Source organism: Manacus vitellinus, unplaced genomic scaffold (genome assembly GCF_001715985.3).
Source record: "Manacus vitellinus isolate BGI_N305 unplaced genomic scaffold, ASM171598v3 scaffold_24_pilon, whole genome shotgun sequence".
NCBI lineage: Eukaryota > Metazoa > Chordata > Aves > Passeriformes > Pipridae > Manacus > Manacus vitellinus.
Window position 1 is genome coordinate 8672452 of NW_021939798.1, and position 71111 is coordinate 8743562.

Consider the following 71111-nt stretch of genomic DNA (forward strand, 5'->3'; position numbering starts at 1 on the left):
TCTGTGTTGTGCTGGCCACCTTAGGGGAGGTCACAAGGTCAGCTCATTCTACCACCAATTTTTTGTTGTTGACAGATGCTTCATGCTAAAAAAGACATGTTGCTGACTTGTCTCAGGGGTGCTGATTCCCTTCATAATATGATCATTATTCCTTCAGGGGATGAGGCCTCTCAGGCTGAACATCAGTCTCATGATTAAAAGAAGCAATTTTCAGCCAGCACACCCACTACCTGAGAAAGACCCAAGGACCCAGAGGAAGGAAGCAGGTACAGCTTTGCTTACTTACTAAAGCTTTTCTCTGTAAAGAGAGCAATGAACATGAGCTCTAAAACTACAAGCTAGGAAGGAAACAAAGAGGCTTGGGGAGAAGAGCAGAGTGATCTGGAACAAAGGGAATTTGGTGTTTACAAAGAGTGAGGACAGGAACAGCAGCTCCATGAGCTGGGAGGACGTTCTAGGATGGCACCGAATATGTGACTGATGGTCATTAATCTCTGCAAGGGAAGGAGCTCTTCTTTTGTGCCATCTGTTTCTGATTACTGCCCCGCTCAGCTCTAGGCCTAAATTGCACAATTCAAACTCGATTCCAAACCACCCAAAGTGCTAAAGGTTTTGGAAGGCACAGGAATGGGAGTATCGGGCACAAATTGCAGGGTTTAGGGTATTTACACAAGAGCACCCAATTAGTTCATGCCCTCGTGCCAGAACACTACACGTGAGCACCCATCAGGTCACACATGGGTGCCAAACTGCTTCACCCATGGACAGCCAGCCAGTTCCTGCAGGAATGCTCCAGCAGTTCATGCATGAGCACCCAATTAATGCATGAGTGTCCAATTAGCACACACACGAGTACCTAATCGCTCTGTGCATGAGCAGCCAATTAATTTATTCTTAAGTGCACAATTAATTAATGCATGAGCATGTGATTTATGCATGGCTGCCCAGCTGGTACATGCATGAGCACCCAATTAGTTCCTACACGAGTGCCTAATCAGTGTGTGCTTGAATGAGCCATTAGGTCACGCCTGAGCACTCAAATGCTTCATGCAGGAGCACCCAAATCACTTATGCTTGAGGGATGTGTTCCATGCAGGAGCACCCAACCAGCTCATGCATGAATGCCCAAGCAATTTATCTGGAGGACCCAAATATTCCGTGCCCAGTCACTTTGTGCATCAGCACCCAATTAACTCACCCTGCTGCTTGGGCAGGTTTGGGGAGCTGGGGCTCCAGTGGTGCCTCTGCCAGGTCCTGGTCACCATGTGAAAATGGTGAAAAAACCCCTAATACCCCAAAACACCAGCCCATCAGAAGAACCCTCAGTACCCCATCTCAGACAAACTGGAGTAAAGAGCAGCAGCTGTAACCAGTTGAGAAATGTGGAGGGAGAAACAGCTGAGATATGGGGCTGGAGGTGCTCTTGAAAAGACAAGGAGTGCATCCTGAGGGACTGGCTTCAGGACAATTCATAAGTATTTTGAATTCCTTTACTTCTGCATTTCTTTTGCAGGAGTGTCGGGAGGGTCACATCTGGAACCGGGAGCAGAAGTTGTCTGGAAGCTCTGACAGAGCCCAGCTGCTTGTGATTCTGCAGCATGGCCACGAGAACTCAAATCCAGAGAGTAATGACTCGCAGTCTCTGGAGAAAAATCTCACTCTAACAAAATGTATTGGCTTAAGAAGAATAAAGGATGAAGCTCTACAGCCTGTGCTACACAGGAGCTCAGATAAGATGATATAATGACACAGACTGGTCATAAAATCTATGATCTTATCAACCCAACTCGCTGAGGTCTCTTAATCACTGGTGAGTCCAGCTTGCACAACTTTCCTTGTTCAGGCACAGAGAAAAACAAGGTGGTATGTATTAAGCTTTGCTCATGCCAATAAAAATGTACTACAGGAATGAATGTATTTATTAACTCTCAGCAGTGATGCCAATGGTTTTGGCTCAACTGCAGTTTCCTGGCCTTGGACACAGGGTCACAAATCTCTAAGACTGTTGAATCCTGCCCTGCTCTAAGTCTGAGCTGGAGTTGGCTGCCACAGGGGACAGAAAGCAAAGCCCAGGCGCCCTGAAAACAGTATTATAATATTTTCAGCATTCAAACTGAACAATTTAAACACTGCAGAGGCAGAGGAAAGGCTGGCTTCAAGATGTTTTGGATCAGCTCTTTGCACTTACATGCAGCTGAATGCAGAGCACCCTGCCTAGGAGACCCTGCCACAGCCAGGAAGGGGAGGCTATTCCCAAAATCACCATGCAGAGCACCGGTGATCCAAGCCCTTCCAGGAACGTGGCAAGAGCAGGATTGCCTGTAAGGCAAGAGGAAGCCCATTTCCACCTCGTAACCAAACTCACAAAAGCAAGACTATTTATTACCTACCAGAACCAATAACTGGAAAAAGCTACAAATCCAGTCCTTTTAGCATTTTATTAGAGATCCTGAAAATTACTAGGAAGAGATGGCAACAAGTCCTTGCCTACCTAGAAAACAGCGAATGTGGGCATAAACAGGTATCACTATTTTGTATCAGTCCACAATTGTCTGGTAACTGTAAGACCTTTTTCACTAACCTCAAACACTTCCCTCCTCCTCTGGATACCTGAGCTCTCCTGTCCTTTGCCCAGGACAGCACAAAAACACACTCAGCATTTGCCCATGGCCAATGAACCAGGGCTGTGGTCAACCCCAGTGCTTTGAGTGCATTCAAACTCCTCACAGCTCGGAGGGTGACTCACCTTGCAGCCCCATTTCCAAAGCTGACCCAAGTTCCTGGAAGCACACATCTCACTGAAAGCCCATCATTACGTGCCTGAGGTGCAAACACTGTAAATTTTACTTTTAAAGAGTCAATGCCTGGTGATTCATATCCATAAGGCATCTCACTGGGTCACATCCAACCAACAGCAAAGAGCAGGCACAGGGAGAACGGCCTGGCAGATCTGGCCAGAAGAATCTCATCTGAAAATGGGTCTTGGCCTCTTGAATCCCTAAGCTGTTACTGAGAAAGAATGCAAATGTATTATTAGATTCAGAGGTAAAAAGACTATATGGCTGAAGAAGGAAACTAGTCAGAGGGTCTGTGCAGAGGCATTTGGAGAGACACAGCACATGCTCTAAGCAGAATTCACCAAACAAGACTTACTGAGGCTCCTGCTCTGCTTTCAAACTGATCCTCTTTCCTACTGAAACCCAGAACTGGAGAGATGTTTCTTCTTGGGAAGTCAGTCACCTCATCCCATCCAGCCCTACAGCACAGGATTAGCCAATGGATTTTATCAGAAATCAGATTTCATTTACACCTACCCATCAGCTCAAAATCAGGGCCCTTTCCCCAGTCTGAACACACTCTGGCCACAGAAGCAACACGTTTTACATTTCTGCAAGAAGCATAAAAGCATTTTCATTTCTAAACCAAAACCCACAGACACTGAACATTTCTCGGTGTGCTGAAATCCCTGCTGTCAGTGCAGAATTCAACCTATCAGAGTTTGCACTGAAGGAGACCATCAACAGCCTGTGGTTAAACCCTCCAGGGAGCTGAGGGCCTGAACACCTGTGAAAGCCTGGATTTATTTGGGCTTTCAGCAGAATCTCTCTCTGCCCATAGCACTTTAACATAAACATGAGCTGCATGGAAAGGCCCTGAACAGCCACCCTGCACCCCTCTCATAACACAGCTTTCTCTTTCTGTCCTCCCTACCTACATGAGAGGTTTTCAGGGGAATATGGCCAATAAAACTGTGATCTAGTAACAACATATTCTGGACAAAGAGAAACGTTAGCTAGGGAAAAAAAAAATCAAAATTAAAAAAAGGACATATAATTAGGTGAGGGTGTGATGTCATCAGTGATATGAAGCATCATTAAATGTACTTGACCCAGCTAATGAATTGCAGGCTAGTCTTACAGACATGGGTAACCTTTACATAACTAAATGGTTCACAAATCACTGGCATTAGTTTTTGGAGCATCAGTGAGTTTCCAGATGAAACAGAAGAACAGGATGTTGCAAGAAAATCAGCAGGATGATTTAGGAGCCCGCTGCCTTGATTGTTTTCGAAGCAGAGTTTTGCAATTAGGCGAGAGGATGCCCTGGTACGTGCAGACCTGGTGTGCAGACTCAGTGGTTGAGAAATAACACGGCCTAAAAAGAGAGGTTCAACTCTCTGCAGGCAGATGGGAAGAGCCCACACTGCTGCTCCCTGCAAGCCAAACAGCAAGGCTCAGATCACACACACGGGGAGCTCCTCGTGTGCCTGAGGTCTCAAACACCCCCCTGGCCCCCAGAGCACCTGCTCCCTGCTCTGCCTTGCAGTGCACTCCCGAGGCACTGATCCCCACGGCATGGCTGTACTTCCACAGCAACGGTACACATATTAAAGGGAGGCATCAAGAGATTAACTGACTTGCCAAAAGTCACAGAACGAACCTGTGGAATAGCAGGGAACTGAACAGAGGTTTTTCACACTTCAGATCACTGTCAAGAGTTTGTACTTCTCTTCAGAGCTAGTTCTTGAAAGATGTCTTGGCTGCAGCTGCTAAATCCTCTCCATATCATAACAACTGATTTGTTTGTAGAGAGATGATGCATGTGTGTAAGATGTGCCCCTAAACCATGATGAAGTTACTTCATTTTCAATCAGAAACTCCAAACATTACAGAGTTAAAAATAAAAGTAGCATTTAGCTCTATAGGGCACGCTTTTCTGTTCCAGACAAGGTTAGCTCTGCTCTTGTTTTAAGAAAGTAGTAATTTACTTTTTTATCCTTCGTACACCAGGTGTTTCTACGGGTGTGTTTGGCCCCAGAACAGCTCTGGATCAGGCAGCAGCACAAATACATCCTGGCTGGCAAATGAATCCCTGCACATTTGGGAGCTACAGGCTGAATGAAACATAAATCTCCTTCAGTGAGAGTGCCTGGACTCCTCTCCAGGTCTGTTACAGAGCAGATAACAAGTGGGGTCACTGAACAGTACAGAATAAAAGTTTGTGTGGGGCTGGGATATGTCAAGCTTTACATTGAGACATGAGCATTAAGATTTGTACTTCCAGTGCACTTGGACTCTTCTCAAAGCAGCAACCAAGGGGCAAAGACAGCAAGGAAAAGGCTCAGCACTCTGCCTCTATGCAGGTAAAGCCACAAGGCTGGGTGGGCAGAGGGACACATGACATTCCATGTGACAGTCACACACACCAACAGCTCCCAGGGCTCTCAGCACTTGGACACAACCAGTCCCATCCACTCTGCCCTGTCCTGCTCCTTATGTCTTCTGCTCTTCTCAGGGAAGGATCCACACAAGCTTGAAACAATGCAAATAAAGCTCAGAAAAGAAATGCCAGAGTGAAACTCTGATGATTCCCAATTCTACCATCACACTGTTTCAGATCCTGAACAAGGATCCCAAGAAGAAAATAGAGCCATCTCTAACACAGGCAGTATTTAAAAACCTCACTGCAATCCATGCAAATTGCCACAGAAAGGCAAATCTGCTTTACACTGAGCTTTGTAACAAAGCTGGTTGAAGCAAACTGGACGTGTTTCCTCATCTCCCTTATCTAACCAACGTACCAGCACTATTTACTGCTTTTCAAGGCACAGAGTTGGTATTATATCAAATGCCTCCATAAGGCATTGTGAAGAGCTCTTTTCTTTCCACATCTGAAATTCCCTGTACAGAGCAGGCCTTTGGAAAAGAAAACATCAGTGAGAAGCAAAATACTTGTCAGAGGGAAGAGAATCACACACTCAGACTTCACTAAACCTGCTTTTATCGGAGCAAACTACAAAGAAATATTCACGGCTCTGGGAAAGGAAACACACTTATCAGATCAGTGCTGTTTGCAAAGGAAATGAAAAATGGTGAATGTTTTTAACTTAAAGTGTTTTTAATGAACTTAACTGCTGTATTTTAGTCTGGGAGGAAGAGCAGAAGTACTTAGGAAAACAAGCAGTACAACCGAGATTATGAGATGCAGTCGCTCCCCTGGCACCACTCCGGCCAGATTCCACCACCAGCTTTGCCAGGCCTGTTTCATGGCATGTGGGATAATTGCAGTCTGGCATGGAAGGAACATGCCTTTTCCCAAAGGTGAGAGTGAGCTACCAGTACACCTGTGTCACCTCCCTGGGGGATTCAGTAAAACTCATGACTGAACCACCAACCACTTGCCACCACCCTGTTTAACATCCCAGTTTCACTCTGTTTAACTTCTTGCATGACAATCTCTGGAGACAGCAAAGCATGTTCCCACTTTTCTGCTTCTGTGGCTAAAACCAAGGGCTGTGCTGGAGGTAACAGTGCAGATGGATCCAAGTTTGAAACCACTTAAAGGCAGCAAGTCAGAACAGGAATCTGGGAGTGTAACAATTTCAATTAATCATCTTCATTATCTTGGCACGCATCAGGAACTTATTAGCAAAACTTAGGAGCTAAGCAAAGGGGGTATGAATACTCAAAAAACTGCAATTAAAGGAGGACAACACACACCCAAGGGAAGATCAAATGAACACTAATCTGTTAAAAAAGAAAAGAAGAATACAGAGTATTGGAGAATAGGCCCTTATCACCAGCGTGTACCTGTTCTGCCTCCACAGCACCCAAACAGGTTTCGCTGCTCCCTCAAAGACAGGACTGGAGTTGGAGTGCTTTGGGAATCAGGTCCCAAACGGCAGAGACTGATCATAAGGTGGTGTGACCCAAGCAAAGAGTTAAAGACAGAGGTGGCAGCTGGGTCACCCTGTAGTAGGCTTGCTCTCAAGTCCAGGACCTCAGCATGTTTCCAGGTTGCCAATATGTCCCCAAACACTTCCTGGCCTCTGCAATAACTGCACTTACAGACTGCAGGGAAAGCCCAGTCCCTGCCACTGTTCAGTGTGAGTGACAGCTGGAGACAGATTTCAGAAACCTCCAACAGGATTTTCTGGAGAAGGGAGTTCCTAGACACACATTAAACAGAGTTCTCACGTGGACTAGGCAGAAAGAAAACTGCTTGGGGATTGTCACTGGGGTTTTTTAGGATGTGGTTAAAAACACTGTTCTTGCTGAATTTCACAAATGGAGCAAAAGTCACGGGATAGACCTGGTTTAGCACAGTGAAAGCAAAGCTTGTCTGGGTTTACATGGAAAAACTAAGACTTGATGGAACACTGAGCCCGTGGGAGTCCCAAGGTATTCCGATGGCAGACACTGAACCCTGGGCAGCCCATTCTGTTGTGGAAACACCAGGCAACAATTTTGGCTGGGCTGTGCTGGCACATGCTACAGTCTGGCATTCCTAAACATTGCAAAAATCACGAATGCCAAGTGACTGGTGTTGCAAGGACTTCTGAAAGCCCACAGAGAAGGGACCCCTATTACCTTCCACATAACAGTACAACTGGAGAAGGGAGAGGTGCCTCCCCTCAACATGCTGAAAGAAAGGTGGAAAGGGGATGTTCCCAGCAGCTCAAGCTGAGACACAAGGCAGTCTCATGTGCTGGGATTTCAAGCATAGGACATGATCCATCTTTCAGGAAATAACAGGCAGGGTTCCCACTAACTTCAAAATAGGGAGAGCAGCCACCCCAGAATGTGCCTGAGCCACAACAACTACTGAAAACTGCACTTTCTACAAAAAGCTTGAGAGAGCCAGTTGGGCTGTTTCTGATTAAGACGAAGTCAGACCTCCAGAGAGAAAATAAAATAGCAGAGGACATCTAAATCAGCTCGTACATAAAGGCAATTAAAAAGAAAGACAACTCCCATTCTGCCTCCACCTCCAAGTACCCAACAAGTGAAATGCTTAAACAGTTCAGATCTAACCTCATATTTAAACTCATACCAGTTTACATCACCTTGGGGGTATATAAAATGGCCTAAATACGAGTATAAATAATTATGTGTAATCAAGAATTCGGGCTCCCTTTGCCTGAGGTGGAAAAAAATCTATGTTCGTTCCAAATCCAAATTCATTTTGGAAATGAATTTTCATGACTGATCAGCGTATCTGCTAATCAACACATCTCCAGTCTACCCTCATAGCAGGAATGCCAAGAACAGACGGTACTGATGACAAAAGACGATACAATTTGCATGTTCATTGAATTTATCAGAGTATGACGGATACCCTGTGCCCTGGGCAGATAATTAAATGTGATTGATTGGGGTTGGAAAGGACCAAGCTGAAACCCATTTCAGAAATCTGTTTTTTCTCCAAAGGAACAGCCGAGGGCAGTGACCAAGCCCCTGACACACAATCTTTTCATTCACTGCAGAATTTAAGGTTGTTCTGCTCAGTCAGAGAGACACGAGAGCGCCTGCTCTGCCTGGAGAGCAGCAGGTCAGGACTGTGGACATGGACTGTGAAGGTGCAGCTGCAGAGCTCCCTGCAGGGATGACCACAATGCCTGTGACCTCAGACAGATGTTGCCACGACAAGGCCACCTCAGATACTCGTGGCTCTGCTCCTGGAATCTCTTTGCCCTACATGTTGGAATAGAACTGTGCTGGGTGTGTTCAATCCCCAATGTCAACTCCAAGCCAGGAAGGTTCAGTTATTGCATTTTAAACTCCTAGCAGACATCCCTCAGAGCCTTTTAGCCTAAACCCTCGGCAGAGGAGTGTTTCCAATGAGATGATGGCTGTAAAGCAGGGCCTGGACGTGCCTTAGTTTCCCCAACAGCATCGTGCCAGTGACACCCTGCAACGGGTCAGAACCACAGTCCCTCCATCCACGAACTCACTGGCACTGCCAGCCCATGGAATCACACAAGTGTTCTGTACTGCTGGAAAGACTAAGTAAGGAAGCAGACAGGCACACATTCACAGCATAGCTAAATACAGTCAGAGCTTACCCTGAGGAACCATAAAGGCAGATACCTCAGATATCTCTAACATAAACCTCAGCAGTTCTGCATAAGCTACAGAAGCATCAGTAGTTGAAACCTAGAAACTATAACTACAAACTGCAAGTCAAAAGCATCTGACTCGTTCTCATGTAGCCACTATCAATGATTAATCAGGATTTAGGATCTGGCCTTTCTTGCTGCCTCCCAGTTCAATTACCTGCCTGTTAAAATGGACTCATTCACAACTGGAAGCTTCTTGTTAGCTCGTCCTTGACAAATCCCACTTTGGGGCCTGTTATTTTCTAGACACTCCTGAGGTTGAGGAAGAGCTGGAGAGAGAATATATAGCTGAACTTTTGGGCTGTTGCCTCGTTTTCTGCCCTTTCTTTCTGCAGCCTCACCAAAGGAAAAAAGGCAAAACCCCAAACCCATGATGACATTTCAAGAGTGACCCAGTTAGTTACTGCAGGTTTGGATCCTTGGTGTTCTTGGCACCCAGCATTTGCAACTGCATCCATGAGAGCCACCACAGAAACAGGGATTGGTTTTCCCATGGCACTGCAGAATGAGGTAAAGGTTGAGCAGAGCCTGGAAATTCACACTGGATGAGCCCATCTGTCTGCAGTCTTCAGGCTGCAGACAGCAGTGGTGCTGGCAGACAGGGAAATTATTAGTTAAGGGGAAGGAAGAGCCCCAGTGTGGTGATCTGCTGGACGTGCCTGTGTTTGCATCCAAGAGAAGAAGACTGCAGAAGTAAATGAACACCTCCTGACTATTTAAATCTAGAAATGGAAAGGCAGCATTTACCAGCCCAATTCACATGTCTGTGTACTCCCTGGAAATATTATACTGTGAACTTCAACACCAGCAACTCCTGCAGTAAACTGAATGCTGGGGGTACATGATCTGTAACAGGGGCTCAAACTTGGCTCTTGCTACTTGGCTTGTTATGGCAAGTGCTGAGACGTGACAAACCTTCTTTTCTGGCTCTTCATTCCCATGCACTGGCACTGACCTCAGCTCTTGTCACATACTTGCTCTGTAAAGTCACCCCTCAGTCAGGAGCAAGGATTAGTGGCTGCAGAGAAAACCTGTGGGCCCTGATGTCAGACCTGAGGGCAGAGGCCCTGAACTGGGAAACTAAAAATCTCTAAATCAATGCACAACAGAGATCATTGAAACAATCCCTCTGGATCTGAAAATCCCAGGTGGGCAGAAGGAGTGGGTTCAGCACACCCCTCTCCCTCCCAATTGCTGGCCAGCACCACATCTCCACCAGCACATCCAGGCCGTGGATGTGCACCCTTTAGACTGGTAATTCTGAGAAAGAAAAGCTCTCTCAGCCAACCCTGGCTCTGCACAGAATCTGCTGTTGGCTCCTCCAGCCGAGCACGCTGCTGCACATCCACTTGGCAGAGCCAAAGGAAAGTGCACTTTATCCTGCATCCGTCAGCATCAGTGACAAGCAGACTCCACATAAGGGCATGAAACAGCACATATCAGGGACAAGGTACTCCCAGGAAATGTGAGAGATTTAAACAAGAATTTCCATCTTTGCACTTCTGCCCTCGGAGAACGGACTTGAGATGCTGCTCAGGAAGAGGAATAATTTTTCCAGAACTGCCAAAGGAACTTCTACAGAGAGTTGGCAGCACGTTTTCCTCTCTTTGCAGTTTCTAACACACTGGAACTGCTGTGACCAGTGCTGAGCCTTCTGCAGCTCATCTGAGCTCTCGTTCACATCAGAAATCCCTGCAAAGATGTGCAAGCTCCCCTTTTCCCAAAGGAAGAAGCTCAAATAAACCAGCAGTGCCTCCAGCTGCAGGGGAAGTTTCTGGAGGCCAAGGTCATGCACAGGCAGAGCAGACTGGACAGCAAGGCCTGGGCTCGGGTTGTGCTCCTGAGCTCTGCTGCCAAAATGCAGTGCCTGGGAAACAGGTCTCCCAGCACTGCTCTGAGAATCAAATCCATGTTGCTGTAAAGCCCTTAATGCTGTCACACAGAAACCTGTTCTCTTTGAAACAGCAGATAATTACTAAAATAGTACAAAAGCCAACATGACTTTTCCATGGCTCACTTCACCCTTTATACATGATAGGCAAAAAAAAAAAAGTAAAATACCTCAGTGATTAAATTGACATATTTGCAAGGGCAGGTGTGTTTGTGAATGCACAGATATATGGATGTTACTGCTGACCTTTCCTTTCAATTCCCAGGCAATTCCACAAGTTCCTGAATGCCCTTTGGTTAATCAGTTCAGACTATATATGGGCAGCCCATTTCTGGAGTAACAGATGCTCCTAATTTATCCTCCAACATCACGCCTAGAAACTGTCCCAATTGGATGCCAGAGTCCCTCATTTGGAGCGTTGCCTGTCGGAACAGGGACGGTCACGGAGCTGCAGAGCCACATTCGGAGCAATGTGAACTATTAACAAGGGAAAATAAAAAAAATCAAGGCACAATCAGTGCTCAGGAACTCACACTGCAGGGACAGGGCAAAGCTGCACCGACTCAGCAAGAGCTGAAGTTCAGGCAGAGGAGAAGAAGACTCATAAATAGTTTATTAGTGAATCAGAGACGTAGAAGGAGAGACAGTGAGCGATGGAGCAGCATGAGGAGGAGGAGCTCCACTGGAAAATAAATGCACACATTATCATGGACAGAGAATAGAAGAAGTGAAACTGAAATAGAGCTACTCCAAAACAAATATTCCTGTGAATAGAAACATTTTAAAATAATTTTCTTCCTACTGAGTCCACACGGTTCTTTTTTGTATTTGCACTATGTGACAGTTCCAGCAAGTAAGGTTGTAAGCAGGAATGTTGTAAACAGGAGCATTTTAATCATATGTTGACATATAAAACAATTCCCATAGAAAAGCATTTTCACTGAAATCCTGGAGTTACACTCATCTGATCCAAGAGAAGAAACGAAATCACACATGTGAAGTGAAACAGCACATTATTTGAATTTAAAATACAGCACTGCCAACTCCAGCCATTCCAATGGCATCAGTGAAAACCTCTGCTCTCCATTTTCCTCATGGAAGCTGACAGTAATGAGCTGAGAGAACACACTCATCAAACAGTGAGGCACAGACAAATATAGCCAAAAACTTGTGTGTCTTTTTCCAGCAATTATACCAGTTGGTCTAATAAAAGGTTTTACCTCTCCCAACAAAACCTTGTGACCACAGCAAGGCAGGTGGAGAAAGGAAGAATGAATTTGCCTAAAAAGATGTGCTGGAGAGATCAGCATTTACAAAAGGCAGATAAGTTTGGCAACAGCTGGAGCCCATTACTGGAAAGTAAATGAAGATTTTGGATGAGATATTCCTTGAGACCGTCTGAGTCACCTTCCTAGAACCTGATCCCAGTGGTCTACAGAGTATGGGGAACTGAAGTCACATTGTCTTTAAATAAGTCAGTGGCACCCAGGCAGTAAAAATTAGAGACACATTTGCAGCCACATATCACCTAAGGAATGTAAAGACAACTTTATTTGAAGTCATTTTCAGGTTATTTTATGTGGGAATTGAAATGAAAACACTGATCTGCTTTATGAGGAATCACTGAATTATGCACCAGTCTCAAGGCATCAAGGTGCAGTAATTAAAGATTTTACACCTGCAGCAATTCCACCTTGGAAAGGTTCACTTTAACTGAGAGCAGGTGCATTTCTCAGCTTATTCTAAATCAAAGAGCTGATACAAAGGCATGGAAAACACGGGCCTTTTACTGGGACAAAGTCTGTTTAACAAAGACATGAAAAACAGCCAAGTTCAGTCTAAACCTTTGGCCAGATCTGGCTCTTTTTGGAGTGCTCTGTCACTTGGGTCCAGCTCCAGCTGAGGCTCTCAGGGGAGCTGCTCTCACCTCTTTGGGGCACATAAATCAGGAGGAGCTGAACACAACTGAACTCCCGTGCACATTGCCAGTGAAATCCCTGGAAAAGGAGCAATTTTAATTTGTTTATTAATTTTTTAATTAAGTTTGGTTTCCTCAGATGATTTGCTTCCACATTGAACAGAAGCAGCAGAGACCTGAAAATATGAAGTGAGTCATATACTGCAGGTTTTATTTGCTTCTGCATTTTTATATATAAATAGTAAAAAAAGCAATTTTTAGTATTTATTTCTCAATACAGATAAGGGGGTTACCATGGCTACCAGTCTCCAGTACCATGGTTTAAAAGGACAAAAAAAAGAGAACCAGACTGAAGCTTGAAATAATCAGGTTGCTCTGCCCAATGCTCACACCATGCCTGTTATGATAGGAACGGGGCACTGAAATCAGTCACACTGGAAAAACACCACACTGCAAACAGAAACAAGGAAAAGGACTCCAAAAGGTTTGTGAGCCATGCACACAACTGCAGACTCAATATGTTTTCAAGTACACAGAACACCTCAGCTGGACGTCAGCAGCCCTGGCTTTAAAGAAACCACAGCAAAGTCCCTGAAACAAACTCCAAGACAGCTGCTTCCTAAGGAGATTAATGCAGCTGCAGGGCAGCCCAGTGCTGGGATGAATGGCTGGATGGCCAGTGGAAGGTTGGGGCAGGAAGATTAAACACTGCCCAGCTCCTGAGACCTGGTGTGAGTGACACAGAAAGTTTCTCGTGTGGCCGTGCCCAGCTCGCCCTGCAGGTTCAAACCCGGACAAACCCCCCTGCAGGGCTGCAAACACACTCTGCAAGTTCTTGCCTTTGCTGTGCTCAGATGCCCTGGCAATGAACACAACAAGCACCATTTGTTTCTACCACAGTTTTTTCCCCCTTCTGTTTTTATTACAGAAAAGAGTTTTAATGGTCTTCAAAAATGGAAATCTGATGCTTCACACGCTTGATTTTCTGATACACTGAGGGCTTTCAGACAGATGTTTGAACTGTTTTATTTATATGGTACAAAGGACTCTTTGCATACCAGACTTTCCACTAAGACCAGGCAAAGATATATTCTTATATTTCAAAAGCTGAGCAAAGGAGGTGTTAAATAAAGGCCTGAGAAGAATGTGTGAGTGTGATTCATTTGATATTGATACACACACTGTTCACAAAACTGTAGTCTCATCTAAACAGTGTAATATATTTGGAAGAGGAAAAAATTACTTGGCTGCACAGGATGATGCACTTTCCAAATCATTGTCATATGAGCAAGCTGAGAGTAGTGATAATTTATCGAGAAACAGGAATAATTTATGCATATACGGCTGGGACTTTAATATTCAAATCATAAATGTAACTGTGGCCCTCAGATTTTTCAAAATTATCTTTTTTCCTCTCCCCCTCTCAGCTCCCCTAATATCACCCTTTGATTCCCTTACTGCTGCTGTCAAGTATTTCAGATGCATCAGCCCCTTTGTGCACAGTCTGAACACTGCAGCACTGGGAAGGCTCAGTCCTTTCACAGGATCTGCCTCCTAATTTGTTTCATTCTGAATTTTCTCATTACTTTAAATTACATGAGCAAAGAACAACAAGATGCCCCCTTGGCAATGCCAGCAGCATCAGCAAATTTTAACAATACTTTGTTTGTGTGCTTTTCAACCTCATGATGGCCTCTGGGTGTTTGACTCAAGAGCCTGATATTTGTTGGGAATTCTGCACCACCAGAAGCATATTCTTTGTGCAAGAGTTAGAAGTGTGAACTGCTTCCAAAAGCACCACAAAAATATCTCTCTCTGAAGACGAGGGGACAGGTTTTTTTTAATCTACTTAAATTTTAAACGGCCCTAATTATGCGAGCAAAAAGTATCTCTGTGTCCCTCGCTAATTTATCCCCACATGCCCCTGAGGCAGAGCCCGGGGAGCTGCGGCAGCACCGCAGCCCGAGCAGGGGAAGCGAGTTTTCCTCCTGCTGCTGAAGCAGCGCCTCGCGCAGCGATGTGACAGCTCGGAGGGCGCGGGTGATTCTAATGAAATATCCTGGTGGCTCCTTCCAGAAGATGGCAATGGAATTGTGGAGTCTCTCCCGCTCCCGTGTTATGTATACAAATGAAGGCTCGCTCTGCTCCAGGAGGTACAGCAGAGTTGAGCTGAGACGCAGGTCTGCTGCATCAATTGTGCTAACAACCCCCTCTGACAGCCAGCCTGGGATGGGCTCTGATTACCACGGCTAGACCCGGCTTATGGGGCGCTGGGGAATTCTGATTAGACCGTAGACATTTTTCTTAGAAGGCAGAAAAACAGGATAGGGTGAGTAAGTTCTGGCTCGCTACAAGCTTTTTTTTTTTTTTCCTTTCCTCAGGATGGAGATGCTCAAGTTCCTAATGAATAATACTTTGTGAATGGCTGAGCACGGAGGGAAGGAGGGGGGAGGGACAAAAACCAGCAAACAAGAAAAGCAGGTAATGCAGCCTCGCAGACTGCATTCTGCAAAGCTTTCTGGAAAACATCATGGGATTGGCTTCAGCAGAATGAGAGGCACAGACTGAACAACCCACAACTGAACCAGAAAGGACGCAGAGATGTGCAAACACTGCACATAGAAGTTTTGAGAATACAAGTCCTAGTAGTTGGCAACCTTGTCCTTCCAGTTCCCTGTGCTGCTCTGGAGAGCTTCCCCAGGAATGGCACCTGCAGGAACAAGAACCTGGATTGCCAGGGCTGCAAGAGTGAGCTGACAGGGAAGTGCCCTCCTGCACTGCTGTGTCTCTGCAGATTCACAGCCAGGCCAAGGAGAGAGGCACAGCGAGGACACTCTGCTCCTCCACACCATGGCAGTGAGTCCCTGGGGGCTTTGGGTCTCACTCCTGATCAGCCACCTGAGCTTAGGAATAAAAGCCAAAGGGAGAAAGGGCAGAGCAAGCCCTTTACTTCTTGAGTCTGCATAAAAAGGGGCAAACAATCTCTGCTGCAGCCCTGTGAGGCACTTCTCTACCTAGGGAGATCTTTGAGACCTTCCTCAGCTAAAGAAACTGCAGAGTTCAATTATCATCTTGTAAGCATCACAAGGGGCTGGAGAGGACAAACACATGCCCTGGTTTATTCCTTGCTAAACTACCAACTTCACGTGTGATCTGAGCAACTCATCAGCCTCTCCTGGGCCTCACTGCCCAGCTCACATTTTAAAAAGTCTGTGGTATCTACACAGACAGGTGAGATCAAATGATCCAGAACTTCCCCATTATAAAGTTTCCCAGCCCTGTTTGACATCAGCAAGGAATTTGGCTCAGCATTTCTGATGGAATAAATAGTTTGCTGCTGTTGCAAACAAAATAGTGGAAAACAGAGAGAGAAGCTGAGAGAGTTAAGAAGACCCTTAATTTAAACACAAGATGTTTAAATGCTAAAAGCTTGGCATAAGGGACACAGCTGTCAGCTCATTCTTGCAAACACCCTTTGCACAAGGAGGTGCCTGGGAAAAGCCTCCAGAACAAGAAGAAAATGGCCCTCTGAGGGTCCTGTGAGCACCTGCCAGATGAGGAGCAATCCCTCCTGTTCATTCCTTAGGAATGGACACCTTCAGCTCTCACCCATGGACTGATCTGGGGCTCAGTGTGCTCACTCAGAACGTTCATTTTGTAGTAACCATCCCACTGATGCTGTAGGACTTTCCACACTGATTTAATGCAGTGGTATCATTTAAAAACAAAAAATTAAACACTAGCATTTCATACCCATCCAGTTTCTCTGGAAACCAACCTAATGATTCAATTAAACTAATGATAAAGAGAACAGGAGAGCCTGATATCCCACACTGCTCTGCAGATTGCACTTAGCTGCAAGCAGAACAGAAACCAACCCAGACAATAATGCAGAGACCGTGGAGGAAGAGCACAAGGGGAGATGGGAGGAGTGAATTTTCAGGGTTTTGGTTTTTGTAACCTGACATTTTCTGGTCAGGCCACACGGGGATGGAGAGCACATCAGTCACCCATTTCAGGTGCAATCCAGTCATCTGTGGAACACTCCCTTTTTGGCTGTATTTGGACTGAACTTTCCTGAGGAGTATCCTCACTACACCCTCCACCTTCCCACTCAGTCTGCCCCCTTCTCTTCCACAGCCTAGATCAGAAAGTAGAGAAATCCCAAACTTTTGAACAATACTTGGTGAACACTAAAAAAGGGTTTCAACTCAAAACTTTTCAACACTTTGCTTAGAAATTACATGCTTTAAAATGCAGCAAATTATTTTTCTGGGCACAAATTCGGGGGGGGGGAGGACTTTGCTAAAATGAAACACTTTACAGATTTGTTTCTTTCAGAAGGAAAAATAGGGAGGGGAGTTGAATCCCAGCAGAGTTTTTTGCTTGCTTGTTTGAGCACTGATACATATCAACCTCCACCTGCACATTACTGCACTGGCTGAATAAAAGTGGCCTTCAGAGGAGTCTCAGAAAAGCTTCTGCTCAACCACTCTGCCAAAATACTTCAAATTACTCCTCACTGCACCTGTGGCTCTCCACTTACTTCTATAATGGCATTTTTCTAAATTAATTATAACAATATGGATACCCAATTCAAAACAGAAAAAAAAGCCACTAAAAATTTCTTATTATTAGGATTTACAGCTCTCTCAATTTTTATCCTAATCATTGCAAAATCTCTTATTCCTATTCTTTTTTATTACAAAACATTATCAAATTCAACAATTTACTCCCTGTCCAAATCTGTACTTTGATCCAGTCCCACAAAAAGCCACCAGCATAATGCAGGGACACTGCAAACATTACCAAGCTTCTCTTCCTCCTCCAAGCCATTCATTTCCAGTGTTACCAAGGAGGAATTCCTGAGAGCATCCTTCTGGGTTAAGGTCTACAGCTCACTGATTTATGGATAAACTCACTGAAAGGAAATTGAATCTACCTACATAAATAAAGGTTATAAAACGCCAATTCCAAAAGACTTTCTATTCTGCTAATCCAATAATGCATTTTCCTTTTATTTTTTTGCCTTACTCGATGTTCCTTCCACCCATATTTTAAGGCAGTTTCATGACAAGTAGATCCAGGCAATAAATATTTTTGTTGAGTCCGACCTGTGAATTATCAAATCTGATGACACACTGCCACAGCTCGTTCTTCCTGCCACAGGAAAATTTATCACATCACAACTCGAGCCTCTCCGAGCAGGAAGAGCCCACAATTCCTGATTTATGTGGCTCGAAAGGAAACGGGCACGTTGGAAAGCTGCAGAGCTGCAGTTCCATTTTGCCTTCTGCTGGGCGTGTCTGATCAGATCAGAGCTTGCAAGCCAGGCTCTCCATCCAGAGGGGAGAGAGCTGGTTTTGTGGGAATGATGTAGCCCAGGAAAAATGCTGGGGTTAGCACACCCCTGTGTACAACACATGGCAGGCATTGCTTGGCACTGCTGCCGGCAGGTCCAGCTCCTGCTCGTGTCAGCACTCGTGGCTCTCCTGGAGGAAGCTTGGCAGGATAATGGAAAAAACACACATCCCCTCTTCTCCTCAGCCTTGGGACACCAGCAGCAGCACCAGGGTGGTTGGATGGTTCTGCTCACCTGGGCTATGACATCATCTAACACTACTTTTAATCATTTTTTCCTCACAGGGAAGTAAAAGATTTATTCCAAGTTTCCTTGACGTCTCCCAGAAAGTCGTAAGGAGTGGGAGAGGAGAAGTGAAGAAATAACAAGACAAAGGACAACTCATCAGAGGGAAAGGAAGGGCAGATGGAGACTGGGTAACATGACTTGCTTAAGTGGCTGATTAGAGTTGAAAATAAATCCTATTAATAAGCTGTGAGCACACACAAGTGTGCTTTGATACACTGCCACACATCACTGGAGTTCAGCACACCTGAACAGTGACACATCCACAGGCTGCAGCAGCACCTCTTCCAAAGGGTGAGTCAGAATCCCAGTGAATGTGGCACCAGCTCTGAGAAACTGCTTCACAGAGGGAAAGGCTGCCTGGGTGGGAGCAGGCACCGTGTCCCTGCCCCAGGGGAGACGGGGAAGGACAAAAGAAATGAAGAAAGAAAATGAAAATAGGAGCAGGATTCAAGAAAGGAACCAGCTCTAGCAAACCTGTTGTCCTGATGCTTCATGCTCCAGTGAAGAAGTGTTTAACACCAGAGAAAAGCAGGATTCAGATTCTCCTGCCCCATAAACCAGACTCTTGACTGAGAACAAGTTCCCAGCACCAGCTGAGTTCTCCTCCTCCCCACGGGAGGGCAGGGCTGCTCACACACGGGCCACACGACACAAGAGCATTTTCACACAGCCCTAAGGTCTGTAACTTCAGTACCAAACACCCCTCACACACTTCCAAACAGCTTTGGTCAGAAGCAGCAAAACCCTGGTCTTTTCACACAGATGTCAGACAGCCAGAGGAACAAACACCGTGTGGTTCTTAGGAGAGAACTGCAAAAGAGAATTAAACTGAGCTCCACAAACTGCAGCTGCAGTCCCACAGCCAGGACGAGGAAATTCCCAAACCCGAGGTGGCAATGAGATGGCAGGAAGAGCGTTTACTCAAGAGAAAAGAAACAACTGTTTACACAACGCTGTTAGGGTTCTCCTTCAGCACAAGGGCTTTAGCAAACAGAAAGGACAAGCACAGAACTTCCCCAGTTAAAATGATACAACTAGGATTGCAGAAAATGCAATTTCTCTCTGCTGTGTTAGGAATGAAGTGACTGATATTTGTTTGCATAAAGATGAAACTATCAGTCCTTGCATAGACAAGTCTTCAAAATAATGATTTAACGTAGCTAAAGTATTTCTCTTTTAATTCTTCACTAGGTGTGCACGTTGCAACTTTAAAGGACTCAGAGGCCAACTGCAGGTCTCAGTAACCACAGTGATTTCAGCTCACATTACTCCTGTCACTGATGCAACAAAGACTGACCACAAACCATCTGTACACTTCTGTTTCTCATACAAACAACACCTCATATCATTTTTGACCTACAAGGTTTTTACCCTTTTTACTCCATATGGAATAAAAACGTTAACCTGTTTATTCACATTATCAGGTCCATCAATTCCAAGGCAGACAAGAAAATAAAATGAAAGCCACCATGCAGACCAGTCACAAATCCAGAGCAGGAATCCTCCTCCAGCCAAAAGAGAAGAATGTCCTTTTTATGGGGCCGTTACATTTGTTTACATTATTTTCATAAAGCAGATCCAAGTTCTGCATTTGGCACACATTGTTCAGCAGCCAACAGAAGGATTAAATAAATCAATATAGCTGGCAGAGGGGAGGCCCAAACAGCTGCCCAGAGGAGCCGTGTGTGCAAACATGCAGCTGTGGGCTCTGCTAACCCTGCACACATGCAAATGTGCAAACAGCAGGAAGGTTTAAATTAAGCCATGTCAGTTTAAAATACCTCAAGTATCAGAACTGAACCAAATCCTCCACTGTGGAGCATTTCAAGGAAGCAAAATGTTTATTTGGCAGCTCCAGTTTTTCTTCTTTGGGACTTCCCACCTGCCAGGCCGTTAACGGTCCTTGTGCATTTTATCTGAGCACAGATTCCTCTTCTACTCCAAAGTCAAAGGCAGCTGCCCAGGAATCAGCACCTCCTGGAGCCAGGGCTGGCAAAGAAGTAGTAAAACAGAGAAAGCAGAAGTAAAACACAGCACAGGAAAGAAGCTCCAGGCTTCCTGAATGTCCCTCTCCTATGCCATGCAAGGCTGGGGGGGGAAGAGCCCTCCTTTGCTCACCCATTCCCGTGAAGGGCCAATCCCCACTGTGCTCCCAAAGGCTCTTTGCCTTCCTTCTACACGTTCCCTTCATGGTCATTCACTGGTCCCTTCGTGACTGAGACCAGCTCAAAGTCTACCTTCCAAGATGATGTGGACCTTTACTTTAGGGGAGCAGTTGTTTGGGAAGGTGCTGTGCTGAAAGCCTGGATTGTGACCCTGCATGCCCTGGGGAGGACATGGCTGCACAAAGTGGCTGTCCAGGCTGAGCATGTTCTTGCTCAGCAGCTTCAAGAACAGAGCACTGAGGACAGGGCATGAAATTCAAGTGACCACAGCTGGTCCTTACCCTGCCACCTCCTGAAATACAGAAACTCTACAGTGGGAAAGCACCTGGAGCTCTGAATGCCAGAGAAACCACCTACATGCTCAGTGGGAATGAAGGGACAGCTGCTCAGATCACACCTCTGCCACTGTTTTGGAAAAGAAGATCAGAGCTACAATCTACTATGCTGAGAGGAACTGGAAAGAGTGGAGGGAATTAAGAGTCGGTTCGTGCTGCCCCCGAGGTGCAGGGCTCTGGGACCTGCTGATAATCCCAGCCAGGTTCTCCTCAGGTCCCTGATGTTGCTGAGATGGTCCCTTTCAACTTCAGGCCAACAGGGATAGATGACACCTTGCTTTCCCATGTATGAACTGCCAGATACAACTCTCTGCCTTGTCAGCAGGATGGTTCAGGACATCACAAAAAAGAAGTAATATTGTTTAAGCAAAACCCGCTCCCAGTCAATGGACAAGGCCCCACCCAGAGACAGATGGAGTTACTGACAGGCCATGCTGGAGTGCTCCTGGAGAAACCTGAGCTTGAGCCAACATCCACTGAAGTCACTGGGAAATGTTCCTCTTCAGTAGGTGTTGGATGGGAGCTACACTGTTCATCACCCAGGACTGCATTAAATGGACAGGGACACAAATTCCAAAACTGGGAGCCTTGGGGACACAATGCTTTACATGCAGACAGGAGGTTTGACATTACAGTCTTGATTTAACAGTACTTTCACAGACAGGTTTAACCAGGAGCAAACCTACTGAAGTCAGTGGACTTACCCCAGTGTAAAACCTGCACAACTGAGAGAAGAGACAGGCTCACCATGAAATGGGGAGAGCACAGGCAGGGGTTTTGAGAACAGCCCGTGGAAAAATGTTCACACATACTTCGCACACATCATTGCTGTGATGAATTTCTTGTGCACGCATGAAGTGCTCAAAATGTGGGCTTGAACTTGCTAACTGCAGCAGTCTGAGGACACACTCACAGAGCAGATCCTCAGCTGGAGTAAATCAACACAACCCTACGAAACCAAAGGAGCTCCACTGATTTACAGCACCGAAAGATCTGGTCTGGACACATTCAAAACCTGCGTGAGGAAAATAAACCCACCAAAAAAATAAAACCAAGAGGAAAATCACCGCAGGGAATGTGCTTTTCTATCCTACAAGGCGACTCTGGTTTTCTTTCCCTAAAGATGTACTTACTCATCCCAGTCCTCTGGGAGTTGCCCACAAAGCTTTCTTACACTGCTGCCCGTTTAGTGTCAGGTTTCACTCCCACCAGCCAGTCAGTTCAGGGGCTCCCTTGCTGATTAAGCGACCCAGAGTAATTCAGTAATAGTCCAGATGCCAGACACTGCCTCTCTAGGTACCTATTTGAGGCCTGGTAATTTGAAACCTTTTATTTAAATCCTCATCATCTACCAAAACACAACTTTTGAGATCTAACTGGCTGTGCTCTCAAATGACCGAACGCAGCAGGTGGGCTCTGAGGAAGCCATTTGTTCTAAACATGATGCTGCTCCACACTGTGCCTGTTTAATCCCTGTGGTGGGGAACAGCCAGTGTGCTGCAGAGGAGCACAGGGCAGTTCAGGAGTTCCAAATCTGGTTTTTGTAACACAGTTCTGGCATCCAAGGCCAGCAATGTGATACATGGAGCAGACGATGCTGATTACGCCTCAACTCTTCTTGTAGAGCCTGAAGGAGAGATCTGAGGCTGTTCATAACCCAAAACCCTGACACCATCCCTCCTGAACAGCTCTGAGAACTGATTCCTGTTCATGTATTTGAACTTCAGCATCTCTCCTGCAAACAGCCTCTCTGTGTGCCACTGGGAAGAAAAATGTGCTCCTCTCCTCTTTGAGGAGATTTTCAGACTTCACTGGTGATTCTGAGAGTCCCTGTGAAGGCTCTCATCCTAACATTCCAGGGACTGACCAGAACTCCCTAAAAGGACGAATTGGGACATATCTGAGAAGTTTTAGGCCACAAGAAACATTTCCAATTGCCTTCTTACATTACTATAATCATGATGATAAATGCAAAGTGCAGTGGGGGGGGGGAAATCACACATACTTCCACCCCTAACACTTTGGAAAGGTATGAAAAGAAAACAGATTATATCTTTGAGCCTCTGTGCTGCAACTCAAGATGGAAATGTAACAAAACCAGCAAGCCCAGTAGAAACCCAGCATTCCCAGGTGACCCTGGGGGGGTTTGCTCTGTTTTGGGGGGTTTCAGCACCAGCTGAGCAGTGAGGCTGTGCTGCACTGATCATGCACCACTGAGGAGCAGCACTGCCCACAGGGCAGCAGAGGCTCTGTTCAGGACTCCTGGATCCAGGACTGACCCAGGACTTCCTACCGAGCACAGCAAAAAACCCAGATGTGCAGAAGAGGAAACAACCCCACAAAGAGAACAAGGGAAAGCCTGGAAGTGATGTCCCTCCTAAACGAACTGGAAAGAAAATGCACTTACCTCTCTGACAGCAAATCACAAGGTAATTGTTTCTTCCCACAGACATTATTGTAACATAGACAAAAATTGGTCACCATTAAACAAAGTTTACTCAGTGGCATTTTTACTGTTCTGCTGATGGGCCAGTTAAGAAAACACTGAATAAATTATGAAACAATAGAAGGAAGATGGCTCTTTATATGCTGCGTTCGATATAACAATTTTAAAAGGCTATAACACAAGTTTATTGAATTTGGCAGAGCTTATAAATCCTAACTCCCATTACTGGGCTGCAACTTAAAAGAAGTATTCTTCAATTTGTCATTGGAAATTTCAAGTTTAAGTGGTCCCAGTGCAAAATGATAACTTACTCACATGCCTGAGTGTTTCCATGCACACACCACAGGTCAACCATGTGGTTCAGTGCAACATTCAGAACTGCAGCCTGTCCTGGGCAGGAGGGAGACACTGCTCTGTGCATGCCCAGCTGGCCAAATATTCCTCTGAGATCTCACTCACAGCATTGTTTTGGGGAGGTTTTTTAAGGCTTTGGGGTGGATTTCTCCCCCTTTCCCTACATCACAAGGAAGGCTAATAGGTAGCTCCTCTAAACAGACAGTGATTCCAGAATACTGCATTACAGGTAGGTCCAAATCACTAAGAGCAGAACAAGATTGGATCATTTGACACTGATTTTGAAAGTAACAAAAATTTTAAAAATGTAAGAGGCTTAGCCAGTGGAAGCTGCCAGAAATGCAGCTGCTCCAAGCCTGAAATGCCAAACTGTGACTAGAAGCAAATTATTCCAAAATTTGCCAAAAAAGCCTGAAGCTTTCTACTTTGCTTTCATGCTATGGAGGACATACAGCTGTGCACACACTTCAGAGGAAAAGATACAAATACTTTGCAGTAAGAAATTCACATCGTCCTGCAGATCTTTCTATTAATTTCTGCTTTGAATTTGCAGCTGAGAAGTTGAAATAAAAATCCATGTTGCAATGAATGTGAATAAGATCTTCCTATATTACCTTGAAAAACATTTAACCAGGGAAGGGCATGAACCAAAGACCAACAGGAGCTGATGAAAAAAAAAACCTGCACGTCTTTAACAGTTTCTGAATCAAGTCAATGAAAGCTTTAATTGCTCCAGTTATAGATATCTATATATACATGTATCTGCAGGAAGGATAAACAGTGTTTTCACTGTGACAGAATGACTGATAAGTAGGGACTTTTACAGGGACTAGACTGAGACATCTATTTTTAAACCTAAAAAATGCTTTCCAGAGCTCTGTACTCCAGACCTACCTGGAAGGAAATGCAGCACCATTTAAAAGAAGGGATTAGGATACCCACAAACCAGACAAATCTGTTCCTCCAGAGACACAAACAGTTAAATTAGAAGCCTGAAGTTCAATGCCTGTGTGAAAGCCCACTAAGTCAACTGCCATTCCAGGTTTCCAGCAGGAGATCAGTGATGTGATGACTCCTAGGCTGTCCTGGCTTCTGAACACCAGCCTTCAGTTAAGAGCTTTCTTTCAATACAAGCAATAATATTTGGACAGCTCCAATAGAGCAGGATTTACTGCCCTGCTCCTCCAGCCCCCCTCCCTCTCCAGGATGAGTGCTTTGGAAATACTAATGATTTTATAAGCCTCCCTTTCTTGGTGAGGCACAGAGAGAGTCACAGTTTTGCTCAAAGTCAAGTGAAGTGAGAGAAAGTGATATTGCTCCAGGTCACACTGAAAAACTGAGACAGCCTGAGAGCTGCATCCAGATCCTGAACCTCAGCTCTGATCCAGGAGCTGCTGAAGCTGATACAAGTCTTTCTGCTGACTTTAATGGGCAGCAGACCAGGGCCCTTTGGCTTTAACCCATGGGTTAATCCTTGGCACAAGCCTGGAGATAAGTAATTGCAGAGCAACTCCACTTCTTACAAAGCAGCACATCACCACAACAGCCAAATTTGCCTCACGTGGACTGTGAATGTGCCGTGTGCTGAAAAGCACAATTCTCATTGTTATCACATCGTGTAAACCCTCAGAAACTTGAAATTGCAGCCTGTGCTTTGAAAAACAACCTCTCCCTGTCACAGCCCTTCGTTGTCACAGGGCCACATATTGCCCAGGATCCATAAACTCTACTGCTGCTCCCATTTGCCAGACAAGACCAAGCAAAGGACACCAAGTCTCTGCCGCTCTCTCACATAAAAAGCACTGAGGCTTTTTGAAATTCAGGCAGGCTGACAAGGACTGCAAGTTTTTATATGAAACCAGATGAAATGGTGGTAAAAACTGTGAAGGGGGAGATTATGCTCTAAGATTTCATCTTGATTATTTCAAAACAAATCTTGCCTGTGAAGAGCTCTGAACTCCCACACATCTGAGGGTCCAGCTGTATTTTGGTGTAAGGTAATCAGGTTAGACCAGACACTGGATGCTAACAAAGCCTTTTTTTGAAATGGGCTCTAAATGACACATTTTGAGATGCTGTCAGACTAAATGCAAACAGAACATGAGCCCTGACTCGCTCCACACATAAAAAAAAAAAAGGATTCCTAGAAGTTGCACTTTATGGGACATCTCCCACCCCGCTGACGTCCTTGGCCGCTTTGCCAGAGCCAAGATTAACAGCCTGCTCCAAAGGCTGGAAATGTTCAAGAACTGAGAGGCTCGTGCTGATGGCTGAGCTCCCTCGTGTCCCACTGAGATCAATGAATTTGAAAGCTTTTGGCATCTCACATGATGGGTGAGCTCTGCTCGGGCTACCAGATCTTGATTAGTCCAGAGGAGAAGGACTTTGAGCGCAGCCTTGGAAGAACATCGAGGAAAATGTGAGCTGTCGTGGAGGAGAAGTAAATCTTCTCCCTGTCAGCCACGGTAAATCTTTCTCTCTCATCAGCTTCCCCTTCCTTCCATGACCCCAAGGGGGAAAAAATGGTAAAAATAAAATAAAAAAAAAATCAATTTTAACAGACAAGACTGGACCACCTGATAGAGGATTTCTGACCAGCTATGTACAACCTCGTGGGAATTTCAACAAACATCATAAACAAAACCAGGTGAGAAACTGGTTTCATTTATTTTCATTTTACAAAGAAGTTCAGACTGAAATTGAGTTGTTTACAAAACTACAGGACCTTGAGGGGCCAAAAGAAAAACGTCTGTCAATCTGAGAGCCACAGTCCACATCTCACTAAAAGCAACAGTATATTTATGTAATGTGCCCAGAATTAGCAATAAATAAAGAAACTCTGTTAAGATGCAGAGGCAAAAATCCGAGTTTACACAGCTGCACCGAGCCAAAGCATTTTATAAAACTGTGCAGTACCTGAAAAGGTTGAATTGCAGCCTCCTACAAGGGGAGCTTCACAGCAGGATGTGAGGGTCAACAACAGAGAGTTATAACTGCAATGTTATTTTTAAAATAGGTGGAAGTAAGAAGATGGAGTTTAGCCTGAATAACTTGGAACAGGAGTTCTTTAAAGCTGACGAGTGGTTTGAAATTAATGTTTCACTGCATTATGTGACTGAAAAGAGGAACATCAGGCACCAGCAGCTGGGTCAGGAGCACACCCGGGCACAAGCCAAGACTCCAGGAGCACATGAAGCTCCACCACCTCCTCGAGTTTCTTGCTTATGAAGGGGTGACTCTTAACTGAGAGCATGACATGAGCCTTAACCACAGGGCACAAACATCAGGGGGTTTCCATCCTTCTTCCCGTGTCAAAGAGAAAATGGCAACGCTTCTTTAATCAAAGCAAGGAGCAAAGTTTTCACCAGCTGAAAACACAGATTAAGACTTAACTCTGATGAAGCTGCTGTCAGAGCAGCATGATTGAAAAGAGATTCACATCCTTGCAGAAGGAGACTAGAGAATGTCATTTAGGAGAAAAAAACAGTTTGCCAGCACAAGCTGATGGCTGTGTGGCTCCTCTGCCATTTTTCATGCAGATTCAGAAAATGCAATTTCATGAGAAAAGGAAAAATTACAACTTCCTAAGAGCTGAAAATTCAAAACAGCCCCTTTGCATCATTTAGCTGAGCAAAGGAGCTTAAAAATGCATTAAATTTAAATTTACTTTAATATCCTGGCAGATTGCTGGGGTGGTACAGACCATCTTCCAAAGCAATTCAGAATCAAATCACACTGCAAGTTGCTGAGAGTCTTGAATACCCTATTTTATTAGCACATAGAAAAGCAACACCCAACACCAAACAGCTTTTCCCCTCAGCTCTTCAGACAGCAGATGCCACCTATGCAGCTGCACTTATTCACCAATGTCTTTGTGCTGTTCCATTTTCAGAAGGGAGGAGAAAATGGACAGACTGGGCAAAAACTGGAGTTAAAAAGGGACCACTGGGCCCAAGAGTACAGCTTTTGAGGGATTAGGGTAATGTTGGACTCTGTGCTGCTCCATATCAGGCACCACAGGATGACAGGGGTGACTTTTGCCTGAACAGCCCTGCTGCCCCCTCCCTGCACAACTCTGTGTTCTCTCCCCTTTCATGGCAAGGAATTAATCCCCAAGTTTCAGTCCCAGTCTCCCTAGAGACTGTATGAGTGCACCAATTCCAATGTTTGCAGGTCACATAAAAGAGACAAAAACAGAAAAGAAAGGAAGATTGGAGTAAGAGTCAAGAAGAAAGTGCAGCAAATGGATCCACGTGTCACCAGCGTGTCCCAGTGCCAGAGGCCTTCCCCAGCCCTGGGTTCTGGCTGTTCCTTCAGGGCCAACCTGCTGCTCCTGCAGCCACCACAGGAGCAGGAATTTGCCTTTACAGAGTGCATTAAAAGTGACCCTGACCACCTGGCACAGCCCCAGCTCTGCCAGGAGCCGCCTTCCTCAATCCCATAGCACCTCCCAGCCACCCCACCTACAGACACCTGGGATTGCTCTCTTCCATGGAGCTGCAAACACATGTCAGACACAGGAAGCTGACAGAAAATAACACAGAAACCTAACCAATTTACACCAACATCCAGGAGGAACACATGGAGCTGAAAGCACCAGCAGGTGCTTCTTGCAGGTAGAGACAAGGAGAGGGCCAAAAGCAGTGGATTGAGGGCTGTGTTGGAAGAAAGGCTGTTCTGTCCTAATATGCTAAAAGCCATGCTGGATTTCCATCCTACAGCAGGATCCATCCAGGGGCTCCACAGTCCTTGTAGGAACTGTACTTAGCAGCTCCTCTCTCAGAGATTCTTTTTTAATAGGTATGCAAGGGGTTCATGCAGGTCCCAGGAAGTGCTGTGATTATTCTCAGAAATGAAGATTAGCCAATTATTTCTTGTGAAGTATTCAGGGTACATGCTTAGATTATAACTTGAAAAGGAACAGATTTTTCAGCACAATGAGATAACACACAATAACATTTTATGCCAGCTGAAGTTCTAACCCCGGACAGCACCTTTTTTTCACTTGTTTGTTTTTGTATTAGGTTTATATATGTACTGCTACTTTGGAAACCTTACTTAACAAAAACAAACAAACAAAAAGTTTCTCCAGAAAAACAAACAAGTGAAGAAAAATTACTTTCCTGCCAGCTGAAACCAAAGCCAGAGGGGTAAGTTTCCTAAAGACACTGCAAGGCTGACCAGACAATCCAAGACTCACAGGCTGTGTGTTTAAGACCTCAGTCTGTGAGCCTTCAATAAATCTGTCCTCAAAGTTCTGGCAGCAAGTCACCTCACACCAGAGGTGTTAGGAGGGAAGGAGCACAGCCTCAAAAAATAAATCATTAATGACCTGGGGTGTATTGTTATGCAACTCCAGAGCACGTTGTGTACCTGGCACCCAGGGACACCTTGGAATGAGATGAAAGACATGTTTGCCAGTGCACCAAACAACCACCACTCATTCAAGAAAGCTTCCTTCTGCCACTTTTTTCTATTTCTGCCTTTTTTTTTTTCTTTTTTAATATGCTTTGAATGGCCATTTCCATGCAGATACTGCAGATACTGTATCCCAGGGTTTATTTCCATGGCAGACACAGAGAATAAGAAGTTGACTCACAAGCAGTTTCAAAGCTCCAGACAAACATCTTTGATATGTTGCTTACCTTTGTCTGCAGCTTTGACAGCGATGTGAAGACAGCATTGGACAACCCCAGTAACAGGAATAATCAGTGATTTAAAATCCAAGGATCTCAAGCTACTTTACAGAAAATAATAAAATGGATAATATCCACCAGAGATAAGTGTCATAGCGTATTTTACAGTGGGGTAAAAATTACCACAGGCTAACTGAATTACCAAGAAATCACCAGAGCAAGGCAGAAATATAATGGGAATTTGATCCTCAGTTCCCAGCACTGTTTGGTCTGTGCTGCTTCCCCTGCTGTGCAATCGCTGCACAATCCTGCTCTCCTTCCCTGCTGCAGGAACTGAGGGAGCTGCTCAGAAGCAGAGCTCGCCAGAGATAAATAAGGCATTTCTGGTGAAAATTCAAAATGCCAACAAACAAAAAAAATCCCCTTTGGCAGAAGAGATATTTTCATTTGGAAACACTGCCAGTGGATCTGATGGGAGCTGAAGCCTGGGCCCATGCACTCTGATCAGCTGCTGCTGAATGGCTGCATTCTTACCCTGCCACGGCTCTCCTTGCTCAGGCAGGGAGGACCAGAGTCTGCAGAGATGGGAGACAGGACCAAAACAGCCCTTCTGGGGAGCCCAGACCCAGAGAATACAACATGCAATGCTTTGGAAGCAACTGGACATTTCCTAAAGGAAGCACATTCAATTCTGGAAGTATTTCAGATACAGGATTTTCTTTGTAAAAAACAGAAAACTTGTGGCAGAAAGCACATTTTTCACCATCACCACCCCACCCCCTGAAAAAAGGGCATTGATTGCAAGAAAATATAACTATTTCCTTGAGAGTTGTGTTTTGACCAAAATGACTTCTGATGTTTGGGAACACAAATGGAAGCTCTACACCTTAAGAAAGTCATCATTTTTACGTAACCTATGAGGATAACAGAGTCCACAACTTTTCTCATGAACTCTATTCCTTTTTTCTCCCCCAGCCCTTGCAGTACCTGAGTCCCTCTGCCTGTTGTGTCCTGCACTGTTTCATATCTCAACTAAAGCCCAGGCACAATGACAGCACAATGAAGCCTTGATCAAGCACTCTGAGCTCTACTGTAAATACAGGAGATGGGAAGATCTCATCCTATCTGCCCTCTATAAGCTCTGGATCAAGTCCAGCACAAAGAGAGGTTTATTAATGCACACACATTCCTACTGGCCTTTGAGCTCTTGGGCAAAAACTGTTTTAAACAGGCCCCTGTAGAGCCCGAGCGAGCAGTTCTCAAATATTTACATGGAACAAGAGAGTTAATTACACTTCAAGACATTGGTAAGATTCACTTTGCTGCAACCTCAGCAACAAACTGCAGCAAAGCAGCAACATAAACCATTTTCCGCGATCCAGGCGGGCAGCTTTCCATCTGGGCTTCAGCTAAGGCAGGAATGTTTCTGTCGACAATAGAACCTCACTAATCAGCACTTCACTAATCCACACATTTTATTAACTTCGCCAAAAACCTCCCAGCCTCTCCCTGCCCCTCAGCAAAGATTTAAGAGCAGAGACCTCGAGCGAGGGCTTTCGCTCCCAGAACGCATTTTTCAGGGGAACGTTACGTGCGCTCGAGTCAGACATTACAAAGCAGTTTGATAAATAATTTGAGCAGAACTACTCATCACAGACTGAGCCAAATCTTGTGCATATCTGGAGAAGAAAACCCAAGGCAACTCGAAGTCGAATCTACAAAAGAACATTTTATCACCAACACTTAATCCTCAGTATCTCCCAGGATTTGGCCCTCTGTGCACAAAATAACATGCACAATGAAACTCGCTTCCTTCTGACTTAACACTACATTTGCCCCTTACTTACTGGCTCCCAAATTCAATAACTCTCAAAGAAGTCTCCCTTCAGCCACTTTTGACACTTCATTCTTCCTTTCCCAGAGCAGCCCTGCATCCTTTAAACGTGAGCCAACAGGAAGAGCAAAGCCAACACAAACACTGAACTGCACTCTGGAATTCAACTGTCCATGCCAGTGTCCCACCTCTGGTTACAACCTCTCTGCCCCAACCACTAGCACTGAAAGTCTGCACCTATGGCAGCTTCATTTTTCAAGCCCACCAGATATTATCCACATGCCACCCTTAAGGATCAAATCAACTGACAGCACACCATACATTATCCTTCCACCTCCAAGGGCATTTTTAAAAAAGTGAACAGATAAAAAAAATATACTAACTTGCTGGGGTTCTCCTTCCTCATCAGTTATCCTTGCTATTGATATAGAATATGAATAATACCATGCATAAATTATTATATTATTATGTACATGCATTTATAGAGGAACATAAGGGAAATTCATATACAGAAACCCAGTAAGCTGGATAGTATTTATACTGATCCATTTCTACAGTTTCACAGGAAATATTTAACAATGTGTAGAAAATAACACGATTTAAATTCTACAACTCTTATTTCATTGTATCTACTGGTTTTTTAATTTTTATTTGTGATTTCTCTTAAGAGAGAAGGGAAGCCTCAGCAAATGATGGAGGACTCAGAGGAAGGGATAAAGCTGTGGTCTCACACATGTTCAGTCCAAAATCTACAGACATCCCTGCTCCATATAACACCCTCTGTGCTGCCACAGCCCAGAGGAGCACGGACCTTGTGCCCAAGCTCACATCTTTGATCAGCATCTGGTGGTCAAAGAGAAGGAGCAGGCAGACACAGTCAGAGGAGGAGCTGTCAGTTTGACATCCCCATTTGGCTCTGGGCTCCTCAAAATCTTATTTCCTGAATTGATCAAAGTTCACAGGGATACATCCAAAGCACAGCTCCTCCAAAGCTCCCAGCCCTGGCAGCATTCCTAGCTGAAGAGGCACTGTGCTGGATTTACAGGGAATAGTGCTCAGGAATATAATGGGTTATGTCTGTTAATGATCTAACTCAGTTTATTACACAGATCTTGACATTTTAAATTAAATTACACTCTTAGAGCAAAGGAGCATAGAAGAAAGCCTGATGAACCACAACACTAAGTGAGAGCAATAAAAGGAATTCTTGCACCAAGCAGTAACTCTGTTGTTTGACCTCATGTTCACTCACTATCCTCATGTGTTCTCCAGGTCAGGATTTCTGTTCAATCCTTGTGATTACTCAGTAGGTCAAAATGGGAAAACACCACATTGCACTTGAAGAGCTGGATGCTGCCTCTGTCCTTGAGAGTTGAAGTGATGTTAAGATGTTCAGACCTTCTGCCTCTGCTTGAGTGACACTGGAAAGACAGGCTCTGTGCATCACTAGAGGCAAGATCCATCCACCCACTGCTATGTCATTCTCAGCTTCCCACTGAGGTTTACAGGAGGATATTTTGATTTACTCAAATAGATGCCCTGCAAAACACCCACCTCCCCAGCACAGACACGATGCTGCAGGAGGCACTGACTCTGCACATCTTTATCAGTTACCCCCAAGGCCTGGTTTGTCTTAATTTTCAAAAACTACTCTTGCTCATTGCCTCTTCATTTGAACTGTATTTATTAATAACAGCCATTTTGACTTTCTATAGCATACACTGCCAGCAAGTAAAAAATCAGGACATACCCAGTACAGGATATACACAGCTCCTGTGTACAAGGTGAGATCCTGTCAGGATCCCAGTGAAATGAAAAGGGATGTCCTGTACACACAAAGCTACATGGCATCAGGAGGAACTGGACAAAGAACAACTCATTTTCCTGCTTTAAACCTAATCCCAAGCATCCCCTTTCAGAAGGCACATGTTCTCCCCTCACACATCCCCTCATCAGTCAACTCTCCACAGACAGGAACAGATGCCCTTGATAGCAACCCTTCCCAAACTTTCTGAGGCAGCAAGAAATCCCTTCCTAAAGGTTTGCTGAAATGGCTCCTGAGCTCAGGTATCTGACCTCACCCTGACACGTGGGCTCCTCTCCACCTCCTCCTCACTGGGCAAAATTCCACTTTGCATTCTGGAATCTGTGCTGTCACAAACACACCTCACTGGGTAAACTCTCTGGTTTTTAAGAAGCACAGAAACTTTCATCAGACCAGTCTGAGATGAGTGAAGGAGGGAGTTCCACCATAATCTGCTGAAATCCAATTGCAATCTCAGCTGAGCATGAGGAACAAATGTGACAAAGCCTTCTCTCCTGAGGCAACGTGCTTTCCATCCAATGCAATGGGGAAAACACAGCCTGCCCTGGCACACACCTGGAAATCCATCTCTGGAATGACTCTCTCAGTCACCTTCCATACACACAGTGGGATGCACTGGCAGAGACTCCCCCCACCAAAGAGCATCAATGGTCCAGTGGAGATGACATTAATGAGAGGGTGAAAATAAAAATGTATCTACAGATTATTCCTGCCAGTGGATCTGAGAAATGTGCAACCTCCACTTTCCTTCTGAAAAGCTAACAAACCATCTCTCCCACTTTATAGATTACACTCCATTTGTCCTCACTACTCCAAACTACACTGGAAGTTTTCAGCTGGGTTCAGGCAGGGGCAGGATGCCAACACCATATTCTGTGTGAGGCCAAACACGCTGCAAGCACATAAACACCCACCTGTAAACACACACTGGATTTATACAAACATACAGACACATATTAACTCACTTTATAAACAGAGGCAGACCACACCTCAACCTTCCAGTCTGCACAGAGACCCAACTCCTACACCACTGGCAATGTCAAGGTACTTGAAGTCAGTCCTCAGTTGCTTTGACCTCTGAATTTTTGGGCCTAAGACAGATCTGAACTTGCACAGAAAGGTTTCACAGATCAATCTCCAAATCAGCCCTAATATTTAAAAGAACCCATTTATCGATAGCAGCCAGCAAAATAATTATAGCACTTCATGTGAACATAAATTAACAACCTTTAGGACAAAATTGATAGTTATTTTTATGAAGGGATTTAATAACACCAAAAATCAGGAGCTGATAAAGTCAGTCTGAGGAGACATGATAAAATTCACGAGGTCTTTGTCTCCACCTACTGTATGGAAGAATAATAATTGTAACTCCCTGAAGGATACAAAGATAATTGATACCTTTCTCCATAAAACCCCCAGCATCTCCTCCACCCAGATCCCAGGACTTCAACCTTTACCAATTGTTACAAGAGCTGTTGTTACAAACCTAACCCAGAAAACAATCACTAGGACTTCCTTTACTTAGAACTGAAGAAATCACCAGCCCATAATAACTGCAAAGCAGCAACTGTTATGGGTTTATGGTGCACTCTTCCTTCACAATAAGAGGTTTTGAAATGTAAGAAACTGTTTAAAGTAACTTATGTAAGAGGGGATCTGGGAACTTCCTGAAACAGGAATGAAAATTAAAAGCCTTCATAACATTTACTTCAATTTTTTTTAATGACCAACAATTATATTTAAAAAAAAAAAAAACAAACCTGCACAGGCCTGTGAACACTCTCAGGTGTAAAGGTAAAAGGAATTAAACAAAACACTCTTAATTAAAACTGTCAATCTGTCAAAATCTGGACAAGATCACAGAGAAGTCTGATCTATGGTTGCTCTATACTTTGCACTTCCTAATTGGACAAAAAAAAAAATGCAGGTTATGAATCTGTTCTAAGGACAGCTCATTCCTGCTATTCTGGCACTCACCCGACCAGTTTATTTCTTTCCTACTGTCACTGAATTTCTGTACAATCAAAAGCAAAAATAAAGCTTTTCATTGCTATGGACCTGGGGAGACTGGTGCCAGACTCTGCTTGAAGAGAAACTGGGGGAGCCCCAGGAGTCCATTAAAAACTTGATTGAAATTGTCAGGCTGCTGGCAGGGAAACAGCCGGGCTGCACAGCCAGGGGCTCACACGCACCCCAGGCAATTTGGTGGGTTTATTTGTACAAACCACAGGATGCTTCCAGTCCTCAGAATGTGTTCAGGGAGCAGATTGGGAAGTGCCAGAAAATTGAACTTTCGAACACACTGGTACTGGAGAACAAGCTCAGCTCGTAGTTCAGAAATACGCCCTGGATGCACCCAAGTGTGGACTTGTAAAGGTGCACAGACTGCATGTTGCAGAGCTGTGAGGATTTAAATAAGCAGTTCCCTGTTTATTTAATATGAAAAAGAGGATGTGGCTACTGTGTTTCAAAATTTAATCCCTTTTCTCTCTGTGTTGAAAATTATATGGGTTTTTCTTACCCTAACTCAGGAGCACAGAAAATGCATACAGACTCTTACAGAGCAGATGGACCCAAGGACAGCAAAGGCTTAAAAGAAATATCTTCCAGTCAACTCACAAACCTCAGGAAGATTGGTACAGTAGATATTTCATCTGAAATAAACAAGCAGTATCATACAAGGGCTGGGAGATTTTATACATCTAGTTGGTAGCACTTCATCCCTTGGTTTTCACCTTCATTTCAGGCACTCCTGGAGCCTGTACAAGTCAGTGATGCTACACTGCATACCCACACTCCTCCCCTGTGGATGCAGCAGGATGAAAGGCATCCCTGCAGCTCCAGCTGGATCAGCCCAGCCCACATCAGAGAGCACAGCAAGGAAGGGAATGGGGAATTGTGTCTCCAGGAATGCTGTGGCCTGGCCAGATGTGCACACTCACAACCAGCAACTGAAGGCCTCTGTGTATCCTGACAGATTGTTTTCCTGAGGGACAAAGCTTTGCAGCTCTAAAGCAAACAGACTTCATTCAGCAGAGTTTCCCTCCATCAGTTATTTACACAGACACAAATGTACACATTAAAAGTAGTTTTAAGCCATAAGCAGAAGCTCCACATGGGATAAAAAAAGGTCTGATAATATGCAGAAAATGTATGGCCACAACAAGAGAGTCAACTTTGCATAATAACCACAGAGGGCACGATGGGAAACATCCCAACAGCAGCTCTGCTGTGCTCCACACACAGGAACAGTCCCTGCCAGCAGCACCTGAGCTCTGGCCTCTGCTGGGCAGATGTGCTGGTGGTGGTGGGGCACATGCCTGCACCACAGAGCAAAAGCTTTTGGCCTTATTTCCTCTCCTTCCCTCTGCACTGTTTGTACAACCTTGCTGATACTATCCTGGCCTGAGTTCTGTGAGGGAAGGACCAGGAATTGTCTGACAGGATCTCCCCACAGGTTTCGTGTCCATCCTCTCACATCACAAACAGCAGGTTGTACTTTCCAGCAGCCCCACGAACTGGCCATGCTGACCCACTGGCAGCACCTGCAGCTTTGGAGGAAATGAGCCCCAGTGCAACAACACTGGTAGATCCTGACCATAAAACCATTCCTCCTTCACCCTTGCATTGGTCTGCTCGGGGGTACTTCACAGCAGGAATGTCCCCAAGTGCAAGACCAGTTTCAAGGACTGGTCATGAGCCCCTCCTACAAACATAAATGTTTCTTTTAACACGCCCAGGAGAGCCCCAGTGGGGTCTGTCAGAGCTTCCCCCACGCTCAGTGTGTGGTGTCCCACTGTCCTCCCATCCCAGGGACAGTCACTGCTGCCCTGCAGATCAGAACCACAGAACGTGATTTAATGAGATTTAATTCAAAGACACTGTGAAAGAGCAGCACATGTTTGGGGAACAGCTCTATTTCTGGCTTTTGCATTCTTTGTAGCAACAAGTTCCATCAACTCATACATGCAAATTAAAAGCATTTCTGAAAGTTCTATTTGATTACACTGTAAAAATGGGGAAAAACAGGATTTTTCTTTGAAGTGAAATGCACTGCAGTCCTGGCACTGAGGAAGCTTTGGTAACCATAGCAACGTTGTAATTTTTTCAATACAAATTTTAATAGATATTTAATTTGTCAAATCATAGGCTGGCATTCAAGCCATTTTTTTCCAGCAGCCCCCTGCTTTTCAATACATGGAGCTGCTCATGTTCACTAGCAGTGGCCTCTGAGGTGCTTTACAACAGAGTTCTCTTCCAAATGTAATTTTCGTATCAACCTTGACAAAAAAAAAAATTGTTAAGTGGTTTCCACTTCTGCTGTTACTGTCCTTGGCAACTTCATTTTTTATAAACCAAATGAAGTGTTTGCAAATGTTCATTTTTTTGGAAGACAGAACAGGCAATGTTCTGCGGTGACTAACTCAAAAGTTGTTAAGAGTAGCTGAAGTACTTTGTCTCCCAAATCCTGTTCAATATCCAAGCTATTTTAAAAGCATGCAGCTGCATGGATGGAAAGCTAATGAATAAAGCTGGCACTGAGCTGGAATGTTATCTCAGAATGCAATCCACCAGCAAAAGGCTTTCTGAAATTCACTGAAGATAGGACTGCTAAGCAAGAAAAACATGCTACTTATTACTAGTGAATTTGATGAAGCACTTCAGCAGTAGAGTAAGTCTCCAGGTCTAAGAATAAACTGCATTCCTCTCTTGTACTCTGCAGACTGCAAAAAGCTGGAAAGCAAGCAACTGTTTCCCAAATCCAGATTTTTCTCAGGATAATTATGACAACTCTTAAACATGACAGACTCACCACTGAAAACACATCTCTGTCAGATTTGAAGTGTGTCATGATTTGAACATCAGTAGTGAAAACAAAGTCAGGAGGAATTGAGATGTCACACTAACAGTTCTTGGTGTCTCAAGGTGTGCCAACACTGCCATGATTCACAGGATTTTGCCCTAGTTTTCCAGGAGAGTACTGGTTCACACTGCCCTGCTTTGGGTGGGACCATGGAGGTGAGAGGACACCACTGCCACTGCTGCAGATACCACATTTTGTCAGGCAATATCATTCAGAGACAGAGGCCTTCTGTAAACTCAGACAATCACTGCAGCATCCATTTTGTGATGGTGAACTGGCAACAAAAAGGATGAGGGAAAATATGCAGAAAAAAAAAAATCACAAAATAAGAATCTGTAAACAGTAGCATTAAAAAACAGTTAATAGAAGTGTTAATGAAAACAGAAATTAGTCTAATTAAATCACCCCATAACATCTGATGGCAAAGCACATTGGTGTACTCATCACTTCACCAAAGCAACAAGACAACAGTTAAAACTACTGAGCTGTTTAAAATATTATGACATTAAAAATGTCATCCTGGATGTAACAACAGAACCCAGATAGAATGGATGTTAAATCCTCTATCACACTTACTGGTTTAAAGCAGAGTCTATCCAGCCAGCCACAAGTACCTATTCCTAGATTGCAGTCTCCAAGAAGAGATGCAATGAGATCCCTTGGGTGAAAATTTGGAATAGCCAAGAATAAAGAAACTTCTTTGTTATTATTAGAGCATGGAGGATATTTGATAAGACATGGAGAAAACAGCTGTTGCCTGCATCAGTAAAATGAACACTCAAACAGAACCTGTGTGGATTAACCATGGGAAGAAGTGCTATAAATAAATACCCCTCTCACACCAGTGTCATCTCTGAGGTAAAACAGCAAATAGAGGAAAAAAGGGTACCTGACACCCTGAACTAGAGAAGGGAAAGCTCTCAGCTCAATTAGGTGAGGCTTCAATTAAAGAGGAAGTAATCAAGTGAAGCCCACTCCCACTGTACAACTCAGCAGTTACTGCACCCTCTGTGTTCTCCCACATTTACCTCATTTCAGCCTCCTCCCACACTTCTGTTGATACAGTCCTTGAGCTGTTACACAAGGTGGATTCTGCCATAATACAGAATATATTTCTTTCCTTTAGCTGGCACCAATTGCTGGGTCTTAGTACTGCAGGTAGAAACTAAAGGTAAATTTAACCCCAGACAGAAGCAGACACTAGGTACAAAAATCACAAAAAAAAGAATGCTTCCAAAATAGAAAATTCAAGAAGAAAATGAAACACAAACCAGAGTGATAACTTCTGAAATCAGAGAAATCCTATTGCCAAGGCTTGACTGAGTTGTAGTGGAAGGCAGCATTAAAGCCTTAGCAATATCCAATACCAAGGTAAACTGAACAGGAATAACTAAGCCAAACTTGAAAGGACATGCAGCAAAAGAGGTTGTTTCCCAAGTCCCTGGAGTCTCAATTACAGAGCAGTTAAGTCCATTAGCAGGACACTGAACTTCACCCTTTTGTTTGGAGGCAGGTCAGGATCACAAAGGCCGGGTGTTACCAACTTCCCCGGCCCCCTCACACGGAGCAGCCACTGCTGCACAAACGTCCCCAGCTCCCCCCTGTCAGGGGCTACAGGACATCACAGCCATGGGACCTGGGACAAAGATGGGGCTCAGTCAAGAACTCAATACACCCTTTGGTCAGAGCTGCACACTGAGGAGGGGTGAAGGTGCCCTGGCAGCCAGGGTATCACTGCAGGTATGAGGTGCCAGTTTTGGGCAGTCACTGCTCTGCACAACAGAAACCCTGCTGCCCTTAATGGGACAGATGATGAACTTCCCTGTTCTTTCATCTGAGAATTTTTACCTCTGTTCATAATTAGAAGCACGATCATTAAAGTCAGCATTCCAAATTGCAGGCAGGAACCAGACACAAAGTATTCCTACAGGGCTACGAGGCACTTCACAGACCACATAAGAAAGCCTGTCCTTAAACCAAATCCCAGATCTGTTTGAGGGATAGTTTGCCCACTTCTCTCCAAAGGACCAAATTAAACCTAATCCACCCACCAACACAAGTGCAGATAACAGAACTAAATGTAGTTCTTATCTAGCAGACAGGCAGTCTCAGCCTGGCTTTATAATGTCTGACCAATCCCACTGGGAAGAGCAGACTTCTGTCAAACTACAAACTGCAGAGCTGGAGGCCCAATCAAACAGATCAAGTATGAATGATGCAGATAAGCTAGAACTAAATAAAACAGAAGGTAAAAGGTGTTTCAGACCAGGAAGATAATGGCCTGTTTGAAGAACATGGAACTGAAAGTACTGATAAACTGAGAACAAGGGGGTCTGGTATTCCAGCAGCCCCAGTGGTGACAGCAGACAAGAAAACGATGATGGCTCAATCAGCATGTGGTTGTTTGCAGGCTCCACTTTGTGCTTCCATTTCAGATTACCTGTCCCAGTTCAGCTTCTGGTATAAGGAGTTAACCACAGTTGAAACAGAACTTTCAAAGTCCCCTTACATGTTCTTCTCCTGTACTAAGGAGAAAGCAGCAACTCAGATTCCTGTACCAAATTATTCTGATTTGTTGCCCGTGCTTCTGGTGGAACTATCAGTTGTTCCTCTGACCTTGCTATTCCAATTCTACCACCCTACTGTCACCAACACTGTGAAGGCCTGCTCAGCTAGAAGAGTTTTCCTTGCTCTCTGAATCTCCAGTTACCTAGAAGGAGGCTGTGCTCTCTGCTGTGGGATACAGGTCCTGTTTAATCTCACTGTCACACCTATTCGCTTCCCCAGAAACAGCTGAGCATGTAACATGGGAGATGGAGTTACACAATTCCCAACCAACTGTAGCCAGACAGAACTATATTACAACGTGGCATATTTACTCCAGTGTCTGCATGAAGATTACAGATGAAATGATAGTCCTCTATCTGAGGTCAAATAATTTTAGTATTTTCTACTACCTGCTAAGTAACCAAAGGAACTCCTCAGTGAAAATGTGAATGTTTTGGAGTAGTTCCTGAGGTAGGGGCAGAAATACTAAACAACTTGTTTGTTGTTGGAACATAAGCCCACAATAGCTACAGTGATTAAAACTACAAAGCAGCACAATGAGAACCTCTGGTACTCCAGATCTCAGAAAACATGTTACTCAACATAAGTCATACTAAGGACCAACAGCTCAAAAAGGACTGAGCAGTATTTCCCTTTGAGGGAAATAAAACAATAAACTGAGATCTCAGGCTCATAAACAAATAAATACAACTTACATATACAACTCAAGTCTTCAAATCCTGCAGCATACAATGAAAGGAGTTTCCAGGTCTAAATACAGAAATTGCAGGCAGATCAGAAAAGGTTTGATTAAAATAACTGAGACCAGACATTCAGGACTTGCTGAATCATAGGAAGTTACCTTTCCTGGGATCATTTCTGCTACATGCCCTGAAACTACCATCAAAGTGGGAAAAATCCCACCCAATATAACCTGCCACGATAGAAATGTAGACACTGAGCCACGTTCATGGGTTTTGCTCTGTGAAGGTCAATAGAGCTACAAGGAATGGAAGGAAAGCCCATTATATTAAGGACTAAAACCCACAGCAACAGTGAAACCCTAAACATGGACCTTTAGCTCAGAGATGGCACAGGCATTGCTCAGGGGATGTACAGGGACAGAGGTTCTGCCTGGGTAAGGAGTTGCCAAAGTTTGTACCAGCTGAGGATTTGTGTTCCCAGTGCTTAAAGGAAGCTGTTGCCATCACTAAACCCAATTACTGGGTTTGTGTCCTTTGCAGCTTTTTTTAGTAGGTTCCAGTTTCTCCTGCCAAGCTGGGAAACCATGCTATGAGCAGCTGGTACTCCCAGGACTAACAACTCCACCACAAATTTATCCTCTAATACTCGAGCTTCCGATGTCTCTGTTTGCAATACAGACCCACAGAGGGTATCCCACGTCCCTTCCCTGTGCCTACACTTACCCAGCTCCACAAAATGACCTTTGTTACCAAGGGATTTACACTGGTGTCCTTGCAAGCAACAGATGGTCAGGATGAGCTGCTGCCATCAGCATTTTTCCTTTAGTCTGTGGAATTACTCACATAGTCCCCCCTCAGCAGTGGAGGCATTTTCTTAGTTTAAGAGTGAAAGTACACCAGTTGTAAGATGGGACAAACAACAAGTGAAGCAGTAGTGTCTTTAAAAGACACTAAAACAGGCTGGATTTTGTGGTTATATAAGACCAAGAAATCCTAACTCAATCTGATGTATGAATTAAGTGCTGTACCTTATCAACAGGAAATATGAACACATTTCCTTCAATTATTTCCTCTTGCAAATCATTGCCTGTAGGTCTCAAAGGAAACAACAGATGCACCCAAAACAAGTTTTCATTTCTTTGCTGGTCTGTTCAAAGAAAATGCAAAACCGTTTGGTTTTTTAAAACCTGACTATTTAGACAAAATTTCTTGCTCAGTGAATTTGAAGCACTTTACTGGCTGGAATCTTTAGCTTTACCTACAAAGTGGGGAAATGAGAAGAAAAGCAAGGACAGCATCAAAGTTGTACCCTGCTCTACTAAGCCACCATATTATGCTCCACTCCTAAGCCTTCCCCACAGCATAAATCCAGCAAACATATTAACCTGCAGCAGGGTCTCTGTCCTTTGAATGACATTTATAATGTGGGTGTAGAAGGGGGAAGTTGTCTTAGGGATGTATGTGCATTTCACTGAGAAATCTTTGACACTTCTGAAAAGTTTTCAGCTGATTTATGTGCTGCCAGTGTGTTTCTTGTATGCATACAAGATTTATGATCTTGGTCCTGTGATGGGACTCTCTTCCCTCCAATAATTTGAGCAGGCTGAAGGGCTGACTCTCGGTGTGAATTGCTGGCTCACATGCTGCCTTCTGTTGGTTTTAAATGCAATGTATTCCTGCCTAGAATGACACACTTGTGTCAACACAAAACAGGCTCAGTGCAAGATTCACAATGGAATTTGAAACACTCTGTAGAGCAGAAACATTGGAATCCACAAGCTCAGTTTCAAATCCTCCCAGGCAGATGCTTTCTGAGGAGGCTGCATCTGGTTTTCTAATCCCCCTGAAGTTTGAGAGTATTCAGATTAAGCTTTACATTAAGCCCCTGCCCTAACAAGCAGGGCTAAGATGAACAAAGTTATGTTTGCCAACATATCCCTGGAGAGAGCAGGATGCATCTCTGCTGCAAAACCCTCGTGCTATTTTTCCCAAACCTGGTGGGGGTGGTGGCAGTTTTAACCTTAAATGGAAACTGAAAACAAATCTTTAAAGTTGACAGTCATTTAAAATGCAAACAGCTTAGCAAAGCAGCCATTCAACACAATTTCTCCTCAAAGAATAAGACCTTGGAGACAGACCAGACTGATTGCAATTAAAGGTACAGGGTGATAAAACACCTTGATTTATAGACTGCGTGGAAAATGGCTTTAAGATTCAGTACTGATGGAATTTTGGAACTGTAAGAAAAAAAAAAAAATCACTCTAATCAGTGTTATAAAGACTTTTTGATTATTCTTTTAAAACAATTCTACAAAAGATGGGTTTGCTTCCACAGAATTCTATTAGTTTCCTCTTTATTGAATACGGTGGGATATCTCCCCCAAGCACAGTAAAAAACAATATATTAAGCCTGAAGTCAAGTGATGTTCTTCTCTCAGCCATGGGAGAGATTTTTCAGTCCAACTTGGGAGTGAATTTTAAAAAAAAAAAAAAATGAGAAACTAATCGGGGCCATGAATCAGCCTCGCCGGGGAACAACAGGGCTCTGCAGAACACAGATCTGAATTGCTCCCAGCGTTAGAAATCCAGCCCGGGGAGCTCGCACCGCCTGACGAACACACGCCGAGCAGGGCAGACAATTTTCTGCTGCCCTCTGCAGGGAAGTGTTGGGCGTTGACAACGGCCGGGTCCGGGCAAGGGATAAACGAGCTCACAGAACGAGCCGGGATTTTTCACAGGAATTTCTACAGTTTACTAGTATGTCTGCACTCATTTTATGAATATTGCATTTCTAAATGCAAATCAACCCTTTTACTCTGGCTGATGAGTCAGTTATTGGCATAACTGAGTTTTGAGGGAAATATTAATCCCTAGGTCACCCTTCCATATAGGAATTAAGGAACAGACCCTCTTTCTTGCAACCTCAACACCAGGTTTCCACTCTATACTTGGACTGCTAAGTGCTAACACATAACCAGGAATCGAAAGGTACCCAAAGGAAAGCTCTTGTCCTGTGTTCTCTAGGAAAAAATTAAGGAAATATCACTGTGTCATCCACTTCCTCCTCCCAAACCAGTGTGTGAATTATTTTGGTTTCATGAGAAAACAAAACCCCAACATTGTACTGTGCTCCAGTTCAGTGTCAAAACATGGGAAAAAAAAAAGCCACAAAAAGTTGTTGAGAGAGAAGTGATTAATGACACATGAGCATTAGGTGAAGGTTATTGTTATGCTGGTGACCAGCCATTCAATCCACTTACACATTTCATCTGAGAGCATTTCCTTTCATTCCACAGCAAAGCAAGGAGGAGATGGTTCTAGTTCCAGCTATTCTCTGAGGGAGGTATTTTGTGTTCTCATCTCATTTGCCACAACAAACAGTATCAGGAACCTTAATCCACTACTGTGCAGGACACACAGATTATGTACTACAATAGGTATATAAATGTCTTTGTCATTACACATCTGATGCTGCATGAGAGTGTAATAAAGACAACACTGGGACTGCAGGGTTATATGCCCATAGAACAAGAAGGTCTGATGTGGAGAAAGCTTTGTTGGGAGGCAGCCTTAGGCACCCAGCATTCCTACTGGATGGAGCAGGCCCTGCTGTGTATCATCATGTGTGCTTGCAAAATGTGTATCAGGTATTTTTAATTCCTTTATAGTGGAATACATAAAAATAAACACAAAACAACTCATTCTGTACTTGCCACAGCTCATTTTGTTGAAAAGCAGTATCAGAATCACAAATGGCAATTAGAACCACATGGAAATACAACAGAGAAGCTTGAAGGAGGGAGAGTTTTTAAAGCTCTCCAAACCCATCTGACAGCATCAGGTGAAAAGGAGAAGGAACTAAGAGTTACACACACAGGGACCAGCATGTCAAAACTCACAAAGCCCTGCAAATAAACAATCTGAGTTTAGAAACCGAACACTTCTTCTCAAGCAATTAATTAGTAACAACACAGATCTACAGAACACAACCAAAACCTCCAGAAACGCACTGTCACAGCCAGCACCTGCACTCGTGTCTCCAGAGCCCAGTGTGGGCAGTTTAGAACAGCTCAGCAGCACCTGAGCAAAACTTGGGAGGTGGTGTCGCATTTCTGGCCTTGGGCAGAACTCTGCAAGCAAACTAAAGGACTTGACACAGCTCAGTCAGTGAAGAACACATTCCAACTCAGAGGCCAAACTTACTTCTGCCCAGGGTCAGCCTCACTCATCTGCATCATCAAACTGGCCACTCTCAACCTTTGCACTGACTCGTGGTGGACAAACAAAGCAAGCTGTGTGGTGACAGCCTGGGTAGTAAAACCAGTCCTCCTTCCACACGGGTGAGGCCAAAACATTATTTTCCTGAAAGCTTCCACAGGACAGATCATCAGCATCTACAGAAGATAAAAGAGAAGGTATAAACCATGGGAGATACTCAGGAAAGTAGTGGTATAGTCTAGCAGGTTCTTATGCAGGCCTACAGCATCTTTGGATTCTCTATTTCAACTTCGTCTGCCAGCACTGATTAATTAGACCTAAATAAAGAGGCAAACAGAGGCTGAATGTGGCAATGTCTTCATTTGAAGGAAGGTTCCTGCCACACAGACAAAAGAGTTTCCCAAAAAGCTCAATGATACACCTGGATTCAGCCCATCTGACAGCAGCTCATACAATGCAGGCAGTTCTTTCACATTTTCCCTGGGAATAAAAGGCTCATGAAACTCTTACTTTTATTTGCCCTCCCCCTTCCTGCTGCCTCCATATCCCCATCCCAATGAGGAGCCCTCCAAAGCCTTTAAGAACTGGGTCACTGGACAGAAAGGGAGGGTGGGCTCCTGTAAAAGCTCTCCCTGAACAACATTACCACTAGGCCAGAATTAAACCTAGTAGGCCTGTTTTTAACTAAGTTGGCACAAAAATTGGGCAAAAAGTGTTAACAGAAGGGAAAGATTTCCAGGCAGCAGATACTGAGAGGACTGAGCAAAGGAAAAGCCCAGAGTATGGGGAGCAGAGGACCCAGCACAGTATTCCACTTGTCAGCCTTCCAGCAGCACTGCTAAACAAGCCACCACAGCAAGTGCTTAAAGAAACATTTTAAAAAGCCATAAAATGACCAACCAAGCACCTTCTTTTATTTGGTAGCAGTTAACAACTGAGACACTCACTACCTGAATCCCATAATCACAGCTGGCTCAGTTTGGGAGGATTTAAAAAGCATAAGCTACAGGTGGAATGAGTGAGTTAAATAAGTAAAAAAAAAAAAAGAACTTGTGACAGTTCCAGTAAAAAATTCAAAACATACCATAAATTTGAGCAGATGGGGGATTAAAGGAAAGCCCAAAATGGAAGAGAGGGAAAACATCCAAAAAGGAAACAGTCTTTTTCCTCAAATTACCCACTGTGAAAAACCAATATTGTGTTTCCATTTTAAAATCAGAACGGTTTTATGGAAAGGCTACAAAAACTTTCCCACTTTCTTCTGTAATCAAACTTGGTACTTGAATACAACAGCCATTCATGGAATCAAAATAAACAGATAATTCACATTTCCTAAGCAAAGAAAAGTGTATTAATTACAAAAAGATACACATTAATGAGAAGAAAATGCAAATATACTGTTTTCATCAAAGACACAGCAGGTTATCAGCCACTGGCTAAACTCCATCCACCTGTTCTACACTAACAGCCAGCCTGGCCAGTGCAAGGTTCAGACTCTTGGTTCAACATAAAAACAAGTCACAAACTGGAGGATTAATTCAACTCTAAAGATGTGGATAAACCCACTTCTGTGCACTGCCACCTTTGCCCATAGGACTGATCACAGGCACAACCACTTCAGAGGATCAAGCTTCAAAAAACCAAACAAGAAAGTCAAACAAACAAACAAACGAAAACTTCCACCAAAAAACAACAATCAAAAAAGCAAACAAAACCAAGCCAACCCTACAGCCAAAGCAACAAACCCTACTCAGAGACTGAGCACTTCCAAAGAACTCCATGCTCTAGAGGGACATTAAAGAGTACAATCTTTAATTTTCTTGGAGGAAAGGAAGAACTTTTACACCCCAAAAGCTACATTCCTGCACGCCATTTACCCTTATCTTCTGCTTCAGAATAACAAAGATACACCACTAAGAACTTGCTTCTCCCCAGAAAGTCAATACACACATAGAATTCCCCTCCTTCCCATGCCACTCCCTAAGAATTTGACTGCTCAAGCAAGAGTTTCATATGAACTTCACAACACCACCTTTAAATCCTGTGCTTGACAACAAGATTGTGCAGAATTGTTACATATCCACGAGGTCAACAAAACAAGAAATTGCTTCCCAAAAGAGAACATGGAGTTACTGAAACACGTTCTCCTGCAAAGCACTGACCTCCAACCACCTACTATCCAAAATTCAAATGAAGCACAAGTAAACATGTACTCACCATAAGGACCATATGCAGACTCCTCCAATTCTTTATCCCAGTCCTCCACCTCATGCTCAGAAGCACTTTGCAGCTTTGGAGAGTCAGGTATACTGAAGACTTCATCATCCCCCTCATCCAGGTAAAAATGCACGTTGTACCAGTCATCAGGAGAGACACTGTCATCCCCTTCACTGTGAGAGGCATCAGAGGCTTCACTTTCCTCAGACTTGCTATCAGGAACGTTTGAAATGCTGTCCAGCAAACATTCTGAACCCAACAGAAAGCGTCAAGAGATACACTCAGAAATTAAACAGGAATATTAAATGCTCAGCACACAATAATTCAGATAGGTACACAAACACACTTTGTGACTGCTAATCTAATTATAATATATGCAGTTTCCTACATATGTAGTATCACTGCAGAGCTGCTTCACATTACAGATGCTTGGGAACAGTGAACACAGCCTTGCATCACAGCACTAGCCCAACTCAGGATTTTCCACACACTCTTGTTGGAAAATATCTCTAACTAGGGCAAAGGACCCAGCAGTTCTTGTTTCACCACATTCACCTGTAGGTATTTTTTAAAAAAATAAGTATGCTGAAAAACCACGGTTCTGGTTTAAAAACAGTCATATTGATTAATTACTCTTGCACCTAGGCATACACAAATATCTACCTGAAGTAATTTAGTGCAGTAACTCAAGAGCATTTCCCACCCTTCACCTAAAGATTTTAAGTAAATTTCTCAAGCAGAGCTTAAGTTTCGTTACTCACCATCTGCTTTGTTTTGTCCTACCTTTTCTGGGCTTCCAGATCATAGTTTCTCTCTTATTAGGAAGCTGTTTCTCCTCACAGTTTGTGGCGTCAACAGCACCGGCCATCACCTACAAGAGAGTTTTAAAGAATTCCTTAGCAGCTTCCATTGACTGCTTCAACACTCAGCGAGTGTTTCTGCGCCTTAGAGCCCATCCATTTGTTCCCCTGATGAATCAGAGGTTTAAAACCAAACAGGCTTTCACTTGAGAAGGCAAATCTGCCGAGGGGTGGCTCATCCTGCTGCTGCCATCAGTCCCCCTGGCATCAGCAGCCCAGCACAGCCCATCTCCTCCCTCACCCCGCAATCCTGCTGCCACCTCTCGGGGAAGGGGCCCCAAAACTGACGCAAAATGCACCCGTTTGAGAACGGTGGTAATGAAGGTACGAGGAGTGCAACAAATATAAACACCAAAGAGTGACTCCACCACAGGCCGAGGGGCAGGAGCAGACCGGCCGCTCCAGCAGCGCTGAGGGGCGGGAGAGCGGCAGGAAAGCCTCGGCCGCGCTGATGGTGCCCACGGAGCGGGGAACGGCGAGTTCTGCCCGCACTCCCACCCCCACGGGGAGGCGGCGGCGGTGGGTTGCGGGCAGCCGGCCTGCAGCCGGCCGGCGGTCAGGGGCAGACGCGCGGGCTCCGGCCGAGCCCTCAGGGCGGCCCCGCTGCCCGCCCAGCTCCTCGGGGACCCCCGCACCGGCGAGCCGCCCGTGTCTGAGGGCACCTTGGGCCGCCTGAGGGCACCTCGAACGCCGTCACTGCCCGGCCCTCAGGCACCTCCAACTGCCCGCCCCGCCCGGCCCTCAGGCACCTCGACCCGCACGTCATGCCCGGGCCTCAGGGCACCGCCAACTGCCCCGCCCCGCCGGCCCCTCAGGGCACCTCAACCGCCCGTCACTGCCCGGCCCCGGCCCGGCTCAGGGCACCGCCGCCGGGCGGCCCCGCGGCTGTGCCCGAGGAACCGGGTGCGGCTCAGGGCGGGAGGCTGGGACTGAGGGGGCCGCTGGTCCCGCTCCAGCCCCTGAGGGCAGGCATCCAGTCCAGTCCGCGACCCCACACCACCACGGAGTGGAGACTGCGTCTAGAAATAACAGACCTAAGAGCTGGGAGAAAATACCTTTATGCTCACGAAGCTGGAAATGAAGTCTCAGTACCTCCCCAAGCTCTGCAACAAACTGATTCCCCCTGGCGCTGGCAGCATGCTCAGATAAAGCATGAGGAGATGGGAAGCACCTGGGCTGAGCAGCTGTGGCAGGTGTCAGGCAAATGAGCTTTCAGGGAATGTGTATCCCTGGGAGGTGCTGCAGGAACTGCCATGAATGGCAAAATTCTGTGAGGAACCAGAACAGGTGAAGAAAAGGGGCCCACTTTCCGAAATGGTGGAGTTACCGGCTTTGCTGGACTTAAAACAAAAAAGCTTAAAACCTTTTGCACTTAAAAGCTTTTAGTTGTGCAACTGAAGGAGCAAGAAGTGATTCAGGAGTAAGGGGCAGAGAGGGTGTAAGTGATTATCAGTAAGGAAATCTCAAGGTCAGACATGAGATGGCAGGGAACTAGTGGGGACATAGGGGATGGCCTGGCTAAAATCCTGAGAAAGACAAAGCAGGATGTGCTTCAGATCTGGCCACAGAAGGAGCAATCTTAACAAGCTGCTGCTCCAAACTTTTCCAGCTAGTCAAAAGTTAATGGAATTCGTTGCTTGAGAAAGCTGCAGCTTCTATTTGAGTGAAAAATCTTGAAGAAGTATTTCCCTGTATTGTCATTATGCCACCCTTCAGTCACTGGGAAATTACATGAAGGAACTATTGCTGTATGTTCCTCTACTTTCCTTATGTTTCCCTACTGATCCAAGGATATGCTGATTTATTGGGTTTGACATGGGAAAATGTGGCTCTATAAACAGCCAACACCGTTTCAAAAAGCCAGTACCTGTTTTTCAGGCACTGTGGACAGAAAGTTGAAGTGTAGATCAGAACCTTCTGCTCTCACCTCAGGGACAGTGCTAACAGACCTCAGCTCCCCTCTACCTTTCAGTCACTCTCAGGATGCAAACACCAATGCAAGGGGACTGCAGAAGCTGCTTCTGTTTTTGCTGTGAGGATTACAGATGACTTTGAGGCTGGGATACAATAAATACTGTATTTGTACTGATTTCTGATTACCTAATCAAAAGTGTTCCACTTTCAGTTATTCAACTTGGTAAAATACAGAGATCACCCACAGGTATAGTAGTTTCTGTGGGGTTTGGTTTGGGTTTTTTTGCATTTACATGCTGTAATATTCGCTTTCCAGAGTGTAAAAGCTGATGCATTATAACTGTCTGAATGTTTAGGCAGGATGAAGAATTTGCTCTCAGAAGTCTCAATGAGAACACCCTCAGAGCTGCTTTTGCTTTCTCTAACTGTGCACTTGAACCTGCCCCTGGCAAAAGCAACACTAGAAACAACTGAAATGGAACAGATGATTCTTTTTTGTCACACAGAATGTAAAGAAGATAAACTTTAATAAGATCCAGGAACATATTTACCTCTGTACAAAGAAGTTAAAAAAATGTACTGTCACATTACAACAGTAATGTGTAATATTATAGTTTTTCATAAATGTCCAGTTTGCAATAAAGTGTATTTGGAAATAAAATCTTCCACCAGGTCTCCCTGCAGCATCTTCATAGCTCGCCAGTGAATGCTCCCACAGTTTTCTGGTTTGCCTTGGGGATGACTGAGCTCTTCCTTGACATAATCCAGCCAGAGATCTTTGAAAGAAAAATGGAAGTTCTGGTTATATTTTAACTGCATATTACTTAACAAACAAACCTAACTAGAAACTCCTTTTAAGTGTCTTTGATGTTAATGCAATAAGGCTTATTTCATGAAACTACAGTGTCCTGCACCTTGAGGAGCAAAACCCTGGGTTCTATTCCCAGCTGGAACACTGATGTCTTAAGAAATAATGCAACAATGCCAGTGTCAAAACCTGATTTGCTCCCAGTGGTGCTGAAGCCATGGCAGTGCCCATGACCCTGGGCTGACAGCAGAGGGTCACTACAGTGTCCTACACTTAACAGCACAGAAGAAATAAGCTCTGCCCTGCATGACAGCAAGCACAAGGGCAAAACAAGCAGCTACCTTTTGAAATGGATGGAAATAAGAGGCAGCACTGAATGAATGAATGAATAAATGAATGAATAAATAAATAATAGAATCCCCTTACCAGTATCTGTGGAACCAAACTCCCTCAAGGCACGTTCATAGTATTCTCTCAGATGAAGCATTTTGCAGGATTCCTAACAAAGGAAGGTATTAAAAGGCCATTTATTTTGTACAGAAGTGAATCTGCAGCTTGATTAGATTCTTACAAAGGAAGAGAGTCATGGCAATTACATGCACACACACACACTGCCCAAGATTAGTTACCATGGAACTGGGTTTGTATCACATCCTGGGAATCAACTCGTGAAGACAAACATGAACTGATCACAGACTGACAACACCATTCTGTTTCCTATTTAGATCCAAAGTTAGAAGTGTATTTTACAAATACAAGGCACTAATTGGATATTCAACAACTTACTTGCTCCTTTTCTATTTGGATCATCTTCCTGAAGAAGTCAAGTGAAAAGGGACGATTTTCACACAGGCTGAAATAAAACAAGTAACTTTAGACTTCAAGTCTTTTAACATACACCCTAGAACAATCTGGTTTGAAGGCTTTACTTGTTACCTGGTAAAAACTTTTTTAACTTTCTTATAACCACCACTTCTGTAAGTCCAGTCGAGATACATTTCTTTCATAGTCACAGATTCAGCAGGAGTTGTGGCACGTAAGGATCTCTGCAAGTTTAAAGGGAAGAAAAACACAAAACAAAAAATAAAACCACCACATACCTACAATTAAAAGGCATGCCCTCATCAGGCATCTGAAATAAAGCAGATCTCCTAAGTACATTTCTCCTCCAATAATCCACACAGCTGGCAACTGGCATTTCCTTAACACCCTCCATGCAGAGGGTTTCCCAATGCTCTACAAACAGCTGAATTCAAGCTTCCATCTGAAATATGTGTTTTATATTGTAAAAGGGGGAAAAAACCCACTACCCAACATGCCAGGCAAAGAGGAAATGTTTTGCCCTAAGATATTGAGGAAATTTATAGTGAGATTAAAGTCCCACTTGTGATCTTGAGTTTTCTATAACAAGACTGATGTTTTCACACAGATTGTAAAATTCTCTCTTCCGTGTTCAGATAGGTGTCTGAAACAGAGCAAAAAATTCTAGACCACAAAGTAAGAGTACATCACTGGTTGTGCTTACAAACATCTGTTTCAGAAGAATGGGAATGACATTTGTGCCTATAAGCCTGTGTCCAACTGATTTTTGATAACACACACAGTTTTGCTTGAAATTCTTTGATATCAACACATCCATGACAGAACTGCTGTATAAAGCATTTGTTACATGCTCCATTCACAGACATTGTTCCCATTTATTTACACAGACATAAAAGTAGATTTTGATTAGCCCAGTACCTGGTAGAGAGCTTCTGTGTCCTCCTTGCTGTTTGCTCCTTCGCTCCATTCCACCCAGAGGGTCCACAATGCCAAAGTGCCCTACAGGGGGAGCAGATACATCAAATGCCTAAAATACAGTGACTGATTTACAGACACAGACAGCAACACATCCTCCAGGTTCTGTATTAGCTGCTGTAAAAATGTCCTTTAGGCACAGCTCTTGGAAAGACAACTTTGGGCTGCACCCTGAAATCACTTCTCATTTCCTTCCCAATACTTCTTAGCTGGACAGCTGCATTGCCAGGGATGAGACAAGTTGTTCTGCACCACTGAGCACTGCTGTACAAAGGTAACTTCCAAGAGCAAAAAGTAAAGAAATAGTCACCTTCCTGTTCCATCTCCTCACTCCTTGTGCCCAGGGTTTGAAATGGAACAGTAAGAGAACAAACATCTAACTCAAGGCTTGAAATGACACAATGTGCCAGGACAGCAAATAAAAGGAAGCACATTTTTCAACTAAGACACAAAGAATACCAGCTCACTGCTAGGAGAGCATGCAAAATGTCACCTGTGAGCATTCAGACTTTAAACCTGTGACTTTGAAGTGAATTTACAGTTCCCTAATACTTGGCAACGTGATGTGCATGTGAAATTTTGAGTTCATATATCTGACCTTAAAAATTGTTAGGGACTTTGAATGCCTTGTAAAGGTAAAAAAACCCAAGCAACCAAGCATCAGAGGTTTCTGGCCCGTGTCATGTAAGTCCATAAACCAGCACAGACCTGGGATTTCACGTGTTTAAGGGCTTCTTCAAAACACTGTGTCACATCTTCCCTCTTCAGCTGGATCAGCACCTGCAGCCTCATCTGCCACGTGCCCACGGACAGGCTGAAGCGCCTGGTTGCAGCTTCTGCCACCTCCACAGCCTTCTCAGAGAGGTTGGACTCCAGCAACAGCTGAAGCTGAAAGCCAGCAGATACAGCTCATCACCACAGGAGACTTGGAACACCTTGTTAAAAAGCAAGGCTTTGAACCGAATTGCCCATCAGTGTCTACTCAGAATGCAAAGACAGGCACACAACCAAGGCAGGAAAGCCCCCCAGTCTGTTCTGTGTGTCAGCTCTTACCCACTGCTTATAGAGAGCTTCTGGCAGCAAATTAGACTCATGGGCTTTGTTGAACACACTCAGTGTCCTCTCCAGCCTCTAGAACCAACAGAGAGAAAAAACCCAAGCATTATTCCTGTATATATCAGATTCCATCATTTCTAGAAGCCCAGTGGATTGTCTACCAACATGTCACTGAATATCTAATTATACATTACATATCTAATGCTTTAGGTACCTGCAGACATTCCAAGATAAAGGGGAAATCTGAGCATTTGAATTATTTCTCTTCCTTGAGGAGCAAAGAAAAACATTGCAGTGTTCTTGTGCTCTACTACAAGGGAACCAAACTGCACAGGCTAATTAGTTAATTCAGAGTCCTACCCAAGCACAGATGCACAACTGAACTGCCCACGTGCCAGCACCAAACTTTGCTCAGACTTATTTGCAAGAGTGATTTTAATTCATCCTTTTTTTTGAATAAGCACAGATTTGAAAGACTGTCAGTGAACATTTAAGGTCCCCTCCAACCCAAACCATTCTATGATTAACAAGTTTGCAGTCTCAGCTCTCATCCAAAGAGGTCACTGAACTGACAAGGCTGGTTTATGCCCAGGTTATTCATGTTCAGCCAGGCCATCTGAGAGCCTGACAGTAAAAGTGATCCCCCAGATGGAGACTAAATGATTCTTAGTGATGGCCACAGGTAGACATTTCTGATAAGATGTCAAAATATATTTGCTTCTTGTCTTGCTTCTGGATTACAGAAGTCAATAACAACAGGGATGATTTGTTTGTATGATTTCCTAATAAGCTTTTACCTTTTGCTTTAATTCTTCACTGTTGGTTTTCCTGTTGTATCTCTCTAAGCAAAAAGTGATGTAGCACTTCCACATGTTCTCTGTAGAAGCCAAGGCATAATATCACACTTTACAGAATCACAAGAGTAAGCACAAATATTTAAGAAACACAAAGAATCCAAGCACAGTGTTAATGCCAACTTTGTTTTAAAATGTGGTACTATAAAAGAGGCCCTAGATTTATAACATTAACATTTTAAAATGGCTTCCCAGTGCAAGCTGCAGACAATAAATCTTTGTAAAGAGCATCCAGCTCTTGGTTCAGCTGAGGCTTCACAAGGAATGTTCAAAGTAAGGACAGTGCCAGATGTTGGGAGTTGGATATCCACTCTGGCTACTCCAAACCATTGCTGACTCACAGCTAAGCAGCAATATACTCACATTTCCAGTTAAGCAGCTCCTTCGAGAGCATAAATGCTTTGGAAAATAACCCAAATAACACATAAAATAGATGCCCAAAAGGCACCTTGTAAAAACTGCTCTCCTTCTCTCAGGTATGGCAGAGCCTGCCATCACCTTCAAGACTCTCAAGCACCAGGAACAGCTGTTAAAGGCAGGCAGGGCAGTTCACCTGTTGGCAGAGCTCCCACAGCCTCATCAAAGACTGCACAGCACCGTTCCTCCCTCCGGGCCATTTCTGCCACTTTGCTCTGCTTTGTGGGGTGTCCTGGGGCCTTCAGGGACCCCAAATCCAGCTCACGACGGGCCATGTAGTCCCAGGTCAGGGGATCATCAGCATAATTGGCCTGCAAACTGAACACAGCGTGTCTGTAACAGCCCACAGCCACCGTCCTGCAGCCCCGGGTATGTTTAGAAGGGTTGTTATATAAGCTGTGGTATTTGTTTGGTTGTTATATTATGTAAGTATATATATACACTTACTTGCTAAGTAACCAAATGCCAGAGGAAAAAATATTTACTTTCCACAAGAGAAAGACAAAATATTAGCGCTTTTTTTTTCAATATTTAATATGGATATTCTCCAGAAATAACATGAACCAGGCAGGAAACTGTCAAGAGAAATCTTTCTTTCGAGAGGAACAGCTAAAGAAATAAAAGATGCAAAAATGCCACAAAAGTACACGAGGAAAACCCACAGTTCCTGCAGTGAATTTACAGAAACTAAGTGCAGTAATTATTCAGTGACAACTACTTTATATCTAAATTTTTCTGAGCAGCTTTTTAAAGCCCTTCCTGAAGTTAGATATGAGCATCCTTTTCTAAAGAACACACTTGCCTCACCAGAACACTAATTCCTTAATGTTCATTCCCTACAGGAAACAGCCTTTAGTGCTTAAAGTCCTGTCAACCCACTATAAATTAGAGAAGTTATGAGAACATGGTTCTTAAAACCTAAACTAGAACAAAATAAAAACACAACACAAAGCCACAACTCACTTTTCAAGGATTTCTTTTTGCAAATCTTGGGTGAAGTCAAAGAGCTTTGCAATGGAGAGCACAGCCAGCTGGAACTCAACACCTACATTTCAAGAGACAAAAACCCTATCAAACAGAGTATTTGTTAAAGAATTCCTCAGTATATCACATCAGTTGCACACTTTGCATTTTTGGTTTGTTGCTTTTTTTTTTTAAACAATCAAGTTTTGAGACTGGAAGCCCAGCACTGTCACTTCAGCCCAAAAGCTGCTGTGCTGGAAGAGGTGTCAGCCTGCAGGAAAGACATGAAATCAGAACCATTAGTTTTTTCTCTGGCATTATGCAGGTTCTACTGAAGAAATGGTGTATTTGAAAAGGTATCTTAGTTGTGTGCATTGGAGCTAAGTCTGTCAGTATTACCTACTGCAGAGCTGGGTTAAAGATGACAATTTTCTTATTGAATAAGTCCAAGAAATATTAAATCACCTTTAATTTTCTGAGTTGCATCCCTGTAGACTATTCGAGCCATTTCCCCATTGAGAATCTCTTCAGAGTAATTGAATTCCCCCTGCAATATCAAAAATATCATTGAAAAAATTATTTTCCTTTCTCAGCTATCATTTTTCCCAACAGGGAAAAAAAATCAGAAGATATCAATGTTTTCCTTCATCTAAGTCTATTTTTATGTAATTTGCACAAGTCAACTATAAAGAAATGAAAGACAGTAAGTTTAACTACTCCTTTCCAGAAATTACTATTAATTTTCAGACTGGGGAATGTAATAAAAAGATTTTAGAATTGCAAACAAAAATCAGTGTATGAAGTACTTGAGCTGAGCATCAGCAAACACTTGAAGAGCTCCCATAGGCACAGCACATGAACAAAAACTTTCTCTAAGCAGTTGTCAAACAAACCATTAATCCAGACCCCGTGAAACTGTGCACTCAGATGTGTGATACACAAGCAGACAATCTCTCCTAAGGAACTTCAGCTGACCTACCAAGTCCATCTTTGCTTTTTCAAATTCTTTCTTCTCCTTCCTCTGTTTCTCAGCGTGCATCAGCTCCATCCTGAAATACTGCAAGAGTGACAACACAATGAAATGGCTGTGGGGGTTAAGTCATAAAAATCTAAGTCTACAAATGAGGTAGAACAAGCTCTGAGGAGCTACAAATCAGGGCTTTCCCATATCCAAGAGCCTTGGTTTTTAAAAGCTTGTGCACATAACTATATGCCCTAGTATTTATCCAGACATTTCCCACATGTAGCAATGATCATTTCTTAGTCATTATTAAACCTCAACTTGCCCTCAAAGAAAACCAACTTCTCCAACAAAGGCTGGGGATGCCAGACTAACCCTGAGAAATATGTCCAAGCAGGGTTTAACAGCACCTTAGAATGGAATTTTGGGATGGTTTTTTTTAATATTTTTGACATTTTCCTGCTGAGGGGGAAGCAAGTTTTTTTCCTGAGAAATATGCTGAACTGATTTGCTCTGCTGGTTGTAGAAGAAAACCAGGATCTCACCTCTTGATAAAGTTTTGGGCACTCTGGATGGAAGCACAAAGCACGAAGGAACAAGTGCCTGGCACTTTCTGATGAGAGTCGTGTCTCCATTTCCCACTTTGCTGCCATAATCCACAGTGCTGCAAAAGGTGATCCAAATTCGTGAATTTAATCTCTCAGAATGAGCTCAGCATTGGAACAAAACTGATTATCTCCCATGTAAAACCAAGCTGAAGGACAGATCTAAGCAGCTAGGCAGATCCAGGGAGTTTAATCTGGTTTAGCTACAGAGCTAATGATGTCTTCCAAAGCCAGAAAGCAGGTCCTGAGCATTCAGCATCTCCCACCTCTGATGTACCTACTTAGTCCACAGTCTGACTGGGAAATGGTCATTCAGACCTACTTCCCATCACCTTTCTCAGCACAGCCCTGTTAGAGCCCATCTCTCTGAAACAGCAGCAAGGCAAAGAAAAGACAGTGGGACCTTCACCCCAATAGCTTGAACTGAGATCTACAAGAACTTTAACCAACACCACACAATCGACACTGAGGTATTTATGCAACACTCACCACTGTTTTACTTACCTGGCTTATTGGAATGAATGGCCAACATGGTAGAAAACACCTTACTGAGTTGATGTTTTGCATTCTGTAAAAGAAGCAGTTTTGTTTTACCCACTCTGGTACTGAATGGAACACACACATCAATGAAAATCCCAGGCAGATCCAACAATATTATCAAAATGATTTCAGTATTACAGCATGTGGCAGTAAAGTTTGTACCCCTACCCTGAATTCAAGTTCCAGATGCCTGAATAAACACCAATCCACTATCTCAGCTCAGGTAAGATCAAGCATTCGAAAACTCACCCACTGCTTGCAAAATGCAACATGTGAAAGCCAGAGCTGGACATCATCCTGTTGGAAATGAAAAGAGGAAGAGAATCAACTTCACAAGGTACAAAATCACTTGTACATTGACAAGCAAACAACACACCCTTGGTACAGCAACCTGGCATGCAGAAAAAAAACCAACAAAAACTCAAATAAACTTACTTTCCATTTTCCTGTAGCTCTGTTGAACAGGCTGTGCACTCGGTGCAGAATAGAGTGCTCGATTTCCTCCTTCTTAAACGAGTATCCAATGCGCTGGGAGGAAAAAAACATCAATTTTATTGCAGTAGAAAATGTATTTTCCATAAAGTATTTTGCACTCCTAATAACTGACAGACTTACTGCTCGTCTTTTCTTGATCAGTTCCAGCAGATTAATTTCATACTAGAATGGAAAGAAAAATAACATTTAAAACCAAATGAAGAGACATCCAACAGCAAGGAAAAAAAAATCCAGATAAAGTTTGTTAGAGCTGATGGACAGGTGGACAATAAAAATTACAAACAGGAAAACCTAGGCAATAATTTTTTGACTGGGTATTTCTAAGACTGGATGAAATTAATATTAAAGATTTCTACTGCATGTGACATTTCAGACTTGAGCTGTTGGCAACCCATATTCCTAGAATTGTGATGCACAAGCCAAACTTGTAATTAGAAGTTTGTTTAGCCACAAAAAAATTAGCACCGTAAAATATCCGGAGTTGGAAGAGACCCACAAGAATCATCGAAGTCCAACTCCTGGCCCTGCCCAGGACACCCCAACAATCCCACCCTGTCCCTGAGAGCATCGTCCAAACCCTCCTGGAGCTCGGGCAGCCTTGGGGCCGTCACCACTGCCCTGGGCAGCCTGGTCAGTGCCCAACCACCCTTTTAGAAGCTTTTTCCTAATCTCCAATTTATTAATTCCACTTAACTACAATTTGCACACCGTATCAGGGAACTGGGGGCTCCACATCCCTGGAGAGACAAGAAACCACAGGAGAAGGTCACAAGGGAGAGACGCCTCATCCCAACCTCAGGCACCAAGTCCTGGCTATGCTTCCTGCTCTGCTGCCCACAAGCCGCCCTCAGTGGACAGCAGGGACCAGGCGAGGTGAGGGCACCGAGGGCACGACAGAACCACTCACTTCGGAGCTGGATCTGCAGCGAGGGACGGCCCGCTCTGCTGCGCGGTAAAGCCTACCTGGATGTAATTAATGAAATCCTCCTTCCGCAGCGCTCTCCGCTGTATTTTGTACTCCAGAGCCGAGGCTTTCCTCAGGACGGCCCTGCGGGGATCGGGACGTGAGCGATGGGAGCGATGGGAGCGCCCCTCGCCACGTGCGCCCGCCCGGCCCCGGCCCCGCTCACCGGATCTCGGCGCGAGTGAACAGCCCGACCCGCTCCAGCTGCTCCAGCTCCGGCACCCGGTCCTCCAGCCGCTGCTCGATGCGCTCCGCCATGGCGCGCGCTCCGGAGAGTCCCGCCACAGACCGGCCACAGACCCGGCCCGGCCCGAGGCCGCCGCCGCTTCCGCCGCCCCCGCCCCGGCGGCCGCTCTGCCGCCCCCTGCCCGGCTGGAGGGGCCGCGCAGCACCGCAGTCAGAGTTAGAGAATCCTTCGGTGGGAGCGACTTCTGCAGGTCACCCAGTCCCGCCCCCCTGCCAGGGCAGGGTCGCCTGCAGCAGGTGAGTTTGGAATGTCTCCAGAGAGGGAGAGTCCACGCCCGCCCTAGGCAGCTGTTCCAGGGCTCTGCCACCCGCCATGGAAAGACGTTTGTCTTCACGCTGAGGTGAGACTTCTTTATGGTCATTGTTCCTCGGGCAATGTTGCTGGGCACCACGGAAAAGAGTCTGGCACCATCCTCTGACACCTGACTTGGAGATATTTATATGCATTGATGAGATCCCCTCTCAGTCTTCTCTTCTCCAGACTAAACAAGCCCAGCTCCCACAGGAGGAGGAATGGCAAAGCCAAGCCTGGGACGTGCAGAGACAAAGCAAAGCACCCCGTGAGGGCTCAAGCTGGAATCCGGTGAGGGAGGAGTGTGGCCAGCAGGTTGAGGGAGGTGATGCTCCCCCTCTGCTCGGCCCTGATGAGGCCACATCTGGAGTGCTGGGTCCAGTTCTGGGCTCCTCGGTACAAGAAAGCTGAGGAGCTACTGGAGAGGGTCCATCAGAGGTCATAAAGATGATGAAGGGTCTGGAGCTTCTCTCCTGTGAGAAGAAACTGTGCTGGGATTCCTCCAGGACAAATGGCTCTTCCCCTCCCACATGGCACCTTCCTTCTGTCCACCTTTCAAATTTTTAGGAAAAAATTCTTGATTGGGAGGGTGGGGAGGCCCTGGCACAGATTGCCCAGAGAAGCTGTGGCTGCCCCATCCCTGGAAGTGCCCAAGGCCAGGTTGGATGGGGCTTGGAGCAACCTGGGATAGTGGAATGTGCCTCTGCCCATGGCAGGGGTTGGAATGAGATGAGCTTTAAGGTCCCTTCCAAACCAAGCCTTTCTATGAGTCTATGATTCTGAGAAAATTAAAAAAAAAAAAACGGCAACAGGAAATTTCAGTTTCTTAAATGAGGAACACCCCGGGAAATGAAAAAAAGTGAGATGGGAGACAATTTATTGAGAGTTGCTTTAAATGCATATTATCCACAGTACCTGCTGCTTGTGCATTGAGTTGTCACTGCTGGCACTGAGCTGGTCAGAGATGGAACCAGCCCCACCTCCAAACCTCTGCCCTGTCTCAGCCATCGCTCCCTCCCGGAGGAAAGGCAGGAGCTTGTCTCTGAAAAACCACATACAAGGACTAAGGGCAAGAGGGCTTCTGGCACAGCATTTTTCATATATAATAGCCAAAAAAACCTGGGGGTAATTTTTCCTTTTTATTACAGTCAAAATGTTTAACAGGTGTTGCCAAGTACAGAGCAAGAACTTGAGCAAGTGACTTTGTTAAAAACACACATAAGACAAAGCACTTTGCGAGAACTGTCAAAAACAGTGGTAGTTTTTTTTCACCTGCTGTGACTTGGACTTGTGGTGGTTTTTCTCAATATTGGGCACAAATTAAAAAAAAACAAACAAATTAATCCTTAGTGGGAGAGGTTCAGCAACTTTTCTTTCTGACAGGAAATAGTGACATGATTTTCCAAGAAGTGACCAAACAGAAAAGCTACCAGGAAATGGAGAAGCACCATCCAGTCACAAGACCAAGAACTGCAGACTGGTGCTGCATTCAGGGCTTGGTGGCTGAGGCAGCTCTGCACTGCAGCTGTCTCGTGCCAAGGGACCTCTTACCCCACAAGAACAAGTTCCTGATGGAGACTGTCCCCCCTGGAGACTCCCTTGTCCTACTCAGCTGCCAAAGGCTCTGGGTCAGAGCAGGGTCAGCACAGCTGTCCCAGCACAGCCACCCCCACCAGTGAGCCAAAGCCTTCAGGCTCTTGGGACCTACATTTCAGTGAGTTCACCTCCCATGGAGTTCAGCTTTCAGTAAATCAGCACAACAATCCTGCTCAAAGTGTTGGTGAAAGAATGTTATTCATAATCAACAGTAAGTTATTAATTATACTGGGGATGACATTTTGAGATGCACCAGCTCAAACTGATTCTTGTACAGATCCAAAGAGTTCAATAAAACACCCCTTAAGGAGGACAACACTGGGGAGGAAAAGCAGCATTAGCACACTGAATCACTGAGCAAGAATGTGATTGGAATTACTACACTGGATTAACTTCATTTGAGTATCTCTGCATCTGATGGCATGATTTTATACTATAAATGCATTCTGTATTTAGAGCCAATCTGTCATGGTGCACTTAGATCACAACATGTAAATGAGAACACCACATGTAGTGTAGGAGTTCAGAACTTAAAAGGTAAATGTCAGTCATTACCTGTAAACCTCTGGAAAATTCTACTTCTATCTTCTTGCTCTCCTCACTCAGCTCTGCTTGGGCTGAAAATCAGCAGCAACTGTGGAAGAGAGACACCAACATAAACAACAGCCTTCTGAAACTTTATGGTTGCTCATTCTGCCAGTCTGAAAATCTTCTTCTGTGATCAACCTGCAGTCAGTCAGGAACTCTGAAACTCAAAACCCACCACCAAACAATCCCTGACTGTTTTAGGTGGTAGAGAAGTGTGTGCACCCTCAGGGGCCACAGCAACCTCCACCTTGAATTGTGCCTCCCGAATTCAGTCCATGCACAGATCCCCCAACAGGTCTGACACATGGGAGTTCCCCACATACCAAGAACAATGGGTGTCCCACAAGCCCTCAGAGGGCATTAAATTTCTTGCTAGCACTTGTCAAAGCACCACAATATCATCCCACAGCAGCACATAGGCACAGCACAAACCACTCTGCAGGACCCATCACTGTGGCACTCAAAGGATCAAAGAGTGGTGTGCACCACAACAATAGACTCCCCAAGTTTCTAGTTTAGGGGCCTAGTACTTCCCACTCAAAAACACACAGAGCAAGTAACAATAAGATTTAAAATCCCAAACTTTGCTGATGACCTCGCAGGATTATTTACCAAAAAAAATAGATCAAAACCCGCTTGAAAACATTTTCCGTTCCTTCAGATACCCCTCCTTTCCTGTAGATGGAAGGAGAACAAAACTAAAAATGCCTTTCCCTTTCTTCCCCCAGGAAAACAATCCTTAGAACAATTAACATAACGGACTGTCAGAAGTGCTCATAGCAAAGTGACAAACGCCGTGAGTGGCAGGCGAGCCCAGCCCGACCCACCAGAACACTGCGGGCTGGGTTTGTCATGCAAATCAAAATGGAACCTGACGTGCTCTTTGTTCATTTCCCTTTCATAAAATCTACTTTAAATGCCTCCCATGTGCCTTGTTTTGGAAGCTGACATTCCGAATGCATCAGTGCAAATTAAGGGAGGGATCCATTACCGATAAAGACGTTGTGATACAGAGAGTTTCAACAAATCTTATTGGGAGAGCTGGGGAAACAACTGCTGCAGCTGGCACCTGTAGGGTCACGCAGTTTGCTGCTTTTATGAAGGCTCTTTAGAAAAACTCCAGCAGCAGGTCCTTGCAGGAGAAGTTCTGGCAAGCTGTCACAGCTTAATATTTATAGATTATGTCTGCAAGCAGTGGGTACGTTGTGAAGTAGGAATTAATCACAGTGGTTTTGATTTAAGTCTTGTCTGTGTTTAAATGCACGATGGTTAACGTGCATAAGGCAAATATTTAAATTACAAATTGATTGAGATGTATCTTATTTATTTCTGCCATTTTACTACCTGAGTGCATAAACAATTACAGCTTTTTAGAAGACTCCTTCAGATGTACAATATTTTACAATTAACTTGTATATAATTGTCATAATGCACTTTATGAAGATGCCTTTTAAACAATGAAAGTGATGTTCTGACCTCATGAAAATAATTGGGAAGCTTCCATTGACTTCAGCTGAGCCAGTGGTTCATCCCTTCAGGACACATTTTTAACAAAGCCCTCGAAGCATTTACTGGGCATGTGGGACTTTGGTTTGAAAATATATGAGCACATCTGTTAATAAAGCAGTTTGGAGTTTACTCCCAAAAATATACTAACCCAAACCTTGGACTACATTAACCTCCCTAGTTTTGTAATTATAACAATTTCTGTGATGATTTGGTTTCACCTCTGCCAAAACCAGCAGTCAATCTGCATAAATAGTGGTTTCATCACTGCAATTCCACTTGAGCCTCCAAAAATTCAGATTTAAGACCATGCAGTTGGTCAGTTGGACTGTTCCATACCATCATTAACCCTGGTCCATGTCCTGGACATGTTATTTTTTTCCATTCTGATAGAAAATGCTTGTCTTTGTCAATGCATTGCTTTACTCTTGCAGCTTGCAGGCACTTACCCTGCAGCATTAGATCTGAATCCCTCCTGGAATTTCATTCACTCACCTCTTTTTCAACTATTAGTGGTTAAAAAAAACCACAACAAACATAAACATTTCCATGTAATGCCTTATCAGAACTATTATCTGATCATTTAATCTTACATATCATCTCTTTACAAAGGCAAGACCTTTACTCCTGCATTGGCTCTGAGCTTGAATTTTTCTGAATCAGGCTTTTCCTCCTACTCATTTTGAGCATCCTGTTTCTTCTCCATCACCCCAAGATCTGAACATCTCTACAGGGGGAATTTGCAGCGAAGGGGAATGATGCCTCTGGAATTGTTTCCTTGCCAGTTCACATCTGGTCCTCAGCACAAGATCCATCTGTTTATTCAGGGTCTCCAGGGGCTTGTACAGTAGTGGCTATGAGCCTTTTAATTTGATTTTGTCATTTGGCTGGTTGGTGAGCACTTGACAGGCTGTGTAAGTGCAGCAGGGCAGTTACAACCAGTCACTCATCGTGTCCTAGTGGCCAATTCATAACCCAGAGGAATGCCAGTCACATTTCAACAGTTTAAAACTGTATCAGTCATCTGCCCTACATACTCCCAAATTGTCAGCACCATGAAATGTATTGCTTAATTATCTTTAATTTAATGTTATTTCTTGCCTGTACACTTGTGCTTAGGATTGTTGCCAGAGGTCTGGAGAGCAGAGTCATTGTAATCTTAATTTACCTCACTAAGCTGTCTGGGTTTGAAGGGGAGGTGAAATGGTGGCGTGGCCTTGGGTGACCCAACTATGTCATAAGGAACAAGGCAGGTAAAGACAGAACTTCCTCAGAGCAAAGCTTTGTATTTTTTAAACACAGAGATGTTGGCACCAGCATCAATTACACTGCCATGACAAAGAGCATGAAGTAAGCCACATATGGATTTATTTCTCCTTCCAAAAACTGGGATTAGGATTGGTCACAGTTTGCCTCCTGCTGTTTCTCACCTCCTTCTGTGGAGATGTGTTTAGTGTGGGAAAAGCGACCTCAGTCATGGCAACAACCAGTAAAACTACTTCTGGAGTATGGATAATTCAGGTCACAGTGTGCAGAATCACATCCTCCCAAGCAGCATTCCAAACACAAGATAAACTCTTGTAAAAGCCTTCTGAAGCAACCCCTGGCATATGAAACCCCAGATAACGTTAACTTTCATATGAAACACTTAGATAAGCTCTGCTGTGTGAATTGTATATGTCTGTGCTGACTGGGAAACACTGGAAAAACAGTTTCTGCCCTGATCTTATCCTTTAAGTAAGTGCTGATGATAAAATTCCCAATTCTCACTTTATTAATCTATACTTAGTTAAGCCACAAAAGAAAGAATTGGTCCCTGTTAAAACTTATCCCTTACTTAAAGCTGAAATTAATTAGTTAACTAATTCACTTGAGGTTTTGTTTTACTATCTATTGACATGCTCTTTGATCCTCCCATATTTCTCGTTTTGAGTGATTGAAGATTTCATTCTTGCACTGTCAACAGACCTTTTGTTGAGAAACTTCTATTTACATCTGTAACTGACTGAATTCTCACATCTCCCCAGCAGTTCCTCTTTGATCTCTGCTTTTCTGAGTTTAATCATTAAGTTTGCATCAGGAGTTTTTCAGTTGCCTTATCTTCCACAGTTTCCGGGATTCACTTGCAAGAGCACAAACTCCTGAAGTTCACTTAGAAGGATTTTTTGAATTTTTGATAGTTTTCTGATAGTTTTGCAGGAAGTACCACACATGCTGCATCTCTGAAACTGCAACATGAACGAGCAGGATTCCTGTTCTGTTTCAATGTATTAAATATTTAAACTTCAAGATTTGACTTGGGTTTTTTTTCTGTGTATTTAGTCCATTTCTAGCCTTACAGTTTAATCATCTTAGGAGATGTCCTACCTTTCTAGAGCAAATTAGTCTACTGGGCCCAGGCTCTTCACAATGCTTTTGAAACAATTCTGGTATTTTTAGTCCACTAGCTAGACTCTAAAGACAAAGACTACTGCTAAAAAGCCACTAAACAGAAAGAAATCATTAAATGAAAGGCAGGAAATAAATTTCACTGTAGAAGAATCATGAAGAGTATGTTAAAACATCACCAAGAGAACTCCAAGAGACAAGTCCTGAGCATACATTTCTACTCAGCAATACTGACTAATAACTTTAATCACTGATTGTTCCCTGTGGGAATGCAGGAGACAGGTGATTCCGTGCTGCAAAATATCCTGTGCATTCCCTCTCCACTCTCTGCAATAACTCAAGACATGTAAGGAACCTGTGGCTGAAAGCTGTGCATTGTGGGGGCATTAAGATTCCCTGAGGGCCACGTTCCTGGAGTGCTGTGCTCCTGGAATACATTTGAACAGCTCTGTACAAAGGCAGTCCCTGGCAAACACATGAATGAGAATCACAAGTGGCTGCTCTGTCAATCTCCCCCCCCTCAGCATTCATGGGAATACTTGGGAACACTTGGATTGCTGTGTAGGATCTGTGCTCTTCCCTTCCCCGGGCTCCAGCACAGGGCTTCCCTTACAGCAAAGTTTATTTTCTCTTTTCTCAGTTCCCTGCTTATGAAAACAGGGCAGCTCTGTACGTTAACATGCAGAAAAACAAACTGAAACTGAGAGCTTCCACCCCAACAGCAACATGATCCTGCCATCCCAAATACACCCAGCATTCCCCCTGCCTCCTGCTGTGCTGTTATCCACAAATCTGGAAATTTTCATATCCACAGATCTGGAGCTGCTCCCTTTCTCCAGCTGCAATATTGTGTAGCCTCTCTTTACAAGAGGCTGGGAAAACAATAAGTGGGAGTTGACTTTTGTTTTCCAAATAGGTAGGGAAGAGTAGCTTATCTAATAATTTCCATGGCCAATTATTGTTGATTAACATCAAATCAGACTGAAAATATAGAATATGAAGTGAAGAATGAATTCGTATCTATTGCAGACGAGGTTAACTCAGTGTGTAGTGAAGTTTATTTGTGTGAGGGGGCCACTGAAATGGCTCTGGGGTTGGAGCACAGTGACACAGCTGTGGGACCTTCCCATCCACGCAGGAAGTGCTTTTGTTTCTCTCAGTTCTGGAGCATTTTTGCTTCCTCACTTCTCTCATGGAAAACCTGGGTTTGGGGGCCGGACAGATTGTGAGGAGGAGAACCTGGAAGCATGAAAACAGCAAGAAGCAAGGTGTGGATGTAACCACACAAATGGAATGTGCTTGTGAGCTCAAGGTCAAGGTAAAGAAATGCAGGGACCCAGGACACTCACTGAGGTTTGTTACTCTCAGCAGCTCCAATGCCTTACCAAGGGGTACAACAATGCTCCCTAATAAATCCTGACTCTGGCTTTCATGATGGCCCCAATCTGTAACCAAGCTTTAAAAAGACTGACCAAAAGTTTACATTCAGCTAATGAGAATTACTCTTTCCTTCCAAAGTTACATGTAAAATTAAATTCTCAGGAGATAAGCTGGTCTGCAGGAGTGTTTAGTTAGTTACTAACAATCTCTATAGACTATAGACAGACCCATGTTTAAAGATGGGAGGAAAACAGTATAGTTATATTGACAAAACCTTCATTTAGGCTGAGCTCTGAGTTTACAGGTATTTATTTCCCCTTTAAATAAGGATTTACTTTGTAAATATTCCTATGCCAAGACACAGTAATTTGGAGGACTCAAGCTGGAAAGTTTAGTGTGGCTATAGGGGTACTACAGCCAACCAACAAAATCAGGTAACTATGAAATGAAAAAAACAAATCCACAAAGCTCTAAAATATGCACGTACTTTTACATATATGTGTGAAGAGGCAAAAATTGCTGCAGTTCAGCTGTTCAGGAGGACAGGAATGCTGGGCACGCACAGGCTGCGAAAAGCCACAGGAAAAGGAGATTTACAAGTGGCATGTGCTTCCAATCTGCAGGAAACACATCTGATCTTCTGGATATCAAATGCAAATCCCACTAACAGGATGTGAAAACAAGAATGGATTGGCCATCTCAAGACATAAAATCTGACATATAGAAGCACCTCTACCACCTACTTCTGCTTTCATTTCAGGGGTTTATTCCAACAGCGCTCCTGGTTTGGAATTGATTGTTTCTTCCATTTATCATCTTAAACTTATTAAACTGCTCTTTTTCTTTTTTTTTTTTTTTTTTTTTTTTTTTTTTTTTTTTTTGCATTATGTTAGGATATTATTTATCTTTATAGGGAAAAGATACACTACCATTATCTTAAACTTTTTTAGGTTTTTTAGATTCTTTTTAGTTTTATCGATTTCAGTAAGGTACACTAATGTTTCACTGCTTCTTTTTTAAACCACTTTATTTGAAAACACATTTTCACTGGCTTTGTAGGTACCTTGTCATTGGCTAAATATGACCAGTTTTCTGTTACCTGATATATGTGTATGTATACAAGACAAATGTTTAAATTATTTATTTTTTAATAAATGCATCTGTAAAATCTATAGGGGTCTATATTACCAGGAAGGTCAAGGACACAACGGTCTCGTGCTACAGCTCATTTTTCTTCTGAAGAAACCATAATGACCTCCACCTTTCTTAAAAGGAGCCTTTGTTTTCTTGCTTGCAACTGTGCAAAATAAACAGAAGTTATTTGCTATTTCTACCAATCCATTCTATGAAGCCCCAAATATAGAATGAATTATGGAATCACAGAATGGTTTGGGTCGGAAGGGACATGAAAGGACAACTAAGGGGAACAGGCTCAAGCTCCAAAGCTCTACTATTTGTCAGCCAGTCCTGCCTTGCAGAGGGCTCAGGTCCTGCCACTGTCCTGTCCCGCTCCGGGCAGGAGTCGCAGCCCTGGTTCCTCTGTTCCCAGGCAGATCCAACTCCAATGCCAGACATTAATTGCTTAATTATCTTTCCTACTCCTGCTTGGAAGGCTGCCCTCTGGCTCTTCCTCCCAGTTTTGAAATTTAGAAGGATGAGCCACCAGCAGCAGCAGAGACTTGGAAACAGTTGTGAGGAAACAGGAATAAATTAAGTAGCAAACAACTTCCAAGGACAAAATTTCAGCTGTACAGCATTCAGGAGCCTTTCTCACACATAATGTGATATTGATACCTTTTGTCACTTTTAACAGAGCATCACTGACCTCAAGCTCAACCTCTGATGACTAAAGATGCCCATAATTTGGGGTACAGCTGCTCTCTGGCCCCTGAATCCAACAGCCTGGCAACCACCCAATATCAGAAGCGTCACCACGAATTCCCAGGTATTATGAGCAAAGAAATTACATGTAAGGTCCTCAGAAACAGCCAGTGCCTCAAACATTGCTGCTTCCAGTAATGAAAGACATATTCAGCAACAGGTGACTGTAGAGAAATTGAATAAGGAGTAGAACATAAAAAGATTGGATTACTAAGCAGAGACAATCATGACAAGCAGGATAAAATGTGTAACAATATTTTAGAAATATCACTTTTTGTTTAGAGGGAAGAAAAATACAATGTAGGTAAAGTTGTGACAGCAATGAATTTCTAACATGTAACAAAATTAAGGTTGAAACAAAATACTGAAAAGCCTGCAGGTAAAACATCAATGTCTGAGAAAGGAAGGAAGAAAAAAAGATAAGGGAAGAAAATATCGTTCCAGAACAAACATGAGAGATAAATGGTGCAGCAGAAAAAGCAAAAAGAGGGGAATAGTGAATAAAGACTTGTTTATCTGAATGCTTGTGGGGTAAATGTATATACATATATTTTCTTTAAACATAATAAGGTTAATACCAGACAATTGAGGCATCACATTGGAATCCCCGTGTTGATAATGTAAGGCACATTTACAGCATGGCTGACTTTGATATATGGTTTTCCTCTGAATATTTATCATTGAGTTGATTTTTCTTATCACTAGAAATTAGAAGATCAGTGGGGATGGTGGAGTGCCAGCCCCACAGCTGTGTCCGGTATCGGAATTCAAGGCTGTATTTCACACATGGACCATTCTTACCCAGCCTTGTAAAACTGCTCTGGAGAAGTTTCACAAATAGAACAGAACGGCCGCCGAAGCCTTTTATGTGCGAGTTGCCACGTCTGTGTTAAAGACTTGATTACACAGAGCCGAGGTTGAGTTTCCCCGTGGCCCAGTTGGACTCCCTGGTGTTTTCTCACACACCAGATCCTGCCCCGAGGGCCGACCCTGGACTGAGCCTGGGTTTCCCTGAGGATTCAGTGCATCCTCAGCAAGCAGAGAAAGGTGGGAATAAACCCAGAAATGCTTTACCTCAGACTTCAAGTCTCGCAGCACCTGTGGGCAGCTCCTCGTTCCTTCCCCTGAGGGCACCTCACGGTTAGATAAGGTTAAAGCTGCGGGATAGCAGCAGGACCTCATGGCCCACCCAGTATAACCATTTCTACCACAGTACCGATACCGGTTTATGCCCGAACTTCTATTTCAAAAATTTAGCTCTTTTTTGACAAATGTAGCTCTGGAGCTCCTGGGGGCAGCTGAGTGGCCCCTGAGGCGAGGGGGGCACGGGCACCAGCACCCTTCTGGCCGCGGGGCCACCGGGCGGTGACAAGGGGGCCAGAGAGTCCAGGGAGTCTGGGGCACGGAGAGCCGGGGGGGTCTGGAAAGCACAGGGGGCACGGAGAGCCCGAGGGACGGAGAGCCGGGGACATGGAGAGCCCAGAGTCGGAACAG

The 71111-nt window shown here is 44.2% G+C and overlaps 2 protein-coding genes across 2 annotated transcripts; both read right to left on the bottom strand.

Annotated features, from left to right (window-relative positions):
• Positions 1-44408: 44408 nt before the first annotated feature.
• Positions 44409-48599, bottom strand: COPRS (coordinator of PRMT5 and differentiation stimulator). The gene is made up of 3 exons (XM_008926493.3): positions 48290-48599; positions 47507-47755; positions 44409-45465 (listed from the first exon to the last, which is right to left on the bottom strand). Exons 1-3 carry the CDS (start codon positions 48372-48374, stop codon positions 45293-45295), a joined length of 507 nt encoding a protein of 168 aa, XP_008924741.2. The 5' UTR covers positions 48375-48599; the 3' UTR covers positions 44409-45292.
• A 2172-nt stretch (positions 48600-50771) lies between these two features.
• On the bottom strand, positions 50772-60001 carry UTP6 (UTP6 small subunit processome component). The gene is made up of 19 exons (XM_018073385.1): positions 59907-60001; positions 59740-59824; positions 58897-58938; positions 58717-58809; positions 58531-58578; positions 58246-58309; positions 57682-57800; positions 57155-57232; positions 56641-56722; positions 56176-56257; positions 55349-55530; positions 54739-54818; positions 53939-54016; positions 53594-53773; positions 52829-52909; positions 52025-52134; positions 51875-51941; positions 51515-51587; positions 50772-51056 (listed from the first exon to the last, which is right to left on the bottom strand). Exons 1-19 carry the CDS (start codon positions 59996-59998, stop codon positions 50899-50901), a joined length of 1794 nt encoding a protein of 597 aa, XP_017928874.1. The 5' UTR covers positions 59999-60001; the 3' UTR covers positions 50772-50898.
• Positions 60002-71111: the final 11110 nt, after the last annotated feature.

Coding starts and splice junctions, on each gene's coding strand:
- COPRS (XM_008926493.3), bottom strand. CDS start 48,374: ATGGCCGGTGCTGTTGACGCCACAAACTGTGAGGAGAAACAGCTTCCT. Junction 47,756..48,289: donor GATCTGGAAGCCCAGAAAAG/GTAGGACAAAAC, acceptor TGTTGGGTTCAG/AATGTTTGCTGGACAGCATT. Junction 45,466..47,506: donor GTCTGCATATGGTCCTTATG/GTGAGTACATGT, acceptor TATCTTCTGTAG/ATGCTGATGATCTGTCCTGT.
- UTP6 (XM_018073385.1), bottom strand. CDS start 59,998: ATGGCGGAGCGCATCGAGCAGCGGCTGGAGGACCGGGTGCCGGAGCTG. Junction 53,774..53,938: donor AAGCTCTCTATAAGCAGTGG/GTAAGAGCTGAC, acceptor GCTGGCTTTCAG/CTTCAGCTGTTGCTGGAGTC. Junction 51,942..52,024: donor GTTAAAAAAGTTTTTACCAG/GTAACAAGTAAA, acceptor GTTTTATTTCAG/CCTGTGTGAAAATCGTCCCT.